The sequence below is a fragment of the Carassius gibelio genome, chromosome A22 (assembly GCF_023724105.1).
Source record: "Carassius gibelio isolate Cgi1373 ecotype wild population from Czech Republic chromosome A22, carGib1.2-hapl.c, whole genome shotgun sequence".
Classification (NCBI taxonomy): Eukaryota; Metazoa; Chordata; class Actinopteri; order Cypriniformes; family Cyprinidae; genus Carassius; species Carassius gibelio.
The window spans coordinates 1,638,143-1,710,231 of NC_068392.1; the positions used below are offsets into that span (position 1 = coordinate 1,638,143).

General features: G+C 36.4%; 4 protein-coding genes and 1 long non-coding RNA gene across 10 annotated transcripts; 3 read left to right on the forward strand and 2 right to left on the reverse strand.

Annotated features, from left to right (window-relative positions):
* Positions 1-396: 396 nt before the first annotated feature.
* Positions 397-4,488, reverse strand: LOC127943120 (uncharacterized). The gene is made up of 4 exons (XR_008149559.1): positions 3,977-4,488; positions 2,850-2,890; positions 2,643-2,757; positions 397-1,281 (listed from the first exon to the last, which is right to left on the reverse strand). It is a non-coding gene; the product is annotated as an uncharacterized LOC127943120 (long non-coding RNA).
* A 1,107-nt stretch (positions 4,489-5,595) lies between these two features.
* Positions 5,596-9,708, forward strand: LOC127943118 (guanylyl cyclase-activating protein 1-like). Its single transcript, XM_052539312.1, has 4 exons — positions 5,596-6,000; positions 7,507-7,656; positions 7,860-7,950; positions 8,859-9,708. Exons 1-4 carry the CDS (start codon positions 5,803-5,805, stop codon positions 8,996-8,998), a joined length of 579 nt encoding a protein of 192 aa, XP_052395272.1. The 5' UTR covers positions 5,596-5,802; the 3' UTR covers positions 8,999-9,708.
* A 559-nt stretch (positions 9,709-10,267) lies between these two features.
* Positions 10,268-18,645, forward strand: LOC127942712 (interferon regulatory factor 6). 2 transcript variants are annotated; one of them, XM_052538626.1, is made up of 8 exons: positions 10,268-10,535; positions 11,786-11,997; positions 12,090-12,285; positions 12,765-12,848; positions 12,941-13,165; positions 15,670-16,062; positions 17,483-17,604; positions 18,205-18,645. In XM_052538626.1, exons 2-8 carry the CDS (start codon positions 11,824-11,826, stop codon positions 18,400-18,402), a joined length of 1,392 nt encoding a protein of 463 aa, XP_052394586.1. In that variant the 5' UTR covers positions 10,268-10,535; positions 11,786-11,823; the 3' UTR covers positions 18,403-18,645. The 2 variants fall into 2 exon arrangements, with proteins under 2 accessions (XP_052394586.1, XP_052394585.1); XM_052538625.1 differs by having other exon boundaries at positions 10,269-10,535; positions 11,818-11,997.
* Positions 18,646-19,856: 1,211 nt separating this feature from the next.
* Positions 19,857-28,976, forward strand: eps8l3a (EPS8-like 3a). Its single transcript, XM_052538624.1, has 20 exons — positions 19,857-20,036; positions 22,879-22,951; positions 23,024-23,094; positions 24,351-24,415; positions 24,492-24,650; positions 25,372-25,521; positions 25,594-25,667; positions 25,739-25,845; positions 25,952-26,097; positions 26,168-26,273; positions 26,353-26,426; positions 26,572-26,646; positions 26,738-26,883; positions 26,966-27,116; positions 27,197-27,228; positions 27,315-27,411; positions 27,500-27,604; positions 27,680-27,765; positions 28,737-28,869; positions 28,945-28,976. Exons 2-20 carry the CDS (start codon positions 22,890-22,892, stop codon positions 28,972-28,974), a joined length of 1,869 nt encoding a protein of 622 aa, XP_052394584.1. The 5' UTR covers positions 19,857-20,036; positions 22,879-22,889; the 3' UTR covers positions 28,975-28,976.
* Positions 28,977-29,864: 888 nt separating this feature from the next.
* Positions 29,865-48,830, reverse strand: ampd2a (adenosine monophosphate deaminase 2a). 5 transcript variants are annotated; one of them, XR_008149381.1, is made up of 20 exons: positions 48,599-48,830; positions 47,215-47,318; positions 43,240-43,370; positions 42,065-42,195; positions 41,196-41,264; positions 41,003-41,114; positions 38,870-39,056; positions 38,640-38,781; positions 37,346-37,435; positions 37,125-37,254; positions 36,169-36,363; positions 35,959-36,090; positions 34,766-34,929; positions 34,555-34,681; positions 33,893-34,056; positions 33,697-33,817; positions 32,525-32,698; positions 32,323-32,433; positions 31,827-32,157; positions 29,865-31,777 (listed from the first exon to the last, which is right to left on the reverse strand). XR_008149381.1 is itself a non-coding variant. In XM_052538620.1 (19 exons), the coding sequence occupies exons 2-19, from the start codon at positions 47,300-47,302 to the stop codon at positions 31,942-31,944; spliced, it is 2,484 nt and encodes an 827-aa protein (XP_052394580.1). In that variant the 5' UTR covers positions 47,303-47,318; positions 48,599-48,830; the 3' UTR covers positions 29,865-31,941. The 5 variants fall into 5 exon arrangements, 4 of the variants coding, with proteins under 4 accessions (XP_052394580.1, XP_052394581.1, XP_052394582.1 ...); XM_052538620.1 differs by having other exon boundaries at positions 29,865-32,157; XM_052538621.1 differs by lacking the exon at positions 41,196-41,264 and having other exon boundaries at positions 29,865-32,157.
* Between the last annotated feature and the right edge of the window lie 23,259 nt (positions 48,831-72,089).

Sequence of the window (72,089 nt, forward strand, 5' to 3'; positions counted from 1 at the left end):
TGAAATCTGAGAGATTCAGCAACGCAACTGAAACATTTAGGCCCAGAAAGAGAGTCAGAACATCAGTTATCTGTTATAAATATTAATATTATATTATAATGTATTTTAAATACACTGTAAAAAAAAATCCCGTAAAAAAACGGTAAAATTCCGGCAGCTGGGGTGCCGGAAAATTACCGTTAAATAACGTGCACATTAAGTAACAGTAATTTTCCGTAATTCAAAAATACAGTTTTTTGCTGTAATTTTACATATTTTCTGTATTTTCTTCAGCTTTTAATGTTTGATAAGATGTTTTACATACATATTGTGGAAAGTTAATAAGAAAAAAACCATTAAATTATCATAAAGTTTGAACACTGCTTTAATTCAAATAATCAGCCGTAAGTGCAAAAATGTGTTTTAATAATTTATTGACCAATCTGCAAGAATATACAAATAGTTTGTTCAGGACTGCAATTTACTAATATTCTTTGTACAAAACTGCAACAATATACCAGTATAGAGATTATAGCTAAACTGCAACAATATTCCAATAAAAAAATAAGCCCAAAAGTTTAAATTAGATCACAACTGCAACCACATACAATTCAGTTTTTTTTCATAACTGCAACAGTATATATGAAGAGTTCAGATGCAAAAGCCTCTAAATGCCATCTGAAATTTTCATCTAAAATTGGGATTTTTATCAAGCTCCTATGCTTAAGTTGAGTCATTTTACTTTAATGGCAATGTGCAGGTCCATTGCCAGACTATTAAAGTGAAATAACTGAAAATAAATATAGGAGCCTGATAAAAATCCAAATTTTAGATGAAAATTTCAGATGGCATTTAGAGGCTTTTGCATCTGAACTCTTCATATATATATATATATATATATATATATATATATTTAATAACTGCAACAACACACAAAAGAATTGTTCAAAACTGCAACAATATAGCAAATTGGTAAACAAATAAAAAATAAGAATTAATTTGTCCTTAAAACTGAACCACCTGTGAACAGATTAATTCATCTTGACAACAGATGATGCATTAAAAAAAAAAAAAAATCAACCATGAAAGCAAATAATCAGCAAGTATTTTAAGTCTTTGACACTGTCAAGAATTTCTGCTAGGCAATGTAGGAAGATCTGACACTCCAAGTTTTACTCCATCCTTTCAAAGTCCGCAATCTTGTTAATCAGTGAAAGAACCTTTGGACTGACTGCTGATTTCTTTCTCGATGTGGTCTTCTCCACTTTCGATCCCTTCTCGGGGTTCATCTTAAAAAGGAATCTGTTGAGTAAAAAAAACATATTTAGTAATAAAACATGGACTGTACCATATGCTGTGAATATATTTAAAATAAAAGCAGAACAATAAGAACTTGTAAAGGGCATGCTTGTGGTGGATGTTGTGAAGAAGTATGTGAGAGGTAGTTGTGTGTGAGGCAGACTAAGAAGGTTGTGACAATGTAAGAGAGTGTGTTGTGTGAGGATGAGAGTGTGAGGATGCATGTAGCGCTGCACAATTAACCACATGCAGTTGTCAGATGCATTTGCAGATGAATCGCATTAGATTATGAACAGGATACTGCATAGCTTGTCAGTGAACTACAGCTCTGTTTATTAAATGTTGCTTAATTTGAAAACAGGTGATGGATATTTACTACTAATCACAGGACCGACTTTAATGACGAGACACGCCTGAAAAACGCATGTGATTAATTATGCAGCCCTAGAAGGTTGTGTGGGGATGCGTGTGAGAGTATGTTAGTGTGTGTGAGAGTGTGTGTGACTGTCTATGTGAGAATGTTTGGATGTTTGTATAAGGAAGTGTGTGTGAGAGGATGCGTGTGTGAGAGTGTGTGAGTGTAAGGATGCATTTGTAAGAATATGTGAAAGTGTATAACTGTGTGTGAAGATGCGTGTGAGAGTGTGTGTGTGTGAGAGAGAGAATGTGTGTGAGGTTGCATGTGTAACTGTCTATGTTAGAGTGTGTGGATGTTTGTATTAGAATGTGTGTGAGAGTGTGTGTGAGGATGCGTGTGTGAGAGTGTGTGAGTGTAAGGATGCATTTGTTAGAGTATGTGAAACTGTGTAACTGTGTGTGTGATGATGCGTGTGAGAGTGTGTGTATGAGTGAGGAAACGTTTCTGAGAGTGTGTGTATCTGAGAGTATGTAAGTGTGAGGATGCATTTGAGAGAGTGAGTGTGTGTGTGTGTGTGTGTGTGTGTGTGTGAGGATGCATGTGTGCAAATGTGGACGTGAGTGTGCGAGTGTGAAGATGCATTTGTGAGTGTGTGTATGTGAGAGTGTGTCAGTTTGAGGATGTGTGTGTGACCGTGTGTATATGTGAGAGTGTGAGGATGCATATGTGACATTGAGTGTGTGTGTGAGAATGCATGTGAGAGAATGTGTATGTGAGTGTGAGGATGTGTGTGTGTGACTGCGTGTATGTGAGTGTCTGTGTGTGTGAGTAGGCATGTGTGACTGTGTGTGGGTGCGTGTGTGACTGTGTGTGAGAGTGTGTGTGTTAGAGTGAGTGTATGTAAGGATGCGTAATTCAGTGTGTGTTGAAAAAGTGTGAGTGTGTGTGAGAACACACGTGTGAGTGTGATATGTGTGAGAGTGAGTGTATGAGTGTGTGTTTTTACCTTTGCACAATCTCTTGCGTTTCTCCTTGGTTTCCTGGGTATGAAATGTTCAAGCAGTTGTATGAAGCAAACATCAGAGCGTTGCAGAAGATGGTGATGTGGTCGTTAACTATGACTGGGTGAACAGAAAACATAAAGTTCATAAACCATAAACACCACAACTATTACAAGTGTAATATGTGAACATCTTTGCATTTTGCAACTCACCCTTTCATGTTGACCATGGTTTTAGCACTCACTGAACTTATCTGTAAGGAGAAAAAAAGCATGTAAATGTGAAATTTTAAGGAAATCTACAAAAATACAAAGAAATATATTGATAAATGTTTTATATCTATGGTTCTGAACCTTATCTGCGCCACCTGTTCATCCCTATCAGTGAGTCTATCAATAATCCCTATAAGCTATAACAGTCTTTAATTATAGAAGGGTGATTAAAACAGAAGTTGTGAAACTTTTTTCCCTAGGCGTAGATTACAAGATTACAAGGTTATATGAATTCTCAGATGACACACTGCAGACATTGTTTTTTCATTCACAATTTTAACTGGTCAATGGTTTCACCAGCTTTTTGAAACACTTTTAATATTTTAAATATTTGCTTAACCGATAGACAGATATAAAGGGTAACCAACAGAAATAATTTATTAAAAAGTGATTAAATACTGACTGTAACGATATTTCAGACCCTCAATAAGACTATATCTGGAAGTAAAAGAGTAAAACATGCAGACAAATTAAAGTAGTTAAGTGAATTTCATTATACAAGCGTAATAACCAGTGCTTGAAGAGGGAGAAATGCAGACGAACATAACGTTTCAAATCGCGCGTCACTTTAAGCGCTGGTCCTAATGAGTCTGTTTCTAAATTCAGAATTTTCATCCAATCTCGCCTCGAAAAATATGATTTTTTTTTTTTTTTTTGCTTTTAGACGACGCCTACTATTATGTATATCAAAACTGATTAAAAACACTGCATTATGCGTCGAAGTTCGGTAAAGTTGGCAACATCTACATATTCGAACTTAACATTAACTGAGCTAGTTAACTGTTAAATTTATGAGTTCTTAAACCACAAATGATAATAATATTTAATAACAGTATCGTAGACAACCAGCTAACGACTTTCCTTAAAGTAAGCCTGTTTTTCCCTCAGGGACAAAATAACATTAGAAGTTAACGTTACCCACACTTAACGACTAACGGCACTGGTCAGCGCCGAAGTTTGAAATACTGGTTTAACGATTCAAAAAGGTAAACATTCTAAATTTTAGAACTCATATATAGTAGAAATAGCATTTAGTAATGACCAAAATGAGAAAACATGAACTTTACCTGCTTATTTTCGCCTCAGATTGAAGATTGACCGTGAAACTGAAGGTCGAGTTATTCCTTCTGCGCGCGCAGCAGCTCCACTGCGTGCTTGGAGGAGAATGTGTCCTTGCGCTAGGGCGGGAATTCCTTCAGTTCGAATATTACATTTTTTATTTTTTTTTATTTTAATATCAGCATATTATTATATTATTATATCAAATTATGAAACGGTACTATGAGAATAAATCCGTAATAAAACACCAAACTGAGCAGAACTATTTTGACAAGCGGAAGAAGATGTGGTCAGTTGACAGTACTTTGGAAATACGATTCTTTCGAGAAGGATTTTTCAACAAACCTGTTCAAAAAAGGATTAACCTGCTCTTTTATGCAAACACGCAATGTAGGCTACATATACAACATATTATATCAATAGTAATAATAATAATAATAATAATAATGAACGTTAACTTTTGTACAGTTGTTATTTATATTTTTAATCTATTAAAAAATATGGCATTATATTATTAATGCCACACACACACGTACACACACACACATACTGCACATACTACATATAAATATAGCGCATTATGTGAAATAAATCTTCAAAAATATTTTTGGGACGTTATGCACATTGACATGTTTTTCATGTGATTTTACATAAGATATGTAAATTTACAGTCTCTTTCTGTAATTTTACAATTTTAAACTGTATTTCAAAATTACGTGGAAAAAACTGTAAAATAAAACAGTAAAATTCCGTAAAATTACAGTTTTTTTTTACAGTGTACTTTTATCGATATAGCCTTCTTTATTTTTTAACAATAGCCTATCTAAATTTTTTATTGTCACCACCCCTTTGTTCATAATAATTATTATTGGTAATTATGAGGTTTAAAAATTATTTCACTGTAAGATACTATGGTTTTGTCAATAATTATTTTATATTTATTGAAAAAGTTTCAGAAAGATTATTGTTAGTATGTTTTTTTTTGTTTGTTTGTTTGTTTGTTTGTTTGGAAATAGCAACCTGATTCCTTAATGTACAAAGGCTGTCAAATGTTATTATATTAACTACTTGAAATAAAATACAGAAAAAAACTCAAATAATATCAAATATAAAAAATATTTATATTTGATATTTATCAGTTAAACATTCCATGTGACATCAATGGCTCAATAGAACATAAAATAAATAAATAAATATAAAAAAAAAAACATCCTGGCATAGTGACACATTTAGATGCAATGAAATCAAACAAATTAAAAAATGTTTCCCTTGATTTCATTTATTTAGTCAGGATTTACAGTCTTAGAATTTAAGAAGAATATTATTTCATGTTTTCAGCTCTTTATTATGTACATGTTTGTGTAAACCGGTTTCAGTTTGACTTATTTGCATGTGTATAAATACATACACTCAAAGTTATTCATTTTCAATTTGAAGAGTATTCTATTCAAAGTTAATTATTAATAATAACATGTTAAGTGTATTGCTTTACACATTTTTATTTTAAAATTAATTTATAATAAATAGGCCTTAATCCTGAGTTAATAGTACTACAAATAAGCTCAGTTGATAGATAGATAGATAGATAGATAGATAGATAGATAGATAGATAGATAGATAGATAGATAGATAGATAGATAGATAGATAGATAGATAGATAAGTGTGTTTTGCTGACACATTCAGCATGTGAGCGTTAATTCATTGAAAACACGTGACGTCAGCGGTGATCCCGGACTAACGGAGCCTGTCCCGCGCGCTGAGCTCGTGATTCAGAGCGGGTTCGTGTCGTGTGGCATCTCTCCCGGACGTGCTCCGGTAGTACGGCGACAGAACATGGGGAACACGCCCGGTACGACTCTGGAGGAGCTGAGCGCCTGCGAGTCTCATCAGTGGTACCGGAAGTTCATGACCGAGTGTCCGTCCGGTCAGCTCACCTTCTACGAGTTCAAGAAGTTCTTCGGTCTGAAGAATCTGTCCGAAACATCCAACGAATACGTCACGACCATGTTCAAGACCTTCGACATTAACGACGTAAGACGCACGTTATTATTTACTAGTCTCTAATGTTGTTAGAATTATTAATATTATATTATAATATATTTGAAGTACTTTAATCGATGTTATTTATTTTTAATAATATCTATAATTTTTATTGCCATCACCTCTTTGTTCATAATAATAATTATTGGTTATTTGGAGGTTTAAAAAGTTATTTCACTGTAAGATAATTATTTCATATTTATGGAACATTTTCAGAAATATTATTTTTAGTGTGAATTTTGATTTTTTTTTATTTTATTTTATTTTTTACATTTCAGTAGTAAAATGTAGTTTATAATCAGTTTACCTTAAGTTTAGAAATAGCAACCTGATTCATTAATGTACAAAGGCTGCCAAAGGTTATTATATTAACTGCTTGAAATTAAATACTGAAATAAGATCAAATATATATATATTTAAAAATATATATTTTAATTTCAGATAGTTGCCAAGTCAGCTTTTGCCATTTTGATTTGATGTACTAAAATAACTAAATATAAAACTTAAATAAACTTATACAACCATAAAAAAAAAAAAACATTTTAAAGAAGAAGAAGAAGAAAATTCACTAAAACTTGAACTAAAATAAAAGTAAAAGCAGAAAATATACAAATAAATTCAAGATAAGAACTAAAACTGTAGTAGTATTTCAATGCTATAAATAACCCTTCTGACCTATACGTGTGTGTGTGTGTGTGTGTGTGTGTGTAAAGTAGTTCATGGGTCAGCGGTGAGAATAGCATCGCCTCATGTCGCTTCTTCAGGTTCAGCTGAGGATTGTGGGTAATCAGATCTTGTTAATACGGTAAACTCAGATAAACTGCAGTGCTGCACAGGTCAGAGATCCTGACTAAAGCCCATCCGAGCCTGTAATCTGTTAACAGATGGCTTTCCCTGTCCTCACACACCAGCTGCTTTATCTCTGAACGCGGCTTTCATTCATGTCACCTCAATTGACGTGAAGAAATACAAGAATATTGTATATCAGCAACCCTCTTTAGTTCCTTCTTTACCCTAGTTTGAGAAAGCCTGGAGTAATGCATTGTATAATGTTGATATGAAAGATTATATAAATTGTATTTACCTTTGCTTTTTATAGCAGTAATCCTATTTAAATCTGTAAACAAGTCGACTCAAATATAATCTAAATATAAACAAAAAGTAGTCAGAGTGCGTTACCTAAAGTGAGTTATCTAGATTACATTACTGATTATAGTTTTCATCATGTGATCTGTAATCTGTAACAGAAAAAGTCTGTAAGAACACACATATATATATATATTAATCAACATGCACAACACAGTTTCTCTATATTGTAATCATCATGATCACATTGTAATAATTGTTTTAATGAGGTTAAGATGCTATATGATTCTATTATCTTGAACTGTTCATTTCTGAATGAATTGCACATTATTTGGAATTGAACTGAATATATATCCAGACATCTACACACAGACATGTGTTGTTATATGTTGTTAATGTGTGTGTGGTCAGGACGGCTGCATTGATTTCATGGAGTACGTGGCCGCTCTGAGTCTGGTTCTGAAGGGTGGTGTTCAGCAGAAGCTGCGCTGGTACTTCAAGCTCTATGACGTGGACGGCAGCGGATGCATTGACCGCGAGGAGCTGCTGCTCATCTTCAAGGTATGTGAAGGATTCAGTCACTGATGTGTTTCTCTTCAGCGCCGCCTGCTGGAGGCACAGATTACAGCTTTAACACCCTCCGTCTGTGTGTGAACATACTGCAGAAATCATCTTACGCTCTGAGTCTGTGTAAGAGGATCTGCATGTCACAGAGACACACGTTCACTGATGATCTTTCATCTGCTAATGTTTTTCTGCCGCAGGCCATTCGAGCTATTAATGGAGTCGAGCAGGAGATCTCTGCAGAAGAGTTTACAGACATGGTGTTTGACAAGATCGACCTCAATGGAGATGGTAATTTATCTATCCATCCATCCATCCATCTATCGTCTGTCTGTCTGTCTGTCTGTCTGTCGTTTATCTGTCTGTCTGTCTGTCTGTCTGTCTGTCTGTCTGTCTGTCGTTTATCTGTCTGTCTGTCTGTCTGTCTGTCTGTCTGTCTGTCGTTTATCTGTCCGTTCGTCTGTCTGTCTGTCTGTCTGTCGTTTATCTGTCTGTCTGTCTGTCTGTCTGTCTGTCTGTCGTTTATCTGTCCGTTCGTCTGTCTGTCTGTCTGTCTGTCTGTCGTTTATCTGTCCGTTCGTCTGTCTGTCTGTCTGTCTGTCATCTGTCTGTCGTCTATCTGTCTATCTGTCTGTCTGTCTGTCTGTCGTTTATCTGTCCGTCCGTCTATCTATCTGTCTGTCTGTTGTTTATCTGTCCGTCCGTTTGTCTGTCTATCTGTCTGTCTGTCTGTCGTCTATCTGTCTGTCTGTCATCAATCTGTCTGTCTGTCTGTCGTCTGTCTGTCCGTCCGTCTGTCTGTCTGTCTGTCTGTCTGTCTGTCTGTCTGTCATCTATCTGTCTGTCTGTCCGTCTGTCTGTCTGTCTGTCTGTCTGTCTGTCTGTCGTCTATCTGTCTTTCTTCTGTCTGTCTGTCTATCTGTCTTTCTTCTGTCTGTCTGTCTGTCTGTCTGTCTATCTGTCTTTCTTCTGTCTGTCTGTCTGTCCGTCTCTCTGTCTGTCGTCTGTCTGTCTGTCTGTCTGTCTGTCTGTCTGTCTGTCCGTCCGTCTGTCTGTCCGTCCGTCTGTCTGTGTGTCTGTCTGTCTGTCTATCGTCTATCGTCTGTCTGCCATCTGTCTGTCTGTCTGTATATCTGTCTTTCTGTGTGTCGTCTGTCTGTCTGTCATATTTCTGTCTGTCTATCTCTCTGTGTGTTTAGGTCAACTCTCTCTGGATGAGTTTATGGAGGGCATTCAGGCAGACGAGGTTCTGTTGAAGATGTTGACTCAGAGTTTGGACCTGACTCATATCGTCAAAAAAATCTACAGCGATATCAATTCTGACCAGCAGTGCCACTGATCCCAGACCAGCTGATGGTGATGAAGATGAGGGTGATGAAGATGATGGCTGATGTGCTGGTTCTGGAGAGGGTTTTTAGCAGTTTGTTTCTCCTGGTCTATTTCTCATCTTAAAAGCTGAACTTTACCATTGAGTGAAGAGGTCTCAATCCTCACCGCATCAGATTTTACCAGTATTTACCGTGTTTTACTGTGTTACTCTCAGCTGGACTGAATTTCAAAAGCCAACAGCAGATTTTTCTCCTGTAATCTCACAGAATAATGTTAGCTACAGATATTACAGCAAACCCTCATCAAGTGCACTTATACACACCAAAACCTTGAATCAAAATACAACACTCTTCAGTCCTGTGATGTGTGTATATATAAAGGGAATAACATGTTATTTATGTAAATATATATATATATATATATATATATATATATATATATATATATATATATATATATACATATATATATATATATAATGCAGTATTATATTCCATAGAGTTCATTTATAAAGTTACTGTCATTTTACTCTTGGATTCCTTTTTCAAAATAAAAGATGAAACCTGTGCTTTGTGTGCATAATAATAACTATAAGCAACCTCAAAATATGTGACATGATCTATTGGATTGACTGCAATTTTGTATTTATGCCACAAATATATGTAACAAAATGTGTAAAATAAAACTAATAATCAGCTCCATATAAAATACCAATACAAATCAGTGCTATTTCAGTAATATTACTAGTACGTATACACTGTTATACTATTTATTGATGTTTTGAATTAGCTTTATATTATTTCATATTTAATTTTATATAATATTTATTTCAATTAGATTACAATTTTGTTCATTTTAGATCTTAATTTTGTTTAGTGCTTGTGTCAATACATTTATATTTCTATACACCTGTTTATATTTATTTTATTAGTACTTCAACTTTAATTTCAGTAACATTCATTTAGGGTTTTAAAGTTTTTTTTTTTTCCTTTTCCAGCTTTATTTCAATTACAGGTTCCGATTTCTTACACTTAATAGTTGTTGAAAATTAAAAATAAATTGACGCATTTTAAAAAATGTCTTATTTGAAAAAATTAAAAATAAATAAAAAATAGGTACAACGTTTTATGATTTCAGTCTGTGGTCATTATAATTAAGTTATATAAAACATGTTCTCATTTAATCGACCAAATCTTAAGACAAACTATAAATATAATCATCTTTTATAAGGACTAATGATTGTGAAATGTGTTTTCGAGAGTGTTAAATGTGCGCGCGCGTGTGACGTCACGGAACCGCGCCTGACGTCACCGCCTCACCTGAGTTTCGGAGGACGGTGAAACTTTCGAGCAGAGATTGAAACTCACACGAAACGCGCTTCACGCGCCGTTCACACGGACTCACAGCGAGCGCGTTATCTGATTTACGACCGGTTTATGATCACTTAAACCCGGTTTATTCATAAAGCAGCTCGTTTTGGTGGTAGAGGCCTCAGGACTGCGGTTTTTTTCCTGCTTTGACTCCCAAACGCTTCCTGAAACCCTCAGGTGAGACTCCTCAATATTTAAATCACATTTGCATTTACTTTTACACACTTTCACAATCGTTTCTGCAATATAATGCACGTAAATCTGCTTTACTGTCGGAATTTCAGTGGTTTTATCGGCGACAAAGAGAGTTTAATGTGAGAGTATAGAAGATCAAAGTCACCGCCTGATTATTTATTCAGTTTATTGATATATATAACGATTATTTCTGATTATAGGTTGAATTAATGATCGTGTTAAGTATATATTAGCATGAGCTTTATCTGGCCTGTGTTTAAAATCAAGTTATGAAACTTAAAATCTGATCAATGAAACCGCAGTTTAAGCTACTAGTAATACAGATACTACTAATAATATATCTGTTAATGTTGCTAATATGATATATTTAATATAACATAAAATATTATATTCTTATTATTTGCATTTATTATAACGTATTATTTTCATCATTGTATAGTCACCTTGTTAATATAATATTGTTATTGTCATAATACAATTTAGTAATTTGTGTTATTAATATTCTAAAATATTACAAATAAAATAAAATATTTCATAATTTATTTAAAAACAATTTTGTAGTTTCAGTTTGATCATTTGTACCTTTTATTTATCTGATTTTGCTCCTCTACAGAATGTAATTTTAATACATAAATAGTAGTAATAATAATAGTATATTTATCAATTAATATAAAATTACTAATAATATTAAAACATGTATTAAAATAAACATTTATATTAAAATATTATATTAATTTATATAGCCTGTTTGATTTATTTTTAGCCTCATGCATGTATTGTTTCTCCTTTATAGAAGGTCCTCTGTTAATATAATATTTGTATTAATTATTGTAATAATATTATAATTGTATAGAAATAAAATAATTAAAATAGGATAATTTTTCATAAAATGTAGTATGTTAGACTCCATTTGATTATTTTGAGCCTCAGTTATGTTTTTCCTCTAAAGAAAGTCATCATGTTAATATATTTTTTATTACATTAATTGTAAAGTATTTTAATAATAATTATAAAATGTATTAAAATATAAAAAAAAAAAAAATTATATTAGTATTTTAGTCTTTTTTTAATTTTTTCTTGTCATGTTAATATAACATTTCTATTAATTAAAGTAATAGTTAATATAAGTTAATAGTTAATATGTAATATTATTAACATTTTCAAATGTATTAAATATAAAAACTATATTGTATTCATATATTAGTTGTATTAAATCTGGTTGGTGTTTGTAGGCCCAGTGTGATTATTGTCAGCCTGGTTTCAGGTGGTCATGTCGTCTCATCCTCGCCGGGTTCGGCTGAAGCCCTGGCTGGTGTCTCAGGTGGACAACGGGACGTTTCCGGGTCTGATCTGGCTGAACCGCGAGACTAAACGCTTCCAGATCCCGTGGAAGCACGCCACGCGCCACACGCCGCAGCAGGAGGAGGAGAACACCATCTTTAAGGTGAGGGATGGAGGCCCCGGGGTGCAGCGGGACGAGGCAGGATGAGACTGACCCGATCTGTCTGTGTGTGTGTGTGTGTGTGTGTGTCTCAGGCCTGGGCCGTGGAGACCGGGAAGTATCAGGAAGGAGTGGACGAGCCGGATCCGGCCAAATGGAAAGCGCAGCTGAGGTGCGCCCTCAACAAGAGCCGAGAGTTCAACCTCATCTACGACGGGACCAAAGAGGTTCCCATGAACCCGCTGAAGATCTACGACGTGTGTGACATCCCTCAGACGCACAGTAACCCGGGTAACACACACACACTTACAGACACACACAGATACACAGACACATACTCACACACACACACTTACAGAGACACAGACACACACTTACAGACACACACAGAGCCACAGAGACACACACTAACAGACACAGACACACACACACAGAGACACACACACTGTTTAGGTTTTTAAATGTTTTTTAACAGCTTTATTTCAATAACAGGTCATTATTTTCATTATTTTAGTAAAATTTTAGTCTTAATTACCAATAACAACACTGCTATAATGAATTTAGTGTGCGCACCTTACACTTAATAGTTGTTGAAAAAAAAAAAACTAAATTTTTTTTAATGCAAAATGATATTAATACAAACAAACATTTTATTTCCCCGGATCACTGCACAATTAGTTGTGCATGATATAGCGTAGCATGATGTTTGTATCTCAGTTGTGTTGTGTATTCTGTAGTGTGCAGGTCTTTGATCTTGTCTTCTGTCTCAGGTTCGGTTCCCACGTATGAGACTGACGGCGATGAAGACGACGTTCCCGACACTCCTGAACCTCTTCCTCCGTATCCACCTCACGGTACTGCATCACAAGATCCTTTCAGCTCAGTCGTGTGTGTTTGTTTGGTGTTTCTCTGTGAGGATGATGATGATGATGATGATGATGTGCAGGCGTGAGCTCTTCTCCGCTGGCTGTGGTCTGGACTCCTCCGGGCTCCGTGTCTCCCATGCAGCCTCCCAGCTGTCCTCCTCCATCTGCTCCTCCGTCTGTGGAGGTGTGGCCCAAGAAGGAGCCTCAGGACGTGGAGATGCAGGCTCCGCCCATGGAGCTACAGACACTCACGCCGCTGGAGGCCATGTTCGCCACACCGGAGACCTGGATCAGCTCCCTACCCAGTACACACACGCACTCAGCACCTCAGTTTAAATATGATTATTGGAAATACACATGCAAATAATATTAATAAATCAGATACGTCAAGACAAACTTTAGCTTAAAATAGCCTAGACCAGTGGTTCCCAACCTTTTTCAACTCGCGGCCCACACAACCAAACACATATGTTTGCGCGGCCCACTTCAAAAAAATTAACTGACCCCGCTATTGTTGGGTTAATAACTTAGTACTCAGAAGCTAGATTTTAAACTATATTTATTGAAGAATGTGCGATATGGACAACAAAAAAAAAAAAAAACTATCGCGATTTTTTTGATCAATTTTGCAATTGTGCTTTTACAGTCATAAATGCATTCAGGATTCATTTGAAACTTATTTCCAAAAGAAAACCAATCAGAGCTTTATCAAAAAGTTGTAACATCTCTAGAACAGACATAAGTCAAAATTATCACTATAGTGAAGATGTAAAAAAATGTATAGACTTGTGGCAAAAAAAAAATAATAAAAAAATCCTGTATACAGGGACTTTTTTTTCTTTTTTGCCATGCATTGTCCATAGAGCTCATTAATTGTAGCGGTGCCTCAGGTGTTTGCAGTGTGTATACAGTATGTGTATGCGGTCAGCAGTGAGAGCGCATAAATATAACGCGAAAGCACATTAAAATAATGCACGAGTGCGAATCTCTCTGTTCGCAGCAGATTTCCTTTGCTCTGTCACAAAACCGGTCGTGCTTGCTCAGATACATGCTTTGCGAGGAGAGCGTGTGCACACTTAAAACGTGTCTCCTCTCACTTAAACTGCATCCTGTTCACTAACAAATTCACTCTATTCTCATGTGTTAGACATGAATTATTTTCGCACGTTTTTATTTCTAGCCTTTTACCGCAGTGAGAACGCTCTGATCCGTCAACATTGGCTCAGAAAAAAGGCGCATCACAGACAGTGTGTGAACCTGGAGTTAGGCATATGCGCACGCTCAAATCGTGATTTTTAGGACATTTTCTTTTAATCGCACAGCCCTAGAATGGACTGGAAATGAACAGAAAATAATTGGCGGCCCACCTGCAATACCACCGCGGCCCACTAGGGGGCCGCGGACCACAGGTTGAAAACCACTGGCCTAGACTAAAAGTTTAAAGCAGTTGTAAAAGCCTGAAGTTTGAAAATCTAGATGGATTAGATGTTGGTTACATGTTTCTAGCACGTTTTTAACATGATTGGTGTTTTTAGCATATTCCTGGCATTTTTAGCATGTTAGCATGATTAGTAAGTTACTAGCATGTTGCTAGCAAGATTAGCATTAGGTTTTGTAGCTCTATATGGAAAAATAAAACATTCAAATAATATTCATGATTAAATATGTGAATAAATGATCCATTAAGGTTTTTATAATTTACTCAAACATGTAAAATTATATAATTTAGGGCCAAAATGAGATTTAACAAAAAAAATTATTTAAAAAATTAAATATGTCATTGTATTATTGCTTGGACAACATGCTGCATGTTTCTTTGTGAAATTGAAATATAACTATAATAATATACTAATATAGCACTTGCATAATATTGCTCTTTTGTAAGTTTTGATTGCTTCTATTGTCCTCATTTGTAAGTAACAACATTTAAATATAAATAAACTAAATAGAAATTTTAAAACAAGCCCCAAATCAAATAAATAAACACGAATAAAATAAATCTCTTCATATAAACAAAATAAGGCTTTGTCTGTGCTCTTCCCATTTAAAATTAGAGGCAACCACTGCATTTTAATCATCATCCAAAAAAGATGCTGCGTAGATGCAACATGAGCAGTTTTTCATGTAAATTAGAGACTGTATAATTTGAAGCAAAAACAGAATGGTCTGACTTCAGTTTTGTGAAACTATGCATAAAAAATATCTGCATGAAACCGAAAACAGCAGACGAGCTGAACGAGACGCAGATGCACTCTCTGCCAGCAGGTGGAGCTTATGATCCGCAATGATAGTGTTTCCTTGGTTACCGCTGTAAACAAAGCACTTATGAACACTGCAGCGGGCGGAGCTTAAAGCGTTTCCTTGGTTACCGCTGTAAACAAAGCACTTATGAACACTGCAGCAGGCGGAGCTTAAAGCGTTTCCTTGGTTACTGATGTAAACAAAGCAGCTCTGCACTTATGAACGTTAATATGCTTTATACAGAGTCAAGATGAAAAGAAAAAATGCCATCTAAACTTTTCTAAAGACAATAAGTTCACCTCAGACACAAATTCATATAAACTCCTACTCATAATTTAATGGCAAATTTGTTTATTTTATTTTTTAGCATCTAAACAGATTTGAACCGTCACATATTTGAATCAATTTTCAACCGGCTCGCGATTAATCGTTACATCACTAATAAAAACACACTTAATGTGATTAATATAACATGTTAAATTGATAATTTGATCATAAATGTCATTTTTGCTTCTCTGCAATACAAAATCCTGTCACATGTCACCCATAATGCCCTGTGTGTGTTTAGTGACGGATCTGGAGGTGCAGTTCTACTACCGCGGTAAGGAGGTGTGTCCTCCGGTGACCGTCAGTAACCCACAGGGCTGTCGTCTGTTCTACGGTGATCTGGGGCCAATCGCCAACCAGGAGGAGCTGTTCGGGCCGGTCAGTCTGGAGCAGCTGCGCTTCCCCTCCACCGAACACATCACCAACGACAAGCAGCGAGTGTTCACCAGCCGCCTGCTGGACGTCATGGACCGCGGCCTCATCCTGGAGGTGAGCGGACACGACATCTACGCCGTGCGCCTCTGCCAGTGTAAGGTGTACTGGTCCGGCCCCTGCGCGCCCAACCCCAACGCACCAAACCTGATCGAGCGCCAGCAAAGGGTCAAGCTCTTCTGCCTCGAGTCCTTCCTCAGCGGTGAGTGAGCGGCCATCGAGTCGCAGTCTTATGAGACGGTTTCAGCCGTACAAATATAAGCGCATAAAGATATACCATCAAATGCATGATATTAGGGATGTAACCATACAGTTAGCACACGGTTCAATAGGTAACGGTTTTCAGTTTCAGCTTGGGACAGCAGTGTTTCTTGCTATTAAGATTGCAAAACGTAAGTATTATTTTTCCTAGGGATGCCTAATATTGGATTTTTGCAGATATGCCGATAATCTTCAACTCATTTTGGCCGATAGCCGATGCAGATACCGATATATAATTATTTTTAAATTTGGTTAGTTTCAACAAGAACTTATTTGTTACAATTAAATAAACAGTTATTTCATAATGACAGGACACTGAAGATTTAAAAATAGCTAAAAATGAACTATTTTAATGACTGCATTTTTGTATTTTTAATTGTTTTAAGATGTAGTGGTAACTTTATATTTTGATTAGCATTTTAGATGCTCTAAATTAGGAGTTGTAAAAAATTCTTTAGAGCGTAAAACAATTTAACGCATGATATAACAATATTACACATGATTACCCCATAATGAATAATTATATATAAAGTTAATATAAGTGTAATGTATGTGATTTTATTTTATTTTTTTATGCAATTTTTCTTTCTTTCATGTGAGCTATAGCTTCTGACCTTTAAATCAAAACATACTCATTATTTTATGGCATGAATTACAAATATTTGAGTATTTTGCTATGATGTTATTAGAAGCAGGTCCACATCGCCCCCTATGGGATTAAACTCCTTACCGAACAGGCTTTAAGACCTGGGGGAGGCTACCACTGCATCTGCTATTACTGTTTACTCGATCACATAGCAAACTTTTATTCTGTGCATGCATTCTCAGTTTTAATGCAGCGATCCAAAACAGTTAATCCAATCACCATTCAGCCAAACGTTCCTCTTATCAGCAAGACATTTCGGCATCAATTTTCATATTGGGCCAATGCCGATATTTACATTTAAAGCCATTATCAGCCGTTTCCGATATTGTTCAGATAACATCATGCATCCATAATTTTTCCTATTTTAACCTGAAATAGAATGGCTTGGACATTATTGATCGCTATAAACACATCTAATGTCTGTTTCATTCACACTTGAAGCTAGATGGCATCGTTGTGCAAAAAGTCCCCACATGGATTACAGAAGTGGAGCTTTTTCAGAAGCATGTTATAAGCAGGGAGGCGTTTCCCAGAGTCAGTTCAAAGAGAAATACAATGCACAGGACTCAGTTAAGCATGTATTGAACCGTGGATGTCGTAAATATCACATTAAATCACATGGGTCTGTTTTATTATACTTTAGGTTATTATATACGTTTCCAAAAAAGCGGAAAACGACAGCAAATCATTATGTGGATTGTGTGTGTGTGTGCAGGAGTGATCACTCACCAGCGCGGTCAGTCCTCGTCCCAGTCTCCTCTCTATGATATTCACCTGTGTTTCGGCGAGGAGTGGCCCGACGACAGACCGCGAGAACGCAAGCTCATCATGGTGCAGGTCAGAGAAATATACATGCACGGATCACTGTGATAAAGATATAATAATGTCTGAATAAAAACTCATTTAAATTAATCAATCATGTAACATGCTTACCGTATATAAGCAGGACTTTGTATTAAAGATTCTAGGGAATGAATATTGAACTTAAAAGTATAAATAAATAGAAATATAAATGAAAGAAATAGCATGCATGTATGTGTGTGCATTTATATATAAATAATAAATATACACAGTACACGTACATAAATGATGTAAACAAACTTATTTTGGGTGATTATTCGCGATTTGTCAGCACTAAATTAAATTTAAAGTGAATATACATATTTGATTAAACTATAACTGTACTTGCTACTCAAATAAAATATCATTTATCTTGAACATTAACTTAACTGCACAAATATGACGGTTATGTAAACTAAACTGTTAATGGTTGTTTTTACCAAATAAAACATGTCCTGCATAACTTATGCAGATTTTAGCCCGGACGGACCAATCACAAGCAGCTGTGGGCGGGGCAACCGTGTTACATATGTCCTATAAACTGTTACACAAGCATGTTCAGTGTGTATGTGTGTGTGTGTGTGTGTGTGTGTGCAGGTGGTCCCGGTGGTGGCGCGGATGATCAGTGAGATGTTTTCGGGCGACTGCACGCGCTCCTTCGACAGTGGCAGCGTGCGGCTGCAGATCTCCATCCCTGACATCAAGGACAACATCGTGATGCAGCTGAAGCATCTCTACCGGCTCCTGCAGACTCACCAGGGGCAGGAGAACTGGCCGCTTCCTCCCGCACACTGAGACGCTTTCAGACTGTGGACCAAGTCTAGCACTCATTAATGATTAATCCGATTTACTGAGCTTTTATCAGCTCGACTCGCTTCCTGGTGTCTGAGCTTTTATTGTGCTTTTACTGCTGATGTGTTTTCCACACTCTTCCCAATCTTGTAGTTTTAACCGTCCTATGTGTCTGAAGTCCCATCATGTAGATTAGTGTATGAACGTTATATGGATTTATCAAATAAAAAGAGAAAATCACACAAACAGAGTGAGAGCTTTTGTAGTTTCGTGAGGATTCAGTCAACTTAAAGACATTACAGTTCTTAGATCTATAACGAGTGTAATATAGATAAAATGTTATATTTAGATGTTACATCAAAATCAAATGATAATTCATTAACCATGTTTAAATGACTCATGTTGTTGTGAGTTTACCATGGTACAACCATTTTAGTGGAATATATGTAAGGTGTTGTGTATGTGTGTATAAATATATCTATAAAAAGTTTTTTTTTCAGATGTAAGTAATAAAAATAGCATGTATTAAATATATTTATCTATAAGTGATTTAATGTGATATCTAAATATTACATAATAAAATGTTGATGTAACTTGTTTAATATGGATGAAATGTAATATATTTAGATATTTAAATTATAATTAAAAATATTTTGAATTCTAAACACTATTTAAAAGATTTTATATTAAATTTTAACATTTATGATTGATAATTGTTTCATATTAAACCAAGTTATATCTAAGTATTGTAATATTTAGATATAACTTCTTTCATATAATATTTAAATAACTTAATTGTCAATATATATATTATACAAGTTATAGCAAAATATGCAATAAATTATTATTATTATGTCTAATTATTACAGTTTGTCTACATTAAAATCATATTTTATATTTGCATTGTTTAACTTCGTATATTATGCTATATATTTTGAAATAACATTAAAAAAATTATAAACTTAAAAATAAATATTTTGACAATTTGTGTAATGTTTTATATTTTAAACTTGAATAACTAATATTTGGATATAACTTAATATGTTATTTAACACATGTAATACATAAATATGTCCTCTATATTAAACAAGTTATAAGTCTTGACATATATTTAAAATATAACTTGTTTAATATAGTATCTAGATTGAATTGTTTTACATTTGTCAAAATAAAAAGGTATTTCAAAATCACATAGATTAAACTATAATATGAATCTATAATACCTAAAAAAAAAAATTATTATATATATTTGGAGCTGATCTCACATCATGTAGATTTGGGACTGGATTTCTCAAACAAACACAGTCTGGAGTTTCAGCCTATTTTGTTTTTCTTTTCTTTTCTAGTTAATCTGAAACCAGGACATGGATTGAGCACAGATCAAACATTTGCTCAGTTAGGGTAAAGTGTTGCTGGTCCAGTATCTCCAGCACTAGAGCTGATATCAGTCTGTGGCGGTCGGGTGGTGTTTCTCCACCCATCTGAGCTCCTCCTTCAAGGTGAGTTCAGTCAGACTTTGGCCCCAGGAGCGGCTCCTGCTCCTCTCTCTGTCACACTATGAACTAACACAGAGAAACCTCAGAAGATCTCAAGATTCAGAACTGAGGAAGCTCTTCAACATCTCGTCTGATCTCTCGGTGAGTGTTTTCAGTGTTTAGATGAGCTCCAGGGGTTTGGATCTCCTCAGACAGCTCAATGGGACGCTGAGGTCACATCTGATCCGCTTCTGCTTGCTCTCTGCTTTGATTTACGGCTGGTTTGGTCTTCATCGAATGGTAGATGGGGACTCTTGGTGTGTTTGCGATTGAAAGGCTGAGGTTTTGTCCTGTGGTTCTGGAGAACCTCTGGCTGTTGTGTAATGTTCCAGTGGTGACGGAGGTCAGATTGCAGCGATTGTGGTTTATGAGCTCATAAACATGGCCAGATCGTCCGCTATTGTGATGAACATGAGTCATTGTTGACTTTAAATGAGAAAACCGAGTACACAAGAGTCCTCGATTCCATGTTTTACCATTCAAATACTGTGGTTTTCTTCAAGTATTTCAAACAATACTATGGTACTTTTTAAAGATATGATAATACCATGGTCGTCTTCTACCTCACACAGCCAAATCTCTTACCTAAGGTCCTTGGAAATACTATATTTTTGAAGGACCTTGTATTTTGAAGTACCTTAACAGTGAACTGAAATACCATGTTTTTACTCTGAAAAAATGGTTGAAAACCATTATATTGTGTACAATCCAGTACCATGAGAAATAGTATGGTATATGAACAAAATTGTACCTAAAGATGCCATGACACTTCACCATGACACAGTGAGGTCTGACAAACTTATACTATGGTATTTTGAAAATTGAAAAAAATTTAGTGTGTGTGTATATATATATATATATATATATATATATATATATATATATATATATATATATATATATATATATATATATATATATATAACCATGTTTAAATGTAGCTATAAACTTTGTTACATTTAAAAATGGTTAATAATTTTTATTTTTATTTTGACGTAACATCTAAATATTACATTTGGTCTATATTACACACATTATATCTAAGAATTGTAATGTGTAATATTTAGGTGTAATTATAAATATTCTAATTAATATTAATAACGTCACAAAAATGTTACATTAAGCTGTTTTTACATAATTACAATTATGTATAATTGATTTAATATGTAATTTAAATATTACACTTCATCTAAAGTAAACATGCCATTGTACAACCACTTATGAAAAATAATAACTTGGATCATTCCAATTTGTCTAATTTTAGACCTATATCTAAACTCCCCTTTTTATCGAAAGTCTTGGAGAGAGTTGTTTTTAATCAAATTCAGTCATTTATCAATGAATTTAGTATTGATGAAAATTTTCAGTCTGGTTTTAAGCCCTGTCACAGTACAGAAACTGCTCTTTTAAGAGTTTCTAATGATCTTCTTTTAACTGTGGACTCTGGTAACTCTGCGGCCTTTGATACGGTCAACCGCTCTATTCTTTTATCTAGACTTGAACACTGTGTCGGCATTAAGGGCATAGCCCTTAAGTGGTTTCAATCATATTTGACAGACCGAAGTTTTTCTGTTCACCTTGGTGAATTTTCGTCATCTGCCCAACCTCTTTTTGCGGCGTCCCTCAAGGGTCAGTATTGGGCCCTATGTTGTTTTCTATGTATATGCTGCCCTTGGGGTATATTTTTACAAATCACAATATCACTTTTCACTGTTATGCAGATGATGTACAGATTTGCCTGTCAAAACTAATGACAAAGCTTTGTTTCTGTTAGTACTGAATTGCCTGAAAGATTTAAAAAATATGGTTGGATCAGATCTTTTTTTGTCTTGATGAAAATAATACTGAGATTGTTGTGTTTGGTCGTCCTGGGGATTTAAGTGCTTGTGTAGATGCACTTGGTAATTTAGGTTTATATGTTTGTCCATTTACCAAGAATCTCTGTGTGATTTTTGACAGTGCTTTTAAATTTGAAAAACAGATTAGTTCTGTTGTAAAAGCCAGTTTCTTTCAACTAAGACTGTTGGCTAAAGTCAAGCCCTACCTGCCACATAAGGAGTTTGAAAGTGTAATTCATGCTTTTATAACATATAGACTAGACTACTGAAACTCTTTATATGTATGTCTGGATAAGTAATCTCTTCAACGCTTACATTAGTCCAAAATACATCAGCTCGGCTTTTGACTGGGAATAAAAAGTATGAGCACATTACCCCTGTCCTAACTTCACTACAGTGGTTTCCTGTCCACTTCAGGATTGATTTCAAGATTTTATTGTTTGTTTTTAAGATTTTAAATGGGTTGGCGCCTGCGTATTTATCAGAGCTTTTACATGTCCATGCTCCCATTAAAGCACTGAGGTCATCCAGTCAGGTGCTCCTCAATGTACAGAGAGCTAGGTTGAAAAATAAAGGTGACCGAGCTTTTTCAGTGGTGGCACCTAATTTGTGGAATAGTTTACCTGTACATATAAGAACTGCTCAGACTGTTGGAATTTTTAAGTCATTTCTTAAGACACACTTGTATTCCTTGGCTTTTATATTGAGCTGAGCTGTGACATTGTGATGTTTTTACTGTATTTGTCTAGACATTGTTAAGCACTTTGGTCAACCATGGTTGTTTTTAAATGTGCTATAACAATAAATTGAACTGAACTGAACTATAGTATTTTAAGTTATAGTAATATATAGATACATGTTTATTATATAAAAAGTACATATTACATACATTTGTATATTGATTTATTTAAGGAAATATCAAAGTATTACTTTTCATCTGTAGTAATTTAATTCAGTATAAGATAATAGTTTGATATATAATTCAAATAGTAAATGTATATCAATATGATGTATAACTGAAGCATATGAATGAATGCACACACACACACACACATATGCTCATGTGTTTGTGTGGTGGTGTGTTGATGCTGTAGTGTTGTGTTCAGGTGCTGTGGTCATGCTGGGGGGTTCGAGTCCGTTCGGCTGGTCCAGCAGTGACACTGAACCGTTTCGCTCCAGGTGAGGACCGCTTCTGATTCCTGTGTATCATGACATCTCTCACACGAGTCTGACCAGTGTGTTTTCCCACAGTGTGTCGGCGATGGACGGCGTGTCCTCGGATCTGTCGGGTCTATCCAGACCCAGCGCTAAATCAATATACCGTGAGTAGTGATACACTGCTGCTTCTTTACTCAACTCTGTTACTGAGACTCGGACTGAAATCGCTTCTGGATGAGCACTCGCTGTTCACATTCACTTTTTTGGATTTGGGGATCACAAAATATTGTCCAAAAATATATTCTTAACCCAGTCCCTACCCATAATTTATTCCTAAAATCAGAGGGAAATGATAGCTGATTAACAAGGGAGTATATTATATACCCTGTTTGCAAGCCTAAAACAGATATTTCCTGAAAAGTTATATCTCAATTCTGATTGGTTGATTGGAATGTTGTAACAAGGATCAAGAATGATTTTGATCCAGGAACATGTTGTACTTGGCAAAATCACGCTCGCCTTAGTGTGTTATGTGTATAACAGATTAAAGAGATGGGATTTAAACTACAAGAGTGTGTCTGCCTCCAGAACAATGTGAGGTAGGTTATTCCAGAGTTAAAATGAAAAAGGATAAAAAGGAATAAATAGGATAAAAAGGAAAGGGATCTGCCGCCCGCAGTTGATTTTGATATATGTTAGAGTTTTGAGAACACAGCGGACATGTATAACCATCACCCAATAAAGCTTTACAATAATCTAACCTGATGTCATAAACACATCGATTAACAAGATGAAAAAATGCAGTTTTACAAATGCTAGAAACGTGGCTTTCTAAGGAAAGATTGCGATCAAATAGCACACATAGGTTCCTAACTGATGACGAAGAAATGACAGAGCAACCATCAAGTCTTAGACAGTGTTCTAGGTTATTACATGCATAGTTTTAGGTCCTATAATTAGCACCTCTGTTTTTTTTTTCAGAATTGAGCAGTAAAAAATTACTCCTCATACAGGTTTTTATATCGACTATGCTTTCCATTAATTTTTCAAATTGGTATGTTTCGCTGGGCCACAAAGAACTATAGAGCTGAGTATCATCAGCATAACAGTGAAAGCTAACACTGTGTTTCCTGATGATATCTCCCAAGGGTAACATGTAAAGCGTGAAAAGTAACGCTCCTAGAACTGAGCCTTGAGGTACTCCATACTGCACTTGATGGTATCTCTTCATTTAATCCTTTATTGTTTTTGTGCATTATTGTGTGTTTGTAAAAATATAATTGTAGTGTCATTTGCATCTGTTTCTGTGTTGTTGTTTTTTTTTATCATCAGGAAGGAGATATGAAATATCATTAACCTGATATATAATATCAGTGAAATGAGCTCAGTGATATAGTCAACATGTGTGTGTTTTCCATAGATCAGAGGAAGGAATATGCCGACTCCATCAACAGACAGATGCATCAGTTCCAGCACAGAGTGGAGGTGAGGATGACTAACTCTTCTTCTTCATCCTCCTCCTCCTCATCTGAGCTCTGATGTGTGACTCTGTGCTCCACAGCATCTGTTCACCTGTGAGCTGGACGGCCAGCAGCTGTGTGACGTGAACGACTGTCTGGAGCGGCTGAAGTATCTGGATGCTACGGGTCGTGTGTGGGGTCAGGACGTCCTGCTGGAGGTGCGGGATGGAGCGCTGCTGCTCGCCGACATCGAGACCAAGGTCAGGATAAACATCATGCTAGAAACATGCTAGCGACAAGCTAGTAACATGCTAATCATTCTAGAAACATGCTAGCGACAGGGTAGTAGGTTGCTAATCATGCTAGAAACGTTAAAATGCTAGTAACTTGGTAATCATGGTATCAACATTATAGTAACATGCTAATCATTCTAGAAATATGTTATCAACATTTTTGCTAGAAACATGCTAGCGACATGCAAGTAAAATGCTAATCATTCTAGGAACATGCTAGTGACATGCTACTAGCTTGCTAATCATGCTAGCAACATGCTAGTAACATGTTACTCATGTTAGAAACATGCTAGCGACATGCCAGTTACTTGCTAATCATTCTAGAAACATGCTAGTAACTTGTTAATCATTCTCGAAACATGCTAGTGACATGCTAGTTATTTGCTAATCATGCTAAAAAACATGCTAGCAAAATGCTATCAACTTGGTAATCATGTTAACAACAAAATAGTAACATGTCAATCATTCTAGAAACATGTTAGTAACATGCTAGTAACTGGTTGATCTTGCTTGAAACATGCTAGCAACATTAGTAATTAGTATCTTACTAATCATGCTAATGATGTTAGCAACATGCTAGTTGTTTGCAAATCATGCTATCTACATTCTAGTCACTTGCTACATTATTAAGCTATGGTAGATGATCATCTTTCTCACTGTGTGGTGGTTGTTGATGTTGTGTGTTCAGGAGATGCTGGAGTCGTGGCCTCTGAGCAGTGTTCTGGATCTGAAAGCCGTTCTAGACGAGAGAGTCTATGACTCTCTGCTGATAGTCTCCATTCAGAAACATGGCAGTCGTGCCGTCAGTGTCTTCCTGTTCCAGAGCGAGTCTCTCAGGGTGAGTTCATGATTCGAACAGGTCCAGAATCTCAGTGCTTCTTGCAATAAACCTCTTCTGTTGTTTCTTCAGGCCGATTATCTGAAGAAAGAGCTGGAGCAGCTCCTGCAGAACAAGAGAGATGATCCCAGACTGTCGATCTACAGGTCAGAGTCATATCTCCTCAATAATGATCGACGAATGTCATGCTGATGTGATTTGTGATTTAATTCTGCAGTAAAGTCAATGGAGGAAACATCACACAGAGAAACTCGCGAATAGTGTCTCCTCCACCTCAGCCGCTCCAACAGAAACCTCCCGAGCCCTGGGCCGCTCCGGATTACGGTGAGACGACCGACAAACATCCAACGTATTTCCAAGAGAAACGGTATTTAATGAGGAGATATGTACTTCTCCTATCTGAAACCAGTTGTTTGTCTGTGGTGTCCAGATGAGAGTCCGGTCCAGACTCATCTCACCTCCAGAAATAACTCCACCTACACAAAGGTATTGACTCCGCCCCCTCGAGCAGAAGAACCGCCCATCAGACCGGACCCGCCCCCTCAACGGCCGTACACAGAGAGGGAGAGGAACGTGGTGAGTGTTTATGACTGATAACACAGTGCTGACCTACAGATAAGATATTTACCAATTTGTCTGTCTGCAGGACATCCTGAATCACCTCATCAATGACATCGAAGCCTTCGCAGACCGAGTGACGGCCGTCGCGCCCAAGATGGACAAGAAGAAGAAGAAGAAGAAGAAGCGTAAGGGTGAGCACGAGGACTGGTGTGAATGCATGAGATGAGTCGACTGAGGATGTGTTGATGTGTTTGTGTCTGTTTGCTGTAGCTGTGAAGGGAATGCCATCAGAGGAACAGTTCTCCATCTGTCTGAGGAAAATCAAGATGGCCTTTAACCTGCTGGTGCGTCAGATTCATTTGATATCATATACTATACTGTGAAAACTTATCTCTGTGTATTAAATAAGCATAAAATATGCAACATTTGTTATTGATATTATAGATATTAAAATGCTTTAAAACTAATAATAAGGTCAAATCTCCTCAGGCTAACCTGAAGGGGAAGATTGACAATCCCAGCGCCGCTGAACTCACTCACTGTCTGTTCTCCATACTGGAGCTGGTAAGACACGGCTGTGTGTGTGTGTGTGTGTGTGTGTGTGTGTGTGTTTTACTGTGTTGTTGATCTGACGCTTGTGTGTGTGTGTGTGTAGGTTGTGTTTCACTGTGACGAGGATCTCCCTCCTTCTATCGTGGCTCCTCTCTTTGAGCCGGAGTGTGTGGTGTTTCTGAGCGAGGAGGCGACGCCGGAGGAGGATCATCTGTGGCAGTCACTGGGAGACGCCTGGAACATTCCCAGGTAAAACACACACACACAGAGACACACACACACACACACACACACAGACGATTTAGACGTGTGGTTTTGACACTGTGTGAAGCACTAAGTGGCCGGAGGATGATGATGACATTCCCACCTTCACGCCGGTGTTTGACGATGGATGGGAGCCGGCAGAAGTCAGAGACCCAGAGCCGGGCTTCATGAACACAAGCAAACGAGAGCCGGGGCAGTCAACCATGACACCACAAATGGTACGAAGACACACTGAACACACACTCACATGATCAGCCTGTCATTTAACCGCTCTAACACTCTCTGTTTGTGTGTGTAGAGCAACAGACTGCCGCCGGAGCCTGAGGACAGGTACTGATACATGCGTGTGAACACATAAGACACACGTGAGAAGTGAGCGAGTGTGTGACACTGTGTGTGTGTGTGTGTGTGTGCAGTTCAGATGAGTTACCGGCGAGCTTCATGACAGCCATGTTTGATTTCTCAGCACGAAACCCTCGAGAGCTTTCTGTCAGTAAAGGAGAACAGCTACAGGTGAGACACACAACCCACACACATCAGATCTGATATAGGAGTGTGCTACTGACCACACGTGTGTGTGTGTGTGTGTGTGTGTGTGTAGCTGTTGGACATGTCTAAGCAGTGGTGGAAGGTGAAGAATGAAAGAGGGCAGATCGGTTACGTCCCAAACAACATGCTTCAGTCTCCGCAGCAGCAAGACAAAGCTGTACGTATATCACACACACGTTCACCTGTACATCTGAGGTGTTCACAATCACGAGCTTCACCTCCTGACCCTCAGGAGACCCCGTCTGCACCCACACTCACCCGAAAATCAAGACCCGAGGAGGTCCGGGCCTGGCTGGAGCACAAGGGATTCAGCAAAATGTGAGCAGAACCATTCTATGCACGGCTTATTATTAAAAATACATAAATATGGGCTATACGTATGCAAAATAACCTCATTGTGTGTATTTCATTAATTCAGATCTGCATTGTTAATTTTGCATAAAAATGTTGCATTTGTCAGTATGTGTGACTTATGCATCGTTTACAGAAAAATGTTATTATTATTAAAGACTGAATTATCATCATCATAATTATAGTTATTATAATTAATGAAATGCATTATGTATGCAAAACAACATTTTCTTTTCCTTATTTAGCATGTTTATTTCAGAGACCTAATTTTTGTGTTTATAGTTAATTTGTAAATAATATTAAAATACAGTGTGTATAATAATACTATTATTACTGTTACTGTATATTATGTTTTTTTATATATTAATATTGTTTTATAATTAAATTAAATGCAAATAGTGTTTTATGCATCATTTAAAAGAAGCTTTGTAGGAAAATATTTAATTACTGCGTGAAGTAACATAATTATATACTTACACATTTTATTTTTAGTATATCAATATTACTGTTTAACTTTACCTGTTTTTTCATATATTGATATATTTAGTTTTTAATTAAAAATAAAACTTTCAGTTTGTTTTAGATTTAAATTTATAATTTTTTATTATATCATGTACATTTCTGTATTTTTTCTGTCATGTTCGTTAAAGTTTCTCTTTCATCACAAATTGCTTTATTATAAAACCCGACGTCCATCAATCGAAAATTGTTAAAATATATAATAAACTAGTTTTATTGTATATATAATTAAATATAAAATATAAAATTGCAACATGCAAAAATGTCATTGTATTTGTTTATGGTTTTTATTTGTTAGTTTCACTTTTTCAAGTGATCAAATAATCGTGACTAATATGTTGGTTCAAGGTGTTTTGGTTGTTAGCATGCTCTGTGTAAAGACTCTGTATGTAAAGTATGTTCTTCTGTGTGTTGGTCAGTACGGTGCGGTGTTTAGGAGGCGTCAGCGGCTCGATGCTGCTGGGAATGACTCGCGATGAGCTCAAGACCGTCTGTCCAGAAGAGGGAGGACGCGTCTTCTACCAGCTGCAGAACGTCAAATCAGCCCTTGCGGTGAGTATGACATCATCACCGCATCATCATCACAAACGCATGATGTCACACTGACCTCATCTTCACTCTCTCCAGATGGCCAGTGACGTGAGACAAATGATCTGAGCCACAAACAGATGCTGAAGAAAATGATGCTAAATCACAAAATCTGTACGTTATTTCTGCATCCCGGATCCATTTGGACAGAAGAATCTGTTAGTAATAAAACAGTCAAAACTTCAACTAAAACTATATTGTATTAGATCAGCAACTTGAGTGAACGTGAACCAATTTCACCATATTATTCCTGCATTGATTTAATTATTAATTAAAAAAATTAAGAAATTCTTTGAAATTTATATTTCAAATATTTATATTTTTGTCAATATTAATGAAAATTTGTATTTGAATATATCATTGTATGAAATTTATGAGAGCATATAATCTGAGAATTATCAGTATTAACCCAATGAAAAGAATGGAATTTAATTAAATTCATAACTCATGATTGCTCATAAACAGTCCATATTTATAAAACCTACATATTTATTTCTGACAAAGCAACATAAATATTCCAAATAAATTCATTTTACTTGCATATTTAAAAAAAATTGTTTTTCATGCTGCAATGTTTTTTTTTTTTTTATACAAGTACATACAGTTTTCATGTTTTGGCAATTCAGACCAATAAGTGTGTGAGATATGGGGGGGGGGGGGTAAATATGTTTTACAAAATGTTTTGACACTAATATAGCTTTATGGATAATTTAACGGAAAGTACACAGTTATGGTATTCCATACAGTCCCGGGTCAAAAATGACCCGAACATTTTAAAGGTTTATATCTCTATAAAAAAGAAAAAAAGGTGTGTATTACAAGGGTGTTAAAACATTTGCAGTTTCATTCCGTTACTGTAAACCATGGAGGTCAAAAATCATGCTGGTTTTAATGATCCGGATTTGTATTCAATCAGTTTGTGTGTTTTTTTTTTATACAAAGATGCTCAAAACCCCAGATGAGATTAAACACACATGCTTTATTAAAATCAATAAAATGCTTATTCTCACCAAAAATAGATATATTTCGTACAATTATTCACGATCATTTGCTTTCTAGCGTGCTGTGCGTCATGCTTTGCTCTGGATAAATGTGCTAATTTCTATAAATCATGCTTTTTTTGAGTCACTTTTGTTGTGATTTATAGGTTCAGTGTCATAATACTATCTGGCGATTAACAGTCAGTTTAACGTTCAACTCAATCTACCAAACACATGCTGGATCCGAAAACGCGACAAACTCAAAACTCTCATCAATGTCTAGCATAAAATGTTATGTAAACTACTTTGTAAACATCAAGGAAACAGTAGGTTCAGTGAGTTCAGGAGTTATAGGGAAAGAGGTTTTGGCTCAACAGCGCCTCCTTCAGGACTGGAGGGCATTCACTTCTGAACTGTTCATCAATAAGAGAACGTTAATCCTTCAAAATAACGAGAGAATTTAACGGATAATAGAACAAGAGACTGAAAGATGTGTCCACAGTGAGTTATAATCACAAATTAAACCTTCAAAAAGTAAAGCAAAAGGCATATATTGGGTGCTACAATTAATATAATAGTGTGTAATAATTCTAATTATAATAGTATAGGAATAGCATTAACAAGTATATTTAGTTTTTAACATTAATGTTATATTATATTTATCGTTTTTCATATTAATATGCATAATGGTGTTAATATAATTATATTGAGTTAACAATGTATAAACAAAATATATTTTTTTAACATTAACATTTTAAATCTAAATAAAATTATATTACATTAATATTATTATATAATATCATAATATTGTTATAACCGGTTTTAATATTAACTGATATTCATATTGTATTTTTTTATTTAAAAAGAAAATAACTATTTCAGTTTAGTTTTAGATTTAATTAGATTCAAGTAAGTAATTAAATATTGCATATTATAATAGGTAGGGTTACACTTATAATCACAGACGCCTCAAATTAAGCCTACAAAATAAAAGTCCCTAAACTAAAAGGCACGTGCGGGAGCGTGACGTCAAGACAGAGGTATAACGTCATATAATAGCGATGCGTAGTCTCTAAACATGCAGTGAAAGGAGAGGAATGGAGGGAATGTGACTTTGGTCCATCTCGAGGGTGCTGATTGGACAGGCTGGGTGTGGGTGGGGTCAGATCTGATTTTGAGTGTGCTGATTGTACAGGCAGAATGTGGGCGTGGTTAGATCTGATCTTGAGTGTGCTGATTGGACCGGCCGGGGTGTGGGCGTGGTCAGATCTTGAGCGTGCTGATTGGACAAGCAGGGTGTGGGAGTGGTCAGATCTGATCTTGTGCATGCTGACTGGACAGGGGGGTGTGGGCGTGGTTAGATCTGATCTTGAGCGTGCTGATTGGACAGGAAGGGTGTGGGCATAATCATATCTGATCTCGAGCGTGCTGATTGGACAGGCATGGTCTGGGTGTGGTCAGATCTGATCTCGAGCATGCTGATTGGACAGGCATGGTCTGGGTGTGGTCAGATCTGATCTCGAGCATGCTGATTGGACAGGGATGTGTGGGCGTGGTTAGATCTGATCTTGTGAGTATGCTGATTGGACAAGCAGGGTATGGGCGTGGTCAAATCTGATCTCAAGCGTGCTGATTGTACAGGGGTGTGTGGGTGTGGTTAGATCTGATCTTGAGCGTGCTGATTGGACAGGCAGGGTGTGGGCGTGATCAGATCTGATCTTGAGTGTACTGATTGGACAAACAGATGTGGGTGTGGTCCGATCTGATCTCGAGCGTCCTGATTGGACAGGGATGTGTGGGCGTGGTTAGATATGATCTCGAGTGTGCTGATTGGACAAGCAGGGTATGGGCGTGGTCAAATCTGATCTCGAGCGTGCTGATTGGACATACAGGTGTGGGCGTGGTCAGATCTGATCTCGAGTGCGCTGATTGGAGAGGCAGGGTGTGGGCGTGGTCAGATCTGATCTTGAGCGTGTTGATTATACAGACGGGGTCATGGCTCGTCTTGAGCATGCTGATTGGACAGGCAAAGTGTGGGCAGAGTCATGGCTCGTCTCTAGGGTGCTGATTGGCTGGATGTGAATGACAGGCTGTCCTCCTCCTCAATTCTGTCCAGCTCCTGCGTTCGGACAGCCTGCGTGATCAGGTGCAGTTCCTCACTCAGAGTCTCGTATCTATACCCCACGCGGATGTCCGGGACATTTGTGCGCCGGATGTCGTTACTGACGGGACCCTCTTTAGTGTAATCAGGACCCAGCCAATGACTCTTAGTCTGAAACGAGGAGAAAAGAGACCTGTGTGAGTCAACAGTGTGTCATGCATCGTTTAAAAAGCAGCTTTACAAGATAATATAGATTAATAATTACCGAGAGAAGAATTATGCATGTTTGTTTTTTTATATGTTGATGTGTATAATAATATAAAATAATAAAAATACCTTGTGTGAGAAGCCGCTCATTAACACACTGTTTCTGGCGAGTTCACACATGTCACATGAGCTGAGTTTCCAGACCTGAGCGGCGATGCTGTACTCCTCCATCAGAGGCTCCTGAAACACACACACGTTTACATGCACACACACACACACACACACACAGGACACGAGTCATCTATCAGGAGCACCTCACGCCACCACTCACCTTGGTGAAGTGAAACTGCAGTGGGTCGTCGGTGGACAGCGACACCATCAAGCCGCGGGACAGATACTCGGGCAGAGGGTTGCGATGGTAACTCAGAAACAGACTGTTGTTGCTGAGCGGAGACATGGCGATTCCCACCTGAGCCAGATAATACAGATACTGCAGGACAGGAGCCTACGACACACACACACACACACACACAGGTACACAATCACTGCTCATCTGAGCTCCACTTCCTGTTCACTCATTCAGCTCTGTCTGTTTATCAAGTGTTCAAAATACTGAAAACCAATCATTCCTGGATGATTGACTCTTATAAACAAATTTTTATCACAAAATTCTGACATTGTTTCTCAGAATTGCGAGTTGTAAAGTCAAAATTGCAAGTTATAAAGTCAGAATTGTGAGATATAAACTTATATTTGACAGAAATAAAAAGCTTAGAACTGCGACTTTATATTTCGCAATTCTGAGCTTTTTTCTCACAATTGCAAGTTTATATCTCACATATCCGGCTTTATAACTCGCAATTTTGACTATACAACACACAATACAGAAATCGCAATTCTGACTTAAAAACTTGCAATTTTAAAAAAGTCTGAATTGCGAGATTTAAAGTCGCAATACTGAGTATTTTCTTGCAATTGCGAGTTTATATCTCACAATTCTGCCTTTATAACTCGCAATTTTGACTTTATAACTCGCAATTCAGAATTTGCAATTCTGACTTTATAACTCGCAATTTTTCTTCTCACAATTGCAAGTTTATATCTCACATATCCAGCTTTATAACTTGCAATTTTGACTTTACAACCCGCAATTCAGATTTCACAATTCTGACTTTATAACTCGCAAGTTAAATAAATATAGTCAGATTTGCGAGATTTAAAGTCGCAATATTGTTTTTTCTCGCAATTGCGAGATTTTATCTCACAATTCGGCCTTTATAACTCACAATTTTGACTTTATAACTTGCAATTGTCAGAAATAAAGTCAGAATTGCGAGTTTATATCTCACAATTCTGACTTTATAACTCGCAGTTCAGAATTTGCAGTTCTGAGTTTAAAATTTAGTTATAAAATCACAATTGCGTGATATGAACTCGTGATATCAACTGAAGTGGTTCTTTAGTGAATCAGTTTTTTTGATTTCATCCCCAGCATCCGCGTACCTTTCTGAGCAGCAGTCCGTGTGAGATGTTTTCTGACAGCATGAATCCAGACACCAGGTGATGAATAGGCCCCGCCTCCCCACAGTGAGGTCGCAGCACGAAGGTGTGGAAGCCCCGCCTCCTGCTCAGAGACAGACAGGTGATTCAGAGGCCTTTATAAAGCGGTTCGATCACATGGTGTGGAGGGTGTGAGTACCTGCGCAGGTGGTTGAGGACGGTCATGTTGGCGTACATGTAGTACAGGTAGTACGAGTATGGCGGGTTGTTGTCGTCACACCAGCGCGCCGGAGATGGACTGTCCAGGTTGAAGACGTGATGCTCCGGTTTGGACTCATCATCCACACTGTCGAATCCCAACACCTGATTGAAAACACAGTTTTCTCCTCAGATCAAACAAACTAGAGACACTGATGACATCATTGTGCACTGCATACTGTGGATCTCTGTCCAATCAGACTCTCTCAAAATAAACAGTGACTGTTTCCTGTTACATATTTTATTTTGTGTAGTGTAGATAGTTATCATTCACATTTCCAAACTTATTTTTGCAGTTTTTGTCTTTTATTTTTTCCTATTTATTTTCAATTTTAGTAATTTTTCCTATTTTTAAATGTCCTTATTTATTCAGTTTTTATTGATTTTTTTTTTGTTTTTCGGTTTCAGTTTTATGTATCTCAGTTCAACTAAATGAAATTAAGAATTGAAGCTAAAACTATTAAAAACATTTGTATGAAAAAAAGCTGAAATAAAATAAAATAAACAATATTTATATTTCAGTAATTTGGCAACGTTTCTTGAATCTCAAAAATTGTTCTATGGTTGTAGTTTTGTGTGTGCGCGTGTGTGTGTGTGACTCACGTGCTGCAGGAACAGGTGTAGCTGTGGGTGGCTGCTGGGATTGATGGTGACCTCAAACAGTGGCAGGAAGATGTTCTCCAGCATTTGCTGGAAGGTACTCAGCTGCTTCTTAGAGCGGTAAACATCACTGCAGACAAACACACAGCACTGTCTCACACTCACTGTGTGTGTGTGTGTGTGTGAGTGTGTGTGTGTGTGTGTGTCTCCTCACAAGAGTCGTGGGATCTGCACGAGCCAGCGCACGTTGTCGGAGTAGACTGAGTGAGAGACGGCCCACAGCGCTAGATTGTCCCACTCATCCATGGATCGGCCGTAGATGGACAGACGCAGCTCAGCGTTCTGATACTTACTCTCCTCCAGGTCAGACATCACTTCCTGCGCACACATGAAACACACCGCAGCACATTCAGCACTTGGTTTTTGTTTTATTGAAGAGTTATTCATTTGAAATAGGCTAGACATGATAAAAGATGCTTAAAGTTTAAGATTCAATTAATAAATAAATAATATAAACATTTCACTTTCATTTAAATATATTCATTCAATTTAACATGTAGCAATTTACTTTAATATTAGAAATTGGATATCATTATGCTTTCTTCTCTTAAAATTGCATTATGAAAGGACAAAATATATTAAAATATTATATATATTTTTGTTTTTTTATTGAATTTTACTAATTATTTTTAAAACACAGATTTAGGAAAGAAAGCAAAATGATGCCTTAAAAATGTTTTATCAAAATAAAATAATATTGTGTTGTGCTAAATGTAATGTATTAAGTGAATTCATTTCTAAAACTAAACATATAGCGTGTGTTTTTAAACATGCATATAGAAATAAACATTATATATAATGTACAAATAATGTTATATTTATAATATTATACAGTAAAACTTTTAGTTTTCAAAGTTATTCCTATATTATGTTTTTATTATTGTTTTCTAATATTCTGTATGTTAATAAAAGTCGCTTTAGTTACAAGCATCTGCTAAATGACTAAATGTAATATTTCAATACTGTACATTATTATTATTACTATTTATATTTATTATGCATCATATATTTATAAATATTTTAATTTAGACAATTCAGGACATTACTAGCATATTCATATTTATTTAATGTTACATATATACATACACTGATAATAATAAAATAACTTATTATTTAATCAATATATTCACATGCTCATAATCGATTTCTCATTTGATTTCATGATTTATAAATTAGTATTTCATTATTTTAAATATTTAAAATGCACTAAATGAATTGATTTTAAAGAAGGTTAAACACATAATTCATGTATTCTGGAATGTGTTTATAGAGCTGCATATATCACATGTTTTATACACACATGTAATGCATTGATATTTCAGTAATAGTACATGAGTTGTTCTGTACCTTGATGATGTGTCCGAAGTACTTCCCCTGGATGTGGTTGTCGGTCTTGATGAAGATCTCTCTGAGGATGGATTCTCCGATGGGGTTGTATTTGGAGTTGAATTTGTCGAAGCGGTGAAAGGTGTTCCTGTCCTGTGGAGGAAGTGGCAGGCGTGACGTGACCCGTGAGGTGTGTTAGCATGTTAGCGTGTGTTAGCGAGCGCGTCTCACCGCGTGCATGTCCAGCGTGTCCACGCTCAGGTCGTACGCCGTCAGGTTGATCTCCTCGAATACCTTGGTGAGCGTCTGCCCGCGGCCGCCCTCCATGTGCACTATCTCGTCTGGATACTTCTTCATGGCGCTCTTGATGAAGCGCAGCAGGTGCTTCTGGTTCATGCAGGACGAGGCGTGGATGTGTGTGTCCACCTGGAGACCGTTCAACACTTTATCACTCCAGCACTTCACAAACAAGGCTCTGGCGTAATCAGTTTGACAACAGTTTATTTCGAGCGAGATCTAGTTTTCTGCGTTGTTTTTCTTGTCACGCAAATTTTTTTATTTATTATATATACTTTTTTTAATTCTTTGTCATTGTTGTTTGTTTTCATTTTCATTTTCATTTTGATCAGACTTTCTATATCAGTAATTCAATTGTATAGTTTCTATAACAGTTATTCTATATCTTTTAATATTGTAATGCCATACATTATATTAACATCATAATGTATATAATTGACATATTTTTCTATAACATAAAAATATTGTTTTATATTTTTTATAAAATGCATTTTATAAAAAAAAAATAGAATTATCCTGTTATATTTTGTGTCATACAATAAAAGTATTTAAATGTGTTCTATTATTTTTCATTTTTAATAATTATTTTAACAGTGTATGTATTACAGTAAACATATTTTAATATTCTAATACTGTCCATTATTAATACTATTTTATTATTTTTTACATTTTTGTTTATTACATATATTTAGAATTATATTAACTGTTATAATTTATTTCTTATAAGCATTTAATACTAATATTTTCATTTTGATAATTATTTCTATATTATATATTACCTTAGATGTAGTATTCTATATTCTCTTACTCTATATTGATGTTGTGCTTCCATTGGCTTGTTGAGGTTTGTGCACACTGATGATTTAATGATGTATTAACTGATATCTGACCTTGCGTATGTTGTAGAAGTCTCTGTGTGGGACCTTCTTCTGCGCAGCGAGCTCCTTCATCTCGTTCAGCAGGACGTGCATCTGAAACTTGGAGCTCAGATACTGCAGCCTCCGGTAACAGAACGACTTCCTGTAAAAGAACCGAACACGTCAGACGAGGCAGAACGCACACACACACGTATACGGTGAGCCAAGTGCATGCTGGGAGACGAGGCACTCACACGGGGCCGTTAATGATGAGCGCCATCATCACGTTCATGTCTGCAATGTATTCCTGCAGGTCTGGATAGGGCAGGTCCAACTCGGTGCTCCTGAGGACGATTCACAAACGTTTAGGTGAACGACAGACGTCTTGATGTTCTGTTCAAGATGTGTTTAAGAGCTGAAGACTAACGCAAACCCTGTTTCAACCCAAGTGTGCCTATGTTTTTAGGCATCATATATGCATACGCTCCTTTCATGAAGACACTTTTTATTTATTGTTTGAAGATTGGCATTATTTCATCAGTAGCCTAGTATTTAGTTTTGTGTATTATTGATTATTTTGTTGTTGAATTGCATTTTCATGTTTATTCAGTGGATTTTCTAGATTTATTACTTGATTTGTTTGTCTTTTTTTACTAGTGTTGAATTTCATTGAATATCATTTTACTATTTAATATAATTAATATATAATATTGTACATTTATTGAATATGTTTTAATCTTTTTAATTTTATTAATTCTGCTGTAGGTTTTAATGTTAATAATAATAATAATAATAATAATAATTATATATCTGTCTATCTATATATGTCTATATCTCTCTTCCTCTCTCTCTCTCTCTCTCTCTCTCTCTCTCTCTCTCTATATATATATATATATATATTTTACTACTTAAACCGCCCTAGCTAAAAACTTGCTGAAATAAAATGTAATTTTTAAATAAAATTTAAATTACATTTGTTTCAGTTAACGTTTATTTTACTTAGTAACATAATTTTTTTAATGGTTGTAGTTATAGTTAAAGAATAAAATGTGTTTTTATATTTTCCTTTTTAGAAATAACATAGTTTTAGTTAAAAATAATAATTGATTCAACTTTGTTGAAATTTAGCATCCTTTCTGACAATCCCAGAATGCACTGCATTGTGTGCAACGAAGCTTTTTCAATTCTTAAAATACATATACTTTTTTTTGTTTACTAAGCTTCTAGAATATTTGATTCAATGTATAAAAATAAAATAATTACAAGTTTTACGAGTTAAAAAAATATTGCAGTCTTTCAACCTCAACATTTCTTATTTATTTCAAAGTTACTTGTTTGTAATTGATTATGAATTGTACTAGCGTTTTCCGAGTGAAAACTGGTTCTACACCAGTTTTTTTTTTCAGTGCATTTAAATTCTGAGGATTTAAAACAAGCTCATGTGTCTTCATGATCCATTTTTCCTTTCGAGGACATCCCCAAAAGGAGGTTTAGCTAAATTTAGCTAATTGAGAGGACGTTTGCGGTCGGTTGGTCCCTGAAACTCACTTGTCCATGGGGTTTTGTGCAGTGTAGACATGAATGACTCCATCCACCATCCTGCAGCTGTATCCGGAGTCAGGTGGCAGGTTCTTCATGTCCTGCCCCTCGTATGGGTGTGTTTCTGACACAGGGGGGTGAACAGACATGTCTAACACACACACACACACACACACAAACACACACGTCAGAGCTGGTATGTGTTGGCTTCTGTAGCATGTCGAGGCTCTCACACACACCTGAGTCGACGGGACTGTCGTGAAGGTCCTCGTACACGTTGACGTCGGGCGGTCTCTGGCTGAGCTCCTGCTGGGATTTTGCAGTGGTTTTACAGAAGGACTGTAGAGACAGAGCCATGTACTTTTCTCTGATGAACAAGGCCTTCACGACACACTTCGCTGCGTCCACCAGATCCGTGAACGGCACCTGAACTCACAAACGCCACAAGAATCGATTTATAATCAGTCAACATCAGTGTATTTGTCCTGTTTTATAGTAAAAACAAATCTAATCATGATAAAAACAACTTAAATTAGAGAGCTTAGAGAAAACTATATTAAGAATTTTTAAAGAATAAAGCTTAGAGAAATAACATAATACTTACAATATTTAAATAACTTGGAGAAAAACAAAAAATTTTGAAAGCAAAAAACTTACAAAAATGAGAGAAAACTGAACATTTTTTAAGAAAAAAACTTGGAGAACTTAGAGAAAACTTAATATTACCTTTTTTTTAAGAATAAAACTTACAAAACTTAAGAGAAAACTTCACATTATCAAATTTTTTAAGAATAAAACTTACAGAACTTAGAGAAAACTTAACATTACCATTTTTAAGAATATAACTTACAGAATTTAGAGAAAACTTAACATTACCAAAACATTTTAAGAATAAAACTTACAGAACTTAAAGAAAACTTCACATTATACAATTTTTTAAAGAATAAAACTTACAGAACTTAGAGAAAACTTAACATTACCATTTTTTAAGAATAAAACTTACAGAACTTGGAGAAAACTTAACATTACCATTTTTAAAGAATACAACTTACAGAACTTCGAGAAAACTTAACATTACCAAATTTTTAAGAATAAAACTTACAGAACTTAGATAAAACTTATCATTACCAAAAACAGAACTTAACTTACAGAAAACTTAATACTGACAACTGGTTAAAGAACAAAACATAGAGAATGCAAAAAAAAACTTAGAGAAAAATTAACATTACCAAATTTTTAAAGAACAAAATGTAGAGAACTGTAGAAAACCTATTAAATATTTTAAAAAATAAAAATAGAAACATAGAACTTTGAGAAAACATCATTTTTGGAATTGTTTTGAAGTATAAAACTTAAAGATCATAGAGGGAATTTTATATTAAGAGCTGGTTAAATAACAAAATATAAAAAGAATTATGAAGAAAAGTTATAATTACCAATTTTTAAATAACAAAATTTAGAGATCTTAGAGAATACCTAATTAATATTTTGTTTAATTAAAGAGCTAAACTTAGAATATAGAGAGAACTTAATTTATGATTTTTAAAGAATAAAGCTTACAGAACTTAAAGAGAAAAAAACTTAGATACAACTTAATATTTAGAACTGCTTAAAAAACAAAACATGGAGAATGTAGAAAAACTTAAGAGAAAAGTTAACATTAACAAACTTTTTAAAGATCAAAACTAAGAGAAAAACAGAAAACTTAATATTAAGAATGTTTAAAGAACAAAACTTAGAGAAGTTAGAGGAAAATTTTTTCTGTATAAAAATAATGTTATCATGCTAATACAGATTTGTTTTGTTTTATTAGTTTTATGTTTTATTTCTATATTAGCTAAATTACATTTTAAATTGCAGTTTAAGTTTTTCATCTGTTTGTGCTTCAGCTAAATTTCAATGAAGAAAAAAGGTGTAATATTTTTAACTAAAAAACTAAGACTAAACTGATTTTATCAAATGATTAATCAAATATTTATTCACATGTTAATAACTGATTTATACTTGATTTTGTTTTAAATATTTTTGAAAATGTTTTCAAATAAATATTATTCCAAATGATTTATTGATTTGTTTTCTTATGTGATACTTAAATTTCTTCAATTTACTTTGATTCTACTTCAAAATTAAAATGGAAGATTCACACCTAGCAAGAATTTGTTGCAGCAAGTTAGAATATTACACATTTTTATTCTGTAAGTTACTTACTGAATAATTAGCTTTTTTTACAGGTTAATTTGCACTTGTTAAAATGTATTAGCACATATATAAAGGTGCACAACCCAGATTAAAAAGTGCTGTAAATGTAGTTTCTATGTTTTATTGTAATTTTTTCATGCAAACTAACTGAAGCGTGTTTCTCTAGTTCTCACCCCACACTTCTCGTCTCCCGAGATGGTCACGCGCTGGAAGTTTTTCTCCACCAGCGGCTCTCGCTCCATATGATGGTGGTCCACCACGTCCGCATGACTGTCCTTCAGACTCCTGCAGACGAACACATGAGCTGAGAGATACAGATGGATAGAGAGACAGACGGATAGAGACGGACGGACAGCAGTGACTCACTCCAGGTCTGCTGTGCTGTCTATTTTCATGAAGTCTTGTTTCGCTCGCAGCAGAATCTCGGGTTCAAGCCTTGAAGGGTGTGAGGCGAAGCGACAGATTTAAGTGAGTAACACACACACACGAGAGAAGAGAGTATAAATCACTTGGATTGATTTTTCAAAAGCACTTTCATTTAAGATGCAGCAGAGGGAATCACAAACTCTCCACCCAAGCAGAAAGAGTGCGTGTTTAAGCATCTGTAGGAGACACAAACCCAAACACACCCACACAAACGGCTGAAATGCAGCCAAACTCTGGCCTGTTGTGTCTGTGTGCAATTATGAATGTCTGCAGTGTTTGTTGGATGTTTTGGGTCAGTGTGTTCAAAGTAAAGAATTCACACAGATCACAAACAAAACGCCTGAGCAGGTGCGAAGCCATTCCACTCCAAATTTTCACAAACAAATTATTTTTTTTTTCAACTTTAATGGTTCTCAAAACATAATTATGCCTGAATAAAAGACTTAAAATACTCTGAAATATGCTTTAAAAAAATCAGTCTAATGACTCAGTCAAAGAACTTTAGGATCACAGTTGGAAGGGGAAAGTTGCTGTATGTAGAAGTTTATTCAAATTAGTTTATTATTAATAATAAATATTACCAATATTATTAATAAATATCTTTAAAATTAATAATAAATGTAATTTTAAAAAAAATTTTATTATCATGTACTTACATTTCATATTTTATTCCAAAATCACAATTTACGTAATGAACCATAAACATATATATAATATATTCTGAGTGGCTTTCAGTAAGCCTAAAAAATGTGTTGCATTACACACAGTTTGGATGTGTGTGTGTGTGTGTGCGCGTGTGCGTGTTGTACTTGACGTCCTGACTGATCTGTCGCTCCAGACGGTGGCGTTTCTCCTCCAACTGTTCAATGGGACTCTCTTCAGGAAACTCGTACGGAGCGCAACGCATGTCGCTGTCTGTCAGACTCATCGCCATCAGCTCCTAAACACGTGTTACACAACAGTGCATGTTACAAACACACTGATGTTGAAGAGCAAACGCACATGTGCACTAGTCACACGTGTTACAAACACACATTACAAAAGCGTGTTTCAATCATACATACACACACACGTTATCATGTTACAAAAGTGTGTTACAACCATACACACACGTTATCATGTTACAGAAGCATTACAATTAAACACACACGTTTTCATGTTACAAAAGCGTTACGAGCATGCACACACATTATCACATTTCAAAAGTGTGTTACAATCATACACACACACACAAACACACACACGTTATCACATTACTAAAGCATGTTACAATCATACACACACGCGTTACAACCACACACACGTTACAAATGTTACAATCATACACACGTTATCACGTTACAAAAACGTGTTACAATCATACATACGAGCTATCATGTTGCAAAAGCGTGTTATAATCATACACACACGTGTTACAACCACACACACGTTACAAAAGCTTGTTACAATCAAACAAACACACATTATTACATTACAAAAGCGTGTTACAATCAGACACACACACGTTATCACATTACAAAAGCATGTTACAATCATACACACGCGTTACAACCACACACACGTTATAAAAGTGTTCCTGTTGCTCAACTGGTAGAGCGTTGCCTAGCAAACAAGCTAGCGCAAGGTTGGGTGTTCGATTCCCCGGGAACGCATGATAGGTAAAAATTGATAGCCTGAATGCACTGTAAGTCGCCTTGGATAAAAGCGTCTGCTAAATGCATAAATTTAAATTTATAAAAGCATGTTGCAATCATACACACACACATTCGTAACAATCACACACACACACACACGAGTTACAAAACTTACTTGCACATACGCTACAATCATAAATGTGCGTTGCAATCATGCACATGTTACACACGCATGACAATAAAACATCACACACACAGATACCTGTGTGTTACAATCATACACATTACACAAATGTTATTTCCACATGCATGTTACAGTGACACACACACAGACTGAAGAGCAAACACACCTCTGCGATCTCCTTGTATTTGCCGTCCATTGATGTGCGCAGGTCGATGGGCAGGTGCTTGTGGGTGACTGGTGTGCCGGGCAGAGAGCGCTGGGACATCAAAGACCTCACATCAGCAGAGCCACACAGATCTACACACACACACACAGTTATTAAAGATGATAAAAAACACTGCTGTTAAAGTCAATCTCTGGTACTGACACTCATAGTTGTGTGTTAAGACCAGAGGATCACTAAGACATTTCAAAATATGCATAGCAACCACCCACAACGCCCTAGCGATGTCCTAGTAACCTAGTAACGCACTAGCAATTATCTAGAACACCCCAGCAGGAACAACAGCCGAGCAATGCTTTAGTATTCACTGAACAGCATCTCGCAGGAGAGACTGACTGGTGTGGTTCATGTCAGTAGAGCAGACTGTTCACATACAGTACGAGCCGGAGCGTCTGATTCTCTTTATTAAAGCACAGCGCTCGTGTGCAGACGACACTCATTCATCAGTGACACTAACAGATGCTTCACACGCACACTTCAGCGCACTACAAACAGCTAAAGCTATTCCGAAAACTGTGATTTATTGACGATAAACCACCTAAAAAGATTTGAAAAACTTCTGGAGGTTTTGTCTGGAAGACGAAAGTCAAAAACAATGTCCATACAACTTCTTCAAATATCTTAATATATGAAGAAATATAGTGAAATGATGATTCAAAGCTTTTTATTAGTCTTTATAACAAGTGTTTATTAGGCCAAGTACCCTTTTCTTTTAGATTTCCTATCAATTTTTGTTTCTCTCTCTATATATATTATACACTGAAATATATGATAATTGAAGTCTTCATTAAACTTTATTATAAACACAAAGACACACAAATATGTGTCCCTGGAGCACAAAAGCAGTCTCGAGTCTCTGGGGTATATTTGTAGCAATGGCAAAAAGTACATCGTATGAGTCAAAATTATCATTGTTTCTTTTATGCCAAAAATCATAGATTTAAAGATCACATCTCCTACTGTAAATATATTAAAACTCCCTTTTTATATTGGTAATATGCATTGCTAAGAACTTTGAAGATGATTTTCTCAATATTTCGTTTTTTTTGCACAGGCTTTCAGATGATGCATATATCTCAATTTCGAAAAATTAACACTTAAGTTTGCTTCAGGGACACACACACACATACACACATATATAAACGTGTGTGTGTGTGTGTACATATATATAGAGGGAGAGAGAGAGAGAGAGAGAGAGATCACAGTTATTGAGAATTTTTATAGAGAAAATATGTAGAGAGAGAGAAAGAGACACTGAAACTGAAAACTGAAATGTTCCTGTCGAAACACTGAAGAGTTTGACTCTCATCGTGTGACTTTAAGGAGATCATTCCACAACGTTCCATTTAAAACACCACCGTTCAGTGCAAATAAACACGTCTCTCACACACAAACACGGAGAGCCGCATGCAGAGCTGAAAGGCTCGTGTGTGTGACGTGTGCGGTACCTGTGTGTGTCCTGATCTCTGCTGGGATGCTCAGGATAACAAGCACTTCCTGTCCAGCTATCTGTGTGTGTGTGTGTCTCTCTGCAGCGATGCTCTCTGAGTGTGTGTCGGGACGCTCGTGTTTGGCTCATACCACGTAGCAGATGGAGGTTAGGGTTGGGGGGTGGCGGGACGCACCACTTTGTGCTTAAACCTCACTGCGTTTCCAGTGGAATCCTGGGAAACCAGCATGAACACACCTCTCTTTGTTTGTGTGTGTGTGTGTGTGTGTGTGTGTGTGTGTGTGTGTGTCTGCATCCCAATGCAGCACTGGCGTACTGTGCAGTGCTTACTCTGTAGTGTGTACTTGTGCACAAGTAGTACGCTTCACTGTAGTCACATGACCTCATTATGTAACACTTTATAGAAGGAGGAAAGGAAAGAAATGAAGCGCTCAGTGAGGCAGCTGTAGCCCCGCCTCTCAGTCGAACGAGCCAATCACGTTGCTGTTTACTCCAGAACACACACCAGACTGAAAAATAGTTTAATTTGTGTGAATATATATTTATACAGATTTTTATCTTTTAAACTAAAAATATTATTATTTTTTGTATTTGTTTTATTATTGTAGCATTTATTAGTCCTCTCAGTCAAACGAACCAGTCACAAGACTCTTTACTCAAAAATGCACATTAGCCGATCTACCATAAAAAAATAAAAAAAAACTTTTATTTGTGATTGGAGCTTAAGAATTTATGATGCCATTGTTGTCTGATTTTTCTAATTTGAATTTAAACATAATGTAAATATTTTCTTTAAAATGATCTAAGCTTGTAGTGTTTATTAGTATACATAACTTTTTCTTTTACATTTTTATTGATGTATATTATTGTAACTTGGTGTTTTGTTGCTCATCTAGAAATGTTTCTTTTTTTCTCACTAGAGTTTGAAAAATACTTTTTAATGCATTAAAAATGCAATACTTTTTTGGGAAATTGTCTTCATATTTTGTTGTTTTCAACCATATATAAGATGGCCACCAAATAAATGGACATGCCTTTATTTAGTTTATGGTTCTTTTTCATTTTTAAGTCAATTGTGTTTATTTTTTCTTCTAGTTTCTGTACAACCAATCACAAACTGACATATTATTCTGTTTCAGATAAGCCCCGCCCCTGAATGACTGTGATTGGCTGTTCTATTTCAGTCTTTTACTGTGTGTGCAGGCGGTTACTAGCAGAAAAAAACTGTGAAGTGAAATAAAACACAGACACACACATGGACTGAACTCACGTAATTGTCTGTAAACCAATGTCTAGACTGAGGTTCATATTTAGAAGCTGAACACACACATTGTGTGTGTGTGTGTGTGTGTGTGTGTCATAGGTGTCATAATGTTTGTAGGTGTCATAATATGAAGGGTGAGTCTGTGTGATATGAACTGATCTCTGTGATTAACTGTCCTTTAAACTCTCAAACCTCTGAACTTGATGGAGTACAACACACACACACACACACACACACACACACACACACACACATGTCCAGCAGATGGAGCTCTACAACAGAAACACACAATGGTTTGTTGTGTAATAATGATACATTTTCTTTGTAAAGTCCAGTACAGCTCAGATAACATTTAACAACAAAAAAAAAGAATACAAAATTATATATATATTAATTTTTTTAAAGTTGTACATATAATTACGTTAGTAAGGATTTATTATAAATAATATATTTATTTATTTATAATCATATTAGTATGCATTTATTATATTTATTAGTAGTAGTACTAGTATTTATGATGTTGTATTTAAATATAAGGTTGTTTTTCAATCTAAATGGTTTCAAATAGGTTTTCATCTGTGTTTTGGATTGACATTAGTTTACACACTTTTTCACTCCATTTCTTTAATTTTTTTCTGTGCAATCATTCACCGAGACTTATTCTAGACTCATATTCTGTTGTGATATTGACTGAATTATTTTCTGGTAATGCTTGTGTTCTCGTCTCTTTCAGATCAACCAGAAGGTCGCAGCTCAATCGCAGGTAAAAGCAGATACACACGCTCCTCTCACGCCTGGACGAACACTTCCCACAATCCCACATTCCTGCGCTCTTCATTAATATATTGATGCGTTCAGGACGAAAACAACTAAAACTGGCTGCAAAATGATGAACGTTGGTCGTTCTGTTCTGAGATAAGACAGAAACACTGACCAATGATAATTCACAAGTGTTTTAACGAGAGATTAGTAAATGCATTTAAAATCATTATAAATTATTTTAATAAAAACTGTAAAATATACTTAAAAAGAAAATACTATTTAATAAATATTTTAAAGTAGTTATCTAAATATGGCATCTCTTTTGCTGAGTAAAAAGCACTCAAAGAGAAGACGAACTCCAAACTGGCCTGAACTGGTCTGCTATCACACCCCACCCGTCTATCTCTCAGCCCTTCTGTCTCCCCGCTGCGGCCGGACTCACCCGGGCTGGGCCGGCTCGGTAAACTGCCTCTTTTGCAGGGTTTAGCTTTGCTTTTGCTCTGCGCCGGAGCTGCACTGGAGTCCGACATGCTGCCGACCGTCTGTCTGCACACGGGACGGATGGAGAGAGAGAGAGAGAGAGAGAGAGAGAGAGAGAGAGAGGGAGACTCTCTTATCAGAGCAGGAAGATGTGCACAGGGGGCGGGGCTTGGGGATCTCTTAGCGCAGTAGTGGAGGCGGAGCCACTGCCTTCATACATCAGCAGAGGGGAGGGGCTTAGGATTCCCCCACAACAAGCTCAGCCTCATTATGATACCATGCTGCAGAATGACATCACTGAGAAAGAGTGTGTTTTAAACGGCATGCTAGCATACGGTTTCTGCAGTGTGCAGGGGATTCTAAAATGAACGGAGTGTTTTGTTCATTTAAAAAATTTTTTTTTTAAATAAATAATACATTAAAAAATTATATATATATATATATATATATATATATATATATATATATATATATATATATATATATATAATTGTGCATTACATTTTTAAATTATAAATAAAAATAAATAACATAATTAAATACTTAGATATCTAAGATTAATAAAGTGTGTTTTGTTCCGTTTAAGAGCAAACCTTAAAAAAGCACAAATTTAAATAATATAAATTAATTGTTCATATAAAATAAAAAAACTATAAATAAAAAAACTATAATAATTAAAACTAATTAGGCAAATTATTGTAATTGTATTGTATTGCAATTTTGACGAAATGTCCAGTTTGGGTAATGTATTTTATTTATTTTTAAAAGAAAATGGGGGAAAAAAGTGCATTATACAGAAAAAAAAGCGATTGGTAAATAAATAAACAGACAAAATATTAAAAATGTTTTTTTTTTTTTTCCATAGCATACTTTGATATTGTAGTACGCAAACAGAACGGAGAATGTATTACGCTCAGCACATTTACAGACACAGCCAACGCAATAATTGCGTAAGAAGTGCGTCACACTCTGATAGCGGGAGATGTGTTAAAGAGGAAGAGAGAGGACTTTAAACTCTGTTATTAAACCGAGAACTTTGACCTGGTTAAACATTCACTTGATCTGATATGACCCATAAATAATAATAATTAAAAAAAAAATGTTAACGTAACTGTTAAAGGTGACTTTACTTAGGAAATTATTAACGTGCCAAACAATGAAAACATGAACTTGACTCGAAGGTATCATAAAACAGTGAATAATCATGTATTACTGTGTAATATTGTATGCATTATAGCACCATTGCTTCTTATAAGAATATATATATATATACAAGATGCATGTTTGTATGTGGGCTAGTTTGCAGAACAATGCAGTTTTAGACAGTTTGGTTGTTTCGGACTCACTCGTCATGTCTGCTCCGGTTTGATCCAAACTCAGATGCTGATGAAAAGATGCCGATGATAACAATAAAAGACTAATGGTAGGTAGTTTCGTTGTTTAATATCAGCCGGATAACTGCTGAAGTCCCTCCGTTAATCCGTCTCGTTAATAAAGTCGGAGTGGATTCGGAGCCTTCAAGTTTTTCAGGAACTTTGATAAAAATTTTAGCTGAAAAATGGAGTCGCGCTTAAAGGGGCCGCAGCACATTTATACGCCGGACCGAGCAGAACGCGATGTAAATCGAATGTGATTAGATCAGACCTATCGCTGGTGTACAGTGACGTCAGAGTTATTTTAAAACAATAAATCAATAAATGACGTGTATAAGCTGAATCAGAGGAGTGTTTTAAGAGTAAAATTAGATTGTGTCTGGGCTTGTTCCATTCCGCTCAGCACCAGCAGGAGGCGCTGTTCAGTTTTGAAGTACCTCTTTACTGTTTTCCGTTATTTTATTTCAACATTTTGAATCTAAACCATCAATACACACAAAAAGACAAGGACATATATAGTTATTTATACGTTTTCTTATATTAAATTACACTACCAGTGAAAACATAATTGCAACAAGCATAATTTCTTCAGTGTCACATGATTCTTCAGAAATCATTCTAACATACTGATTTGCTGCTCAAGAAACATTTATTATTATTATTATAATTATTATTTTGAAAACAGCTGAGTAGAATTTTTTTCAGGTTTCTTTGATGAATAGAACATTACATTAATCTAAAATATAAATCTTTTGTAACATTATAAATGTCATTTTCATCAATTTAAAGCATCTTTGCTAAATAAAAGTATTAATTTCTGTCATTTCATGTCATGTTAATCGAAGTTTGTTTTTTAAATCCTTCAAACGGTTATTAGCTCCTTTAAAAAAAATGCAAAGGCAACATAACTTACTTTACTTTAGGAAAACATTGATCCAGGTCACTACACTTCTCTCTCCAGAAAAAAAAGAGACCAATGTGACCACACATGTGCTTCAGTTAAGAGTTTACAGTCAAAAGCCACTAAACTAAAGCATTTCTCAAGTTAATCAAATTTTAATTACTCCAAACGAACAATCACAATCACAATCACTGGTCACTGTATGTTTTCATCAACTTCTAGTCTCGAATTTAGTCGTAATAACACAAGAAAACATAAATGCAATTCACTGGCACTTTTAAGTCCAAAATGAACCCTGCAATGGTTTTCTCTTTGTTTTATCAATAGAGAAGTGTGGTTTTATCTGCTGCTGGATATGTGTGTGTGTGTCAGCAGTTTAGTTTGATAAACAAGTGCACATGCGCATTAATAATGCATGCTCTCACTGCGTGATTTTACCTGTTAGAATAGCCCAATATTTAAGATGTGAAGGGAAAAGTCTGTTTGACTCTTCATATCTTTTATATTTTCTTCATATTACATAGTTAAGCAATGTCACATGAGCAAAAGCGCTGTTTTTTCACAAATATCAGCACGATTGCAAATGTCATATTGATTTCAACATTGAGTTAAGAGGTTTTTGTGCTATTTCAGAAAGAACTGTTCCGAACAAATCCACAGAATCAACTGATCTCTCGGTGCAACACTTGGTAATGAATAAAGCAGAGTTTTCGAAATATTTTTTTGATTCAATGACTCTTTCGTTCCTGAGTTGGTTTAATGAATGAATCAATGACTCACTAAAGTAAAGTTCACCCAAAAATTAACATTTGCTTTATTTTATTTTTTTTTATTTTTTTTGAAGTTTTTAACTGTAAACTGTCACTTCTGTCCAAAATATGAGTAATAATAACATAATAACACTTCCTCCAGTGAAAAAGTTAATTTCCAGTTGACCTCTTTTAATTTTGAACTGTTTCGGCTTGTAAACACTGCTTGATCTGTGCAGATTTCTCTCCTGATTCAGACCAGAACACTTTTTTACTGGAGGAAGAGTTTTTATTGATAATGGAAAACACGTCTTAATGCTGGATTTGTTTCATCTTTTTGTCTTCTCCAGATGTTCACAGATGGACTGGAGTGCTGTGGATTATTGTGATGTTTTTATCAGACTCTCATTCTGACGGCACCCATTCACTGCAGGGCATCCATTGATGAGACACTGATGCAGTGCTACATTTCTCCAAACCTGATGAAGAAACAACTCATCCACATCTCAGACGACCTGAAGATGAGCACATTTTAAAATAATCGTCATTTTTAGCTGATCTGTTCCTTTAAGATGCAGCTTCTGTTTTTTTTGTTGTTGTTGTTTTTTCTGGGCAAAGATGAATTTCATTGATACTGATTTCATTAGATTTTTATCAGCCCTGTAGTGTTCTAATTGAATTTATTGATTAAATGTAAGAAATTGACTTTAAAGATGATGAATGGATATCTAATGTAACACTCCGGCTTTTAGTGTTCATGCCAGAATTCATTTAATAGTTTAAGATAAGCAAGATCTTGTTGATGGATGTGGGAGCGGAAACTGTGTCTGATAGATATCACAGTTCAGTCGTGTTTCAGAGTGTTTTCAGCCATTTTAAGCAGCACCACCGTGGCCTTTTCAGTGAACTGATGAAGACAATGTTTCTCAAATTAGTTTTGTTCTGGTTGAGTTTGTGGCGTCTGCTTGGTGAGTTTGAAATGTGTTTTTATGGCTTCATTTACTTTTGTTCTGGTACCATGTAATAAATTACTGGTTGTATAAGTCAGAGAGGATTGACATTAACTGATATTATCATATGCTTTTTTTTAACTCAACACGTTGTACAGTTATAATGGATTGACTCAATTAAATATAAAGCTTAAGTTACTGTTCAAAGTCTTAAATGGTTGCACGTTTCATGACAAACTCTAATATTTGATAGTTGATACCAATGCAACGACCGGCTGCAAGACAGTATATGATGATGCTCTTGACGGGAGATTCAGAGACCGACTGAAGCTGGACAATCAAACCGGATCTCTGACCATCACTAACATCACAGCTGAACACACTGGACGTTATAAACTACAGAACAGACCATTGAGCAAACTTTTCATTCTCAATCTCTACGGTGAGTTATATATTAGTTTCACTTGCTCATATTTTAAGGTGAAATTTAAAAGTGAAGCATTTACTTTAGTAAGCCATCATCTTTGACAAAACCTGTTTCTTTGTGAAGCAGAAGAGATATCAGTGACAGAGGGAGATTCTGTCACTCTGAACAATCATTTTACTGAAACAAGTGACAGTGACATACTGTGGGAGTGTGAAACGGATAAGACTTCAATAGCTGAAATCACAAGAGCTGCAAGAAGATTCTCCACGTATGATGGTCCTGACGGGAGATTCAGAGACAGACTGAAGCTGGACAATCAAACCGGATCTCTGACCATCACTAACATCACAGCCGAACACGCTGGACGTTATAAACTAAAGCTAATAGGAATGAAACGGTTATTTAAAGAATTCCGAGTTTCTGTCTATGGTGAGTAGACAACATTTATACTGTCCTTCAATGATTGTTTTATATATGATTATATATTTCTTGTGTTTTTCAGCTCGTCTGTCTTTACCTGTCATCAGCAGTAACTCTTCACAATGTTCTTCATCTTCATGTTCACTGCTGTGTTCAGTGGTGAATGTGAGTCATGTGACTCTCTCCTGGTACAAAGGAAACAGTTTATTGTCCAGCATCAGTGTGTCTGATCTCAGCATCAGTCTCTCTCTACCTCTGGAGGTGGAATATCAGGATAAAAACAGCTACAGCTGTGTGCTCAACAATCCCATCAGCAACCAGACTCAACATCTGGACATCACTCGACTCTGTCACACATGTTCAGGTACAGCAGAGATGATATTAGTTGATGTCGGCGCTGATATTAATGTTTATTGACTGATCTGATCTGAGTTTGGTGTTTTTATTCCTCAGACTCTGTCCACTGCTGTGGTTCTACTGAAGCTGTGATCCGATTGGTCCTCTCTGCTCTGGTGGGCGTGGCTACTGTCATTCTTCTGGTTTATGACATCATCAGATCCAGAACGTAATTGACAGGTACATTTACACACCAGGTATGTAATTGATGTCATTTTCCATATTACTGTTTTTTTTTTAAATATAATTTATTACTCCATTTATTTATAATAGTTATATATGTTCATTCGCTGGTGTTTATGTTCATTTATAGGTGGCTCATTTCCACCCTAGAAGCTGATTTGAGAACAAACCATTACATATTATCTCATTTATGCTCAAAATTTGATGAAGATTATCAAAAATTGCTTTGCTCACGCTAGATTATTTGATATAACATGCGTTCATTGTTTATCTTTTTATCCAGTTTGAAAGTCTTATTTTATCTGTATTTTCTTCAGATAAGGCACACAGATCTTGACTGCTGTATATTTGTCATCTGTATTTGCTTATGTTTATCAATAAAGTTATTTCACTCTCCGTGTTTTATTATGTTTATTATGTAGAGCGCCCCCTGGAGGAATACAAGTGAAGTATATTTTAATGAGTTCAGCAGAGAGACACATAAAAAGCTTTACGTTGTTAAACGTAATTTGTAAATATTAACAGACTACTCTTCTCATAAACATTCCCTGAAGTAAAGAGTTAATGTCGTTCACTGATTGTATTGTGTCCAGCTTGGTTTGTGAGTCAAAGTCAAACAGCTTCGGCATTAGCGTCGTTTATTACATGATTGCGGTCAGTGTATGTGTCAGTAGGCTTAACTTCTCTCCTGCTTTTATGAACCGGACAAAACATCATCTAAAAATATCAGCGAACACTTTCTATACACAGTTATAGCAGGTGATCTGTTCCTGATCCATAAAGCCAATAGAGAAAACAAGTCTGAGAAGAGTAACAATTGAGACATTTAATAAGAAATGAACAAACGAGACCAGAGCCAAACTCTCTCAAGATCTCATGATGAAACAACCGCTATAAGACACTTTTTTACATATTTATTTCTCTTAAAAAATGACACCATTGATCTAAAGGAAGCTGTGCCTTGCTCTAGCTCAAAAAGAGCTGGACGGTCAACACATCTACCCTGAATAAATGGGCAGTTGTATAGCTGACAGTGGAGTTTCACATCACTTTACTACAGATCAGCCTCACATCAGCTCAACAGTCTGAAGAGTTTGTCTTTTCATATTTGTGGACTGAAACCGCAGAAGATGTTATACAGATTTTGGTTCTGTTTGTATTTGAGGCGTCTGGTTGGTGAGTTTGAAATGTGTTCATTTCCTTAATGTAAAAACACTGAAGCTCAAATAGCAGCAGCTTTGGTTTCAGTCGTGACAGTTTAACTCTCACATTTGTTCGCAGTAGTTCTTTTTGCATGTTATCCACCTTTTTCTTGTCGTAAAAATTGGTGCGGCCATTTGTAAATTCTATGGGTCCACTCCGTCCAGCTATTTTAAGCTGAACATAACAGTTTGTTTTGCTGCTTGATATTGAAATTTGGTGTGTCTTATCATATTATTTTAATGTATTTTCTTAATTATGAACACACTGGTTTGTAGTATAAAGTTTTACTGTTTACTGCACGTTGTTATTCTCCTGGTTATTTACCTAAAGCGGTTATTGAACCGGAAGTCTCCCCCATAGGCTTACTTCCGCCTTGAAGAAAAAGGTGGATAGCTTTATCTATCATTAGGGGGCGCTCTGTATACTGAGTTATCTGAAGTCGAGGTGTTTTCAAAATGACCGCACAGATCCAGTTAATTAGTTAGGCCCGGTTCCCCGATAACGCTCACTCTTAGCGCGTGTGTTCCTCGAAGTGTCCCTTAGGAAGCTTCTTATCATGCTGCCTCTTACGTTCGACGTTACAAGAGCGCTGTCCCGAGTGAGGGTGCTGAATTAGTTGGCATCGATTGCTCATGAATCGATTTTCCACTTCACGCAAAGGTGCAATACAGCGTTAAGCAAGACAACACGTTCTATGCAGATGAAACATTCCTTAAATTATTACAGTAACATTTATTTTAACATATTTTAAGTTATCAGTAGAATATAGACTATAAATATAATTATCCAATGGTCAGTAATACGTTCACACGATATGTTGTGACGGTTAGACGAACCGCGTATCCCTCGATAATCTTCCACCCTCCTTATCCCGTTGTGCCACTTGTGCCGCTTCTTGACATGGGTTTAACGACTTATAAAAATTATATAATACACTTTTATATTAATGGTAAGGTACTTTACAATCAGAATTGATTGGCAAGCAGCTGCAGTTACTTATGTTTAATGCGGTATTGATTGCAATTGGTTTATATTTTAAATAAAAAGCAACCTATCTACAATGAACAGAGAGAGAGAGAGAGAGTTAGATACAGAATATGCTGGGGAAGCAACGTAAAAAAGGGCACCAAGCCTCTCGTCAGAGGAACTTGAAGTTTTGCTGGACATTGCCACCAGGTCAGAGATCACACCCCTATGGTCCACTATAACCTGCACGTTTATGGCCGCGTCTCCCTTTCGCGATATGTACGCCTGATCAATCACTGATGGATTGGCGATAGTGATGAGTGTGCCATCACCAGGATGTAATCCCGGCATGGCGCAGAAGGGCGTTGGTGACAGTGTGGACGCACCTCCACACCGAGGTCTTGATTAGGCCGTAGCCCTCTCCCACGACCTCGATGAAGCTCTCTGTAGCAAAAAAAAAACAAAAAAACGTAGCGCTGGCCTTCAGGGCTTACAGCAAAATTCCGCCGCGTTATCCTGGCAAGCGCAGGTCTGAGAAGGTCCAGCAGCTCCATAATGAGCTGTCTTGGGAGGCGATTTTTTTTTAAATATAGCCAAGTCATGCAAAATGACAGAAGGGCTTAAGTTTTGCAGAATAAAAAAATTGACATGGACTAAGGCTCGGTCTTTGATTCAGTACAAGGACACGTTGGATCGCTGCTATGGTCCCTTACTGGACACAACCATGATTACCCATTTATAGATTTATAGAGCCAAATTGTTTGCCAGATTTTAATTATCAAAAAATGTATTGCCAATTCACTTAAATCACATTACGAAAAAGCCTAGGCTAATTACACCATATAAGTTCTGATACCACATAAAGTCAACTTCATAAATAGGCCTGTATCCATAACTTATGAGTCTTAAAAAATAACATAAAATCATTGTTGAGCCACAACATTGTCAACATACCATAGTTTGACTTTGCACTGATTTCTAAAGACTAGCGTCTTGAGCTCAAACAACGCTAAGAGAGAGCTTACGAATGGTCCGGACCAACCTTACGAAAGTATGACTTACAGAAGATATACTTAGCATACGAACGTGTCGGGAATCGTGCAATAACGTTAAGAGAGAGGTTAAGGAATAGGTTAAGAACTACTTAGCGATAAGAATATTTTGGGGAACCGGGCCCAGATCATTAAAAAGCCTGGATTCTTCTCCACATACGATGGTCCCGATGGGAGATTCAGAGACAGACTAAAGCTGGATTATCAGACTGGATCTCTGACCATCACAAACTTCAATCCACCTTTTTCTGATTGAGAAGCTTGGCTTCGGATTTGGTATAAATGTAAGTATTACATTTGATGAAGCCAACAGGACCACATATAGCAGGCACAATATTCTGTGGCCACCAAAACAGACACCACTGCTTCCCGGTTACACCTAGAAATTCTGTCCATGAAAATAATAAACAGAATTGGTGACAAAGGGCAGCCCATGCAGAGTCCAGCATGCACCGGGAACAGGTCTGACTTACTGCCGGCAGTGTGAACCAAGCTCCCGCTCTGGTAATACAGGGACTGAATAGCCCATAGCAATGAGCCCTGAACACCATAATACCAGAGTACCTCCCACAGGATGCCATGAGGGATATGGTTGAATGTCTTCTCCGTGTCCAAAAAACACATAAGGACTGGTTGGCCAAACTCCCATGAATCCTTCAACACCCTAGTGAGGGTATAGAGCTGGTCCAGTGTTCCACAGCCAGGGCGACAACCGCACTATTACTCCTACAGCCGAGGTTCAACTATTGGTCACATTATCCCCTCCAGTACCCTGGCATATACTTTCCCAGAGAGGCTGAGGAGTGTGATCACCCTGTAGTTGGAACAAACTCTTTGATCCCCTTCTTAAAAAGAGGTACCACAAACTCGGTCTGCTAGTGCAGAGTACTCTTTCCACTGCTCAGGGACATCATCATTGTTCCACTGTAAACAGTGTTGGTGAAAAACTGTTTCCCTCTTCTGAGCTGCTACATGGTTTGCTGCAATGTTTGTCTTCCTCCATAGCCTCACCAAACTCTTCCCAGACCCAAGTTTGAGCCATGGTGACTGCCAGAACCATGTTTAGCTCAGCCTGCTGATATCCATCATCTGCTTCAGGAGTCCCATGGGTCAGCCAGACACGATAGAACCCCTCCTTCAGCTTGACATCTTCCCTTACTTCAGGTGTCATCAACTGTGTCTGGGGACTGCTGTCACGACAGGTGCCAGAGATTTTACAGCCACAGCACCAAACCGCCTCTCCGACAACGGAGGTGTGGGACATAGTCCAGACTCAATGTCTCCTCTGAAATCATTCTGAGTGGAGAAACATTTGAGAACTGAACAAGCGAACTGGAGACTGAGCCAAACGCTCTCAGGATCTCATGATCAAATGGCTGCTTTAAGACACTTTTGTCTTCTCTAGTCAGTAATCATGTATAAGTCAGTTTATGTCTGTTGAAAATGATGCCAGTGAACAGAAGAGGAAGCTGTGGTCTACTGGAGCTCAAAGTGGTCAAGCTAACGTGAAATAAGCACAAAAAAAAGAGCCAGACATTTAGACATATGACATTATTGTGCACTAATTTCCACTTCACTTTACTACAGAGCCCCTTCACATCATCTGTCATTTCATTGCGGAAACAGTTCTGAAGAGTTTGTCTCTTCATATCTGAGGACTGAAAAAGGGTTGAAGATGTTTCTCAGATTTTGGTTCTGTTTGTGTTTGTGGCGTCTAGTTGGTGAGTTTGAAATGTATTAATTTCCTTCATGTAAAAACCCACACATGATTCTCATCTGAAGATAAAGTGTTTTCTGTGTGAAATGTTGTGGAGCTCAACATTTTAATTTCAAATCATTTACTTTAGTAAACGTATTTAAAAGCCTTGATTGTTTCTGATTGTTCTTCAGGTGTGTTTGGTGTTGATGAAGTGAAGTCTGTGTTAGTGATGGAGGGAGATTCAGTCTCTCTAGAATCTGGTGTTACTGAAATACAGAAAGATGATCATATAACGTGGGTATTTGGACCTTCAAAGGTTTTTCTAGCTCAATTAGAAAAAGGAACTGGAGAATTAATCACACATGATCCTGATGGGAGATTCAGAAACAGACTGAAGATGAATAATCAGACTGGATCTCTGACCATCACAAACACCAGAACCACAGACTCTGGACTTTATGAAATTATCATCATCAGGAGCAGAAACACCACAAACAGATTCAATGTTACTGTCTCTGGTGAGTCATTTGTGCTTCATAATAATTATACACAACTAATTAAGCAGCCTAGTCATTTAATATCACATACACATTTACTGATGCATGTAAATTACTTGTCTTTTGGACTACCCTGGAATTTCATCCCAGCTAATGGGTATCTAACTTTTCATGTTTATTATCTTTTTCTGACTGATGGTGCCTTCACTGCATCAACTCAATTTATTAAACTGAATATTTTATAGCACAATCTACATCGCCTCTTTTGGTTTCATGTGCATCTGATCGACAGATAATCTGTGCACTCTTATTTCAGAGTTTCTGTCTTTAATGTTGTAGTTAATTTAGCAAAGATTTGGCTTTGTACATTCATTTAAAAAGGACAAACTTTATCATTCAATGCAATAAATGCATGTCCTCCATTGATGAACTTGTTTGCTCAGGTCAATGGTACAAATAATCTTAGAATCCTTACATGAAAAGAAAGCGAGAGAGAGTATTTAACTGTTATCATGTAATATTTATTTGGTTTACTATGGGACACACACTGATCTATAATAGAGAGTGGGGACACATCATTTTTATTAGTATGCTGTAACCAGTGGTGGACGAAGTACACAAATCAAGTACTTGAGTAAAAGTACAGATACGTATAATAAAATATTACTCCAGTGAAAGTAAAAGTACTCCTTTTTCAATTTTACTCAAGTGAAAGTACAAAAGTACTAAATTTTTGTATGTACTTAAGTAAAAAAAGTACTGAAAGATAGATGTTTGCAATTTTATATAGGCTAATTTAATTTTATATTAGCACATTTTTTTTTAATTTTTTTTATAATCCTACTGCTCAAAATACCTGGGATTTTCCCCAAAATAACCACTATATGGAGTCAAGATATATTTTTGTTGTTGATATGGACTACGCTTATTAGAGTAATGTTCACTGTGAATCTTACACTGTGATGTACCTGAGAGAAAACAGAGATGATAATCTGATCTTCACCAGTAAGAACAAAGTATTTTAAAGTTTGTTGTTTTACAGAACATCACAGTTATATATGACATGAAAATAAGGCCTGAAGATTTTAAGGAAAATATAATTATATTTTCATAATGATTTTTTTCCTTCTCAAACCTTGTCTGTGGTGTAAAAACACCCCTGGCCAAACGGGGTGCATCTCTTCCCCTCTTTGATAATTACTGTAGTTACCATTTTCTGAACATCACATCCTTTCTTTTCTCCCCAGATGTAATCTCTATATATATATATATATATATATAGGTGGTTGAATAAAAATATTTGGACATTATTTATAAAAATGACCTCAAGTTAGCACCAGCAAGCTTGTTAGCTAGACAGTTAGCATCAGCTAACAATATTTACTTATTTTCAGTACGGTTATGAATAACGTCCTTAATAACAATGGATGAAAAGTTTAGAGCTCCACTGATGATTAAGTCTAGAGTGTGTCCACCTTTGTGTGTGGGTCCATGTACATGCTGAATCGACAAGTAAAAAAAAGCCTCAAGTCCAAATATTAACTTATCACCAATTAACTGTTTGACAAACACTTCCTGCTTCGATGTCCAGATCTGAATAAAAAAAAATCTCAAACATGCTCCGAAGTCCCGATCTGAATCAACCGAGTCGCGAACAGGCTCCGAAGTGGCGATCTGAATCTACCGAGTCGCGAACAGGCTCCGAAGTGCCGATCTGAATCAACCGAGTCGCGAACAGGCTCCGAAGTGCCGATCTGAATCAACCGAGTCGCGAACAGGCTCCGAAGTGCCGATCTGAATCAACCGAGTCGCGAACAGGCTCCGAAGTGCCGATCTGAATCAACCGAGTCGCGAACATGATCCGAAGTCCCGATCTGAATCAACCGAGTCGCGAACAGGCTCCGAAGTGCCGATCTGAATCAACCGAGTCGCGAACAGGCTCCGAAGTGCCGATCTGAAGCGAACAGGCTCCGAAGTGCCGATCTGAATCAACGGAGTCGCGAACAGGCTCCGAAGTCCCGATCTGAATCAACCGAGTCGCGAACAGGCTCCGAATTGCTGATCTGAAAACTTCGACCAAAGAATGTAAAAAAAAAAAATAACTCAATTTCTCTAATAACTCTATACTCTAATAACTCTACAAATCTATGAAAGACTCAGATCACGTGTCTAAAAATAAATCGCTATAGTAAAAGAGAAATAATAAGAGGAGTGAAGTTTCCTACCGTTCTACTGTTTGGTCCTCACGCGCGTCTGACGCTCTGCGGCGCGTCTCCGCCCCTCACACGCGCGTTTACAGCGCTAAATTAATCATCTTTGCCAATTATTATACATTTACTTCATTGTCAGCTCCAGGTTCTTCATTTATTATTGTTCATTGAACTGTTTGAAACAAAAAAAGGTTGTATTTCAGTAATAATTCTAAATTATCAAAATAAAATATATAAAATAATGGTTTCTATTTTAATATCCTTTAAAATATATTCTATTTCTGTGATGTGCAGCTGTATTTTCAGCATCATTCCTTCAGTCTTCAGTGTCACATGATCTTTAGAAATCATGAAAATATGATGATTTATTATATTTATTTATTATTTATTAATAGTTGTGCTAGCAAATATTATTTTGTAATCTGTGATCTGTGAAAGTGTTTTAAAGTTTGTGGTTTTACAGAACATCACAGTTATATATGACATGATAATAAGGCCTGAAGTTAGGAAGAACATTTTAAGGAAAATATAATTATATTTTCATAATGATTTTTTCCTTCTCAAACCTTGTCTGTGGTGTAAAAACACCCCTGGCCAAACGGGGTGCATCTCTTCCCCTCTTTGATAATTACTAGTTACCATGTTCTGAACATCACATCCTTTCTTTTGTCCCTAGATGTAATCTATATACATATATATATAGGTGGTTGAATAAAAATATTTGGACATTATTTATAAAAATTACCTCAAGTTAGCACCAGCTTGTTAGCTAGACATTTAGCATCAGCTACAATATTTACTTATTTTCAGTACTGTTATGAATAAACATTCATGTCTGTCTAACGTTACTCGTCTGGTTAATCCAAACAATATACATATGTATAACGTTACTGTTAATACACAATATAAAAACAGATGTCATGGTAGCATTTTAATAAAACTGTTAATATTACGGTAGCGGGGAATTTGGACATGCATGAGTTATTTTATTTAATCTGTGTTAGTTTAAGGTTATTTAATTTTATTTTTTAACCTAAAACACAGAGACGCTGATTGATGTGTCTGCATGTCAGCATTTCAGTGGGCTTAAACAGATCACTCTTTACAGCGGATTTAGTTCCCAAACAACTGACAATTTTGACCTAAATATGATTTTCAGTTACAATAATTAATCCTAAATTTCGACATTAATAACTTACTTTTAGCAACATCAGACGCACGCGCGCTCACAAGATCTCCCGGTTCTTACTTCTGGAGACTCGCACTTAACGGTTCATTTGAATCAGTGAGTGGTCGACTCCAGAACAGCTGCAATCGGATCATTCTTATTCGTAAACGAATCGTTTGGTGCGATTCGCGATCCGATTAAAGTTTATTTTGAAAAGACTCAGTTCGTTCATGATGAATCAGACACCGCTTCTGCGTGTCGGAGCACGTGATATGTTATAGGGAGTAACGATATGTTTTATGAAATGTAGTGAAGTTAAAAGTACGATCTTATGCTTTGGAATGTAGTGAAGTAAAAGTAAAAGTTACTCAAAATAAAACTACTCCAGTAAAGTACAGATACTTGAAAAATGTACTTAAGTACAGTAACGAAGTAAAGCTACTCCGTTACTGTTCACCACCGGCTGTAATGCACAAGCATTAAATAAAATGATCATGAAAGTATTTTATTTTTATTTAAATCCTGTATCCATTTGATACTTGGTGTGAGGAACTGATCCAAATTCAAACCGCATTTATTGGCGATATGTATCGCCTTCCTCTGTAGCTATAGTAACTATTTAAAAAAGTTTTACAAGAAGTTTTGTGTCAGCGACTTCAAATGCTCATTGGCTCTCGCCGTTTTCGTCAGAGATTGCGACATGGCGTGTTTCCGGTGTTGCATGTTTCGATTGAGAAACGCACGCCTTGAGGGAGTGGATCGGGATAGTATTTTCAGCGTTTAACAACTTTAATTATTCCCTGCTCCTCACACTAATATTATATTCTGACAGAGTGGACTGGAACTGCAATGCATCGTCATTTGGATAACTGTGGTACTGCTCTTTGACACATCTGTAATAAATTATTATGATTAAGTTATATGTGTCTATCTGTTACGTTTCTCTTATAGACTGTATACTCTATATACTCACTCTTTATTGGTTGATTTGTTCTTTATAAAAATAAATAGAAAAACCAATGCAATACGCTTTTTTATTGCGCTTGTTTATTGTTAAATGATGTGTGGGTTTGAAGTCAGATTTTCTATTCAGTTTAATGTACTATAACAGTTTAAATACTTTATTGGCATAGTTTGTGTCTACATTAAAACATGTCACAAAATGAATAATTGCGATCATAGTAATATACAAGGTAATAATATTAAATATAAAAATTCCCCGACAGCAATATAGTGTTGGCCCAGATCCGGCCCACATCTGGCCCGCATGGAATCCATTCGGACCGGATCTGGGCCAACACTGCTTGCTGTCCGGGTTGGGTCTGGGCTATATAAGGCTCAGGTGTGGCTCAGATTTGGGGATTCTGGTTTACTTAAGGCTGAGATTTGGCACCAATAATAAAACCTGTTTTAAAACCTGGCCGATAAAACCTGCCCAGATCAGGGCCAGCTAAGGCTGATAAACTGGCTGAGATTCGGGCCGGTTATGGCCCATGTGTGGCCCGAGTCTTTAATCCAGTTCTGGGCCACTTCCGGGCCGTCATTCTTTGCGGTACTTGGGCCAAGGGAAAAGTGATTGTGTGGCCCGGATCTGGGCCAGAAGACATTTGCTATGTGGGATGAAGACTAACAGAATCTACATTAAAGACTCACTGACTTATTCTCTCATGTTTTCAGCTTGTCTGCCTGTTCCTGTCTTAAGCAGAATATTCTCTTCATCATCGTCGTCATCATCACAGCAGAATTGTTCATTGGTGTGTTCAGTGGTGAATGTGAGTCATGTGACTCTCTCCTGGTACAAAGGAAACAGTTTATTGTCCAGCATCAGTGTGTCTGATCTCAGCATCAGTCTCTCTCTACCTCTGGAGGTGAAATATCAGGATAAAAACAGCTACAGCTGTGTGCTCAACAATCCCTTCAGCAACCAGACTCAACATCTGGACACTCATATCTGTCACACATGTTCAGGTACAGCAGAGCTTAAATTAAATCAAATTAAAATGTATTATATTGATATTAGCCTTTATTACGCCACTTTGTGGAATACTAAATTCTGATTGGTCAATCACTTCATTCAAGTATTTCCTAATATTCACTGTTATCCCTTATACTTGCATACAACATCATTGCATAGTTTTAATACTAAAAATTTCCCATAATGTACTTGTTGATCAAACTAATTAATAGATGATCATCAATAGACACTATATCCATTCTGGTACACACAATAAACAAGATAGTCTTACTTTGCCATTTTTTTTTTTTTTTGTTTCTCTGAGCGGCTTTGTGAGCATTTTCCCTTTCAATAGTGAATGCTTCTTGCATTCCACCTCTCCACTCTTCCACATAAGTCTGGTGACTGCCTTCATCTGCGTCACCCAGAGGACTGAACAACATGTCAACAGGTAATCTTGGAGAGTGGCCATATGAGAGGTAGAATGGAGAAATCACTGTCACTTTGGTGCGTGTGCAGTTGTAAGCAAATATAAGCTTGTTCAGAGAGTTCTTCCAATTGGTTAGGGTCTTAAGCATCTGTAGCAGGGTTTGATTAAAACGTTCTACCTGGCCATTCCCCCGTGGACTGTTCTCGAACCAGCCACAATTCAGTACTTGCTGAGTTGTGAAAATAATTGATTTTCAAGCTCACCTCCTTGATTGTAGTAAATGCACATCAGAAAGCCGAACTTGAGTGCATAATCATTAAATATTTTGTCTGCTACCACTTTGCCCGACTCCGATATGGTGAGGTATGCCTGCGCAAAGCGCATAAAGTGATCCACAATCACTAAAATATCCTCTTAGCCACCTTTACATTTGTCAAGGTGGAGAAAGTCAACAGACACAAGTTCGAATGGGTTGGTTGAGGTGGTGCTTACGAGAGGTGTTTCACGGTTAGGTTTCTTTTGTTTTAAACACATGCAACTCATCACATGCTGTTCCATTTCATGCTGCATATATGGCCAAAAGAAGCGATCCCTAATCAAAGATATCATCCCTGATATGCCCTGATGCTCCATTTGGTCATGCAACTCTCTCAACACTGTGTTTGTCAGGAATTACCAGCTGTTTTCTGTATGCCATTTTTCTCCATAGGACTCCACGTTCATCCACTTCCAGTTTGTTCAGTTCCCTGGCTTGACAGCGACTCTGAAGCCTTTCAGCTTACAACGTGACAACTTTTCTCCTGAACACTTACATTGCAAAACAGGCCCAATGTGTGGGTTGTCTTCTTGATCTTGTCTTATCTGTGATGGCACTAGTGAGGAAACAACAGTGCTTTGAGACTCAAATGAATCTTCCTGGAGCATCATAGGATATTTCCTCTGTGAAATCATCCAGCAGTGGCTCTGCATTTAACGGCATTCTGGATAAGTAATCAGCATCTGTGTTTTACTTTCCTGGGCAGTACTTGATTGTAAAATTAAATTCAGCTAAATCTGCAACCCATCTACTTCCTGTAGCATTTAACTTAGTGGTAGACAGGACGTAGGTTAATAAATTATTGTCACTGAAGAAGGGTGCATAATAAAGATAGTCACGGAACCTCTCGATAATCACCCATTTAAGAACAAGAAACTCCAATTTACCTGAGTGGAGGTAATCGTTTTTCTCAGATTTTGACAATGCCCGTGATCAATATGCAATTACACGGAGCTTCTCATCTTGTTGCTGATATAATACAGCTCCAAGTCCCTTGTTGGAAGAATCTGTGTGTAAAAAAATGGCTTAGAAAATGGCTCTTTCATTTCCACATACAGTACAGGGGCTTGGGGACTGACATGTAGGTGCGTGCCACTGGTTCTTGGTCTTTCAATGACATTTGGAGCTGTAACTTTTCGATACAGCCTATAACACTGTCACTTCAGGAAAAACTCAAGCCCAACTGGCCACTGGCCATTGTCATCAGGCTCAAAAACGAACAATGTGTCCTCTTTCAGTGGCTTAGTATGCACTCTGCACTTGACTTGCATAATACTATGTCTTGGTACATTAACTACCCGACAAGATGTTATCATTAAATATTCACTGTTCTGCTCAGCACTCACTCCCTTAATGAATGCTTTGGCCTTTTTTTTCGGCAAGTTCGGGAAAACCTTGGTCACAGTTTTAATTAGTTTTTCATCTTCAACATTTCCTTCCTTTGTTTGACTGTTGGTCACCACATGCTCATGCTCAATCACACTGAAGCCAATTATTGGGTGAGGCTGTCAGTTGCCCTTCATGACAAGCATAGGAACATGAAATTCTGCAGTGCTGCCAACCAGTCTAATGGTCACTTCTACCCAGTCCACAAACTGCATCTCTGTGCCATTAGCTGATTCAATTTGCTCTGTGCCATTAGCTGATTCAACTGAAGGTCCATAAGTTTTCAGCTTTCCACGTCTCATCAACAGCACACACCTGTGAGAGTTCTCTGTCCCTGTATATAGCACTTGACAAGACACTTCTTCCCGACCAATTCAGGCATCGTAGACTGCTTCTTTGTCTTCACATATTTCCTTTGGTCTGGGATAGTTTTGCATGAGTGTGTTTGTTGGATTCTTGGTTGTGTGCATAAGCTTTTGTTTCTTTTTTCCATAGTTGACAATTTTAAGGGAGATTCTGGCCAGTTCAGCTATTCCCTGCCTCTCGGGGGCAGGCGCTCTCCATTTAAAGGGGCCTCTTTCACCATGTCAGGTTGTCCCTGGTATTTCCCTCAACCAGCACGAAAATGATCATCACTTCCACACCTGTAACAATGCTGGGAGTATTCTTCCCCTGGGTGCTGGCACCCAAAACACCTAGGTCTAGGACGGGACATGGGGTATCTCTGTGGTGCAAATCTCTGTTGAAATTTGGCCTGTGCTACAACTCACCTAGGACATGCACCACCACGGTAGTCCAGTTTTGAGGTCTATTAACAATACCATTTTTGCTTTAAGTACCTTTAACTATGACAACATGTCTGTACACTGTGCATACCTTCTGGCCTCTGTGGTGTCTGCCACCACCTTATCTTGTCTCTCTTTCTCATGCCTACATGCTATATTGAGTCTCTCTAGTAAGCATATCCGAGGTGGTAGGTTGCAACAGGTACGGTTGTAGATCGCTTTTGATGTTATCATTCTGCAGATCTGTAAGTATAGTGTGCATAAACATGCTCTGTACAAAATACAGGATCAAACTTCAGAAGTGTGGATGGGTGTATTGATCCTTCGGCTGTGTACAAACATCTGATAGTTTAACAAACATTCTAAATAATAAATATCGTGAAGACATCTAATAACCGCTTATTTGACATCTGATAGGAAACATCCTATAGACGTATTGCTGATGAGCAAACACTCTATGTCATATTTTCTAAATATGTCTTGTAGATGTAATGGAGATGTCAAATAGACGTCTCCGTGATGTACGTGTGCTATCAGGGGAGTGTTTGTTCATCTGCAATACGCATCAATAGGACCTTTCCTATCAGATGTCGAATAGAAATAAATAAATAAAAATATTTGAGATGTTTATGATTGGTATTTATCGCAAAATAATAAATGCTCCACATTCAGGTTCCAATCAGCTGAAGGGCATTATAAATTCCTCTTTTTAAAAACTATTCAAAACTATTAATCTCAACTGGAACCAAGACTGGTCAAGTTTACAGCATTCTACAAACAATCTGATACAGAAAGTAAAAAATAAGTCTGGAATTTAATGATGATTTAATAGTTTTTACTGAACTGAAATGTTATACAGTTTACTTAATTCAGCTACTTTAAACCTATGACAAATAAAACAGCTGTAACTGATATTCAACATTATTGACTGAACTGAACTGAACTCATGTTTGATGTGTTTATTCCTCAGACTCTACTGAGGCTGTGATCCGATTGGTCGTCACTGTTTTGGTGGGCGTGGCTGCTGCCGCTGCTGTTGTTGTTCTGGTTTATGACATCAGATCCAGGAGAAATGAACAGGATAGGCCTACTTGATTGATGATTTTTAAAGTCTTTCTATATTCCTCAAATACTTAATCTGAACCTTGTTAGTTTAAATCTGAATTTGAATCTTTATTTTTTTTTTTTGTCTGAATCTCAACATGTTTGATGTTAATCTCCCATATTAACTCTATATAGAAAATGTTCTGTTCTGTTCTATTTTATTCTGTTCTATAATAAAAATGTTATATGATTACAGCAGTGTTTCCTTTTCTTACACATATATTGGTATGTTTGTTTTAATTGATTGTTTATCAGAGAATGCTTTTCCACACACAGTTCAATCAGGTGATCTGTTCCTGATCCATAAAGCCATAAGAGACGCTCTGAAATCACTCTGAGAGGAGAAACAATTGAGAGATAATTGATAAAAAATTAACACCAAATGAGCTGAAGACATTTACGGGGAGACACAAAATAAAACTTAAAATGCTTTTTTCCCCAGTTTCTGTTGTTTACGTGCTTACACAATTATTTAAAGTAAAAAATATTGTTATTTACAATTCACAGCCTTGTTTTTAATCATATTTTTAAGGATGACAACCCTCCGAGCTCTGCTCTACAGAGACAGATTGATGCTGGATCATCAGACTGGATCTCTGACCATCACAAACACCAGAACCACAGACTCGGGACTTCATCAAATAATCATCAGTGACATCAGGAGAAAGAACACATACAGATTTATTGTGACTGTCTCTGGTGAGTCACAGTTACAGTGTCATTTCTGTTACCAGTTTTCATGAAAATATTTAAAATTTAAAGTAAAAGTAAAAAAGTAAAAATCTGAAAAAGCCTGCACGCAATGTGCTTTGTTTAAAAATATCTTGAAAGGTATTTATTCAGAGGCCATACAAATTTAAAAAGTGCTCATTGCAGAGACAAAATGCTTTGAAAAATTGCATCCATCAGTGTGAGTTGAAGTGTGATTTCATGGACCTGTGGTGAGTGGTGTGCAACTAGCGTGAGCATGTGACGCATGTGGTAAAAAAAAAAAAAAAAAACACACACACACTGGGTTTATTGCATCATTCTAAGTTTTTTTTTCTGATAGCAGTAACAAATTTATATTAGTGCATATATTAATAACACATGAATTTGTTCTTAGTACTTGCTCTTGCTCTTGTTCTTGACTTCTTGTCTACTTGCATGACATAATTGCTGTATTTGGTCCAAGTTTTCAAGTGGCATGAAGACCAAAAGTGTGTGCAGAAACGTTTTATTGACCAATGACACACACACTTACAACACTGCAAGTAAATATTTTACAGAACATTGTTCTAAAATTTAGGTGATTTACTAATTAAGTAAGAAAAAGCAGATTCAGGTGTTTTAAAAAAAAATTGTGCAATTAAAATGTGCAACATTTTATGTTTTACACAAGTTATATGTGATATCAGATTAAATGAACTTATACTGCAGTGTTTTCAGGACAAGTGAGTTCCTGAATGAAATGCATGATTAGATACACTAAAACTTGAATACCCCTCTGAAAAATCTTTAAAATCTTGTTTTCCTTATAACTTTTATGATATCAGTGTTTATAATGGCACTTTGTGGAATACTCAATTCTGATTGGGCAATCGCTTCATTCTGGTATTTCATAATATTCGATGTTGTGCATAGAAAGGCAGTATATAACGTCTGTCAGATGTTTCTACACTGCAGATGGTTTCCAGATAAAGCAATCTTTCACAGACATCTTGCAGACGTATGTGTGATATCTTGGCAGAAGTTCCTCTTTTTCAAACTTTTTACATTTAAAGTGACCTTGACATGCAGAAAACAAGAGTGATCAAAATTACAACATAAAAAAAGGGAAAATTGAATCTGGAATGTAATAATGAGCTTTTTGCCATGGTTGAAATTGAAATGTTACTACAGTTTACTCAATTCAGCTACTTTAAACCTATAACAAATAAAGCAGATGTAACTGATTTTTTACATTATTGACTGAGCTTTGAACTGAACTCATGTTTGATGTGTTTATTCCTCAGACTCTGTCCACGGTTGTGACTCTACTGAGGCTGTGATCCGATTGGTCGTCACTGCTCTGGTGGGCGTGGCTGCTGCCGCTGCTGTTGTTGATCTGGTTTATGACATCAGGGGCTTGTTTCACAAAAGAGGTTAAGTGAAAACTCTGAGTTTGTTAACCCTGAAATGAGGGAAACTCTAGGTTTTCTGTTTCAGAATGGGAGGTTTGTCAAACCTGAGAAAGCAGGCTAAGTCAAGCCGTTTCTGAAAGAGAGATACTCAGAGTTTCTTTCGCTCTTCTCCCCCTTTTTAAACATTTAATGTACGCTGGAAGAATGCTCTTATTACTAAGTGTTTTTTTCTTCTTCTTTTCTTTCCCCAAGTACAAATATAAAAAATAAAATAAAGATTGATTTTTTTATATAAGAAAAAAATATAAGATACTAGTCTTGTTTCCTTGGGGGATCTAAATTAAGTGCATTTTACTTAAGTAAAATTATATGCCAGTGTGGTAATAAAAATAATCTTAATTCAAATGGAAAACAAGATTATTCTGAGTGTCTATTACTAAGAGCAAATCTACTGTAGCTTCGCCCTCCATTTACACAGTTCAATTTAAAGTTAAATACGACACATGTGAATAACGGCTTCAATGGTGTAGGCAGTAATGTTTTGGGCACGGAAAATTAGCTTGTAACGAGATTGATTGTTAGAGTCTGGCTTTTGCCGAGCTCCTCCATCTCACTTTTCCCATCACGTCACATTAGAATTTATTTTCAATAAAAATGAACAAAATGTTCTAAAAGTGGAAGTATCATATAATCATTTACAATCTGTTATTATTGAATCCAGTTGATGTATGTCAATACTGAGGTGCAAATGTATCTGCCAGTATAAAATATAACTAGCATCTAATTATTATTTACACTTAGCTTGTTGCAAAGAACTGCTACTTTTACATGGTAAATAGAAAATATCACAATTTTTTTTCTGTAAATAGCATCTAGAGCTACTTGCAATTAGCCTACTGTAAATAGGATCTATCGCTAAGAAAGTGTGTTAGTTCCACTTGTATAAACTAATTCCATCATTTGTAAAATAAGAAAAATGCACTTAAAATATTATTATTAATATTATTATTTTATATATATATTTTGCCCTTGAGATACCATAAAATGATTAGCTATGAGTTCATTAATCTAACGTTCTGCCAGTTTTCAGCTGTGATATTATAACAGTGATAAGAATTACATTTGTAAAGAGTCTGAAGTATGCAGATGGATTTTTGGCGGGAACTGTTGCCATGGTGAATCGTAATATTGGGGCTCCATTGATAATGTCTTTTTATAGTTGTTGTGTGCGCGCTTAACTCAGAGTCAGTCAATTTAGAGTTGATTAAACCAACTCATTTCAGCTGTTCTGTAACCGAAAACTCAGAGTTTCCCATCTCAGGGTAAGTCAACTCAGAGTTCAAGTTTAAACTCAGAGTTGGTTGAACCTCCTTAGTGAAACAGGCCCCTGGTATGTTTGTATCCATTGATTATGTTTGTATGAATATGAATGACCTGTTCATGCAACTCAAAGACATTAGAGAAACTGAAATCAGTCTGAGAGGAGAAACAATTGAAACATTTGATAAGAAAAAGCACGCTGGAGACAGTAACAGCACCAGAGCCAAACACTTTCAGGATCTCTTGATCAAACGGTTGCTTTCAGACACTTTTAACTTCTCTAGTCAGTAATCATGTTATGGGTCACTTCATATCTATGATGCCACTGAACAGATCTGCAGGAAGTTGAAGCGTAGGCCTACTGGGACTCAAAGCAGGTCAAGTTTGCATGTTGTGATATGAGCAAAAAATAGGTAAACAGTCACACTCATCGACTCAGAATAAACAGGTAGTTATTTTAGCCGAGATGAGTTTCACATGACTTTACTACAGAGCAGCCTCACATCCTGTCATTTTATTACTGAATCTGTTGGTCTCTCCATTTGTGGACTAAACCTGTTAAAGATGTTTGACAGATTTTGGTTCTATTTGTGTTTGTGGCGTCTGGTTGGTGAGTTTGAAATACGTTTTTATGACTACAGTGCTTTCTTTCAATTCTGTGTTTGTTGTTTCTAAATGTCACTTATGTAAAAACAGGGGACGTAGTGCTCAGGAATGATTTTTTTTAAAGCGCAGCACAGAACACAAAGGTCTCATGCTTTGATACAACAATGGAAACAATAGATGAGTGTATTGGTCTGAAGTTTCGATATCGATACTTATGTGAGTATCGAACGTATAAATACTAAGGTATGTTTTTTTTTTTTTTTTTTTTTTTTTTTTACCAGCGATTTAGATTTTTTGTTAAATAGTATAATGTGTATAATATGTATTGAACTGAATGAATAACCTGTGTTAGCAAAACCTATGTTTCCTGCTCATCTGAACACATGCAAATGTTGCACGACAGAACCAATCAATCACAGAGCGTTCGCATTACTTTCTGTAATGTTAGTCTAAATCATATACCTTCAGAATAAAAAGGTTGCATTTCATGCATGCAACAGGCTTTCATTATAAGTGCCTTAAAATGAACCATGGTTTTATTAAAGTGACTGCAGTTCAGCTATAGTATTCTCAACAGTAAAATATTTAAACCATCTGTAAAATGTGTAACAAAAATATTACCCAATAAGTTGCAATTAAG

Bases quoted from the DNA above. Each gene is read 5' to 3' on its own strand.
- eps8l3a (XM_052538624.1), top strand. From the start codon at position 22,890: ATGCTGGGGGGTTCGAGTCCGTTCGGCTGGTCCAGCAGTGACACTGAA. The intron at 24,651-25,371 runs GTCAGGATAAAC...TTGTGTGTTCAG, and splicing joins TCGCCGACATCGAGACCAAG to GAGATGCTGGAGTCGTGGCC. The intron at 25,846-25,951 runs GTGAGACGACCG...TGTGGTGTCCAG, and splicing joins CTGGGCCGCTCCGGATTACG to ATGAGAGTCCGGTCCAGACT.
- LOC127942712 (XM_052538626.1), top strand. From the start codon at position 11,824: ATGTCGTCTCATCCTCGCCGGGTTCGGCTGAAGCCCTGGCTGGTGTCT. The intron at 12,849-12,940 runs GTACTGCATCAC...GATGATGTGCAG, and splicing joins TCCTCCGTATCCACCTCACG to GCGTGAGCTCTTCTCCGCTG. The intron at 13,166-15,669 runs GTACACACACGC...GTGTGTGTTTAG, and splicing joins CTGGATCAGCTCCCTACCCA to TGACGGATCTGGAGGTGCAG.
- ampd2a (XM_052538620.1), bottom strand. From the start codon at position 47,302: ATGTCGGACTCCAGTGCAGCTCCGGCGCAGAGCAAAAGCAAAGCTAAA. The intron at 36,364-37,124 runs GTCAGATATCAG...AACGGTCTCCAG, and splicing joins ACTTCTACAACATACGCAAG to GTGGACACACACATCCACGC. The intron at 34,057-34,554 runs GTGAGTCACACA...GTTTTCAATCAG, and splicing joins TACACCTGTTCCTGCAGCAC to GTGTTGGGATTCGACAGTGT.
- LOC127943118 (XM_052539312.1), top strand. From the start codon at position 5,803: ATGGGGAACACGCCCGGTACGACTCTGGAGGAGCTGAGCGCCTGCGAG. The intron at 6,001-7,506 runs GTAAGACGCACG...GTGTGTGGTCAG, and splicing joins AGACCTTCGACATTAACGAC to GACGGCTGCATTGATTTCAT. The intron at 7,657-7,859 runs GTATGTGAAGGA...TTTCTGCCGCAG, and splicing joins AGCTGCTGCTCATCTTCAAG to GCCATTCGAGCTATTAATGG.